This window comes from Trichosurus vulpecula, chromosome 4, assembly GCF_011100635.1.
Source record: "Trichosurus vulpecula isolate mTriVul1 chromosome 4, mTriVul1.pri, whole genome shotgun sequence".
Taxonomy (NCBI): domain Eukaryota; kingdom Metazoa; phylum Chordata; class Mammalia; order Diprotodontia; family Phalangeridae; genus Trichosurus; species Trichosurus vulpecula.
The window spans coordinates 191,584,626-191,655,829 of NC_050576.1; the positions used below are offsets into that span (position 1 = coordinate 191,584,626).

The window sequence follows — 71,204 nt, forward strand, 5'->3', positions numbered from 1 at the left end:
AGTAACAATGGCTAGCATTTATACAGGTTTGGTGAAGCACTTTACAAATCTTATCTAATTCTATCCTCACATCAACCCTGGGAGGTAAGTGCTATTATTATCTCCACTTGACAGTTGAAGAAACTGATGCAGACAGAGGTTAAGTGACTTGCCCAGGGTCACAAAGCTGTAGGTGTCTGAAGCAGGACTTGAACTCAGATCTCAGCTCCAGGTCCAGAACAGTGGTACACAGTATACTATTTACCCTGGGCCACCTGGCAACTAGTGTTAATCACATTTCATCTCTCTCTCACCACTTTCTTCTTTGTAAAGCAGGTTAGAAGGTGAAGAGAGGAAAAAGTAAAAGAGGATAATGATAGAGGGAAATATGCAAGCAACAATCATAACCCTGAACATAAATGGGCTGAGTTCACCTATAAAGCAGATGGGAATTTATCTGGGATTTGAAGGAATCTAGGGAAACTAGGAAACAAACAAGGAGAGAGAGAATTCCAGGCATTGAGGACAGCCAGAGAAAATACCTGGAGTTGGGAGATGGAGTGTTTTATGTGGGGAACCCTAAGTATATGCAGCTGAGTAAGACATAAGACTGGGAAAATAGAAGGGGGCCAGGTTATGAAGAACTTGGTATGCCAGAAAGAGGGTTGTATATTTGATCCTGGAAGTGATATGGAGCCACTGGAGTTTATTTGTTTTAATATTTTTTTTCAATTACATGTAAAAGCAATTTTTAGCATTTGTTTTTTTTTTAAATTTTGAGTTCCAAATTCACTCAATTCCCTCTCTCCACTCCTTATTGAGAATGCAAGTAATTTGATAAAATTATACATGTGTGGTTATGCAAGACATTTCCATATTAGTCATGTGAAAGAAAACAGATTAAAAATCAAGAAAAATAAACTTACTAAAAAATGTGTTTCAATCTGTGTTCAGACTCCATCAGTTCTTTTTTTTTCTTTTGGTTCTTTTTATTTAGTCTGTTCCTCTGTTCTGCTTTTCTATATTTTTTAATTGTTATTTTTAAATTTATTTATTTAATATATTTAGCTTCCAGCATTGCTTTTCACAAGAGTTTGAATTACAAATTTTCTCCCCATTTCTACTCTCCCCCGCAACTCTAACATGGCATATATTCTGGTTACCCCATTCCCCAGTCAACCCTCCCTTCTGTCACCTGACTCCCCTCCTATCCCCTTTTCCCTTACTTTCTTGTAAAGCAAGATAAATTTCTATACCCCATTGCCTGTGTATCTTATTTCCAAGTTGCATGCAAAAACTTATTTCTTTGAACATCTGTTTTTAAAACTTTGAGTTCCAAATTCTCTCCCCTCTTCCCTCCCCACCCACCCTCCCTAAGAAGTCAAGCAATTCAACATAGGCCACATGCGTATTATTATGTAAAACCCTTCCACAATACTCATGTTGTGAAAGACTAACTATACTTGGCTCCTTCTAACCTATCCCCCTTTATTCAATTTTCTCCCTTGACCCTGTTCCGTTTCGAAAGTGTTTGTTTTTGATTACCTCCTCCCCCTATCTGCCATCCCTTCTATCATCCCCTCTTTTTTATCTTCTCCCTCCTTCTTTCCTGTGGGGTAAGATACCCAATTGAGTGTGTATGTTATTCCCTCCTCAGTCAAATCCGATGACAGCAAGATTCACTCATCTCTTCCTGCAGAACTGCTTTTTCTTGCCACTTTTATGCAAGATAATTTACCCCATTCTATCTCTCCCTTTCTCCCTCTCTCAATATATTCCTCTCTCATCCCTTAATTTGATTTTATTTTTTTAGATATCATCCCTTCATATTCAACTCACCCTGTGCCCTCTGTCTACATATATATATATAGATATAATATATATATACACACACATATATATACATATACACACACACATACATATATATATATATACATATACATATACATATATGTATATTCCCTTCAGCTACCCTAATACTGAGGTCTCATGAATCATACACACCATCTTTCCATGTAGGAATGTAAACAAAACAGTTCAACTGTAGTAAGTCCCTTGTGATTTCTCTTTCTTGTTTATCTTTTCATGCTTCTCTTGATTATTGTGTTTGAAAGTCAAATTTTCTATTCAGCTCTGGTCTTTTCATTGAGAAAGCTTGAAAGTCCTCTATTTTATTGAAAATCCATATTTTGCCTTGGAACATGATACTCAGTTTTGCTGGGTAGGTGATTCTTGGTTTTAATCCTAGCTCCATTGACCTCTGGCATATCATATTCCAAGCCTTTCAATCCCTTAATGTAGAAGCTGCTAGATCTTGTATTATTCTGATTATGTTTCCACAATACTCAAATTGTTTCTTTCTGGCTGCTTGCAGTATTTTCTCCTTGAGCTGGAAGCTCCGGAATTTGGCAACAATATTCCTAGGAGTTTTTCCTAGGAATCTTTTTGAGGAGGCGATCTGTGGATTCTTTTAATTTCTATTTTATCCTCTGGCTCTCGAGTATCAGGGCAGTTCTCCTTGATATTTTCTTGAAAGTTGATGTCTAGGCTCTTCTTTTGATCATGGCTTTCAGGTAGTCCAATAATTTTTAAATTATCTCTCCTGGATCTATTTTCCAGGTCAGTGGTTTTTCCAATGACATATTTCACATTGTCTTCCACTTTTTCATTCCTTTGTTTCTGTTTTATAATATCTTGATTTCTTATCAAGTCACTAGCTTCCACTTGCTCCAATCTAATTTTTAAGGTAGTATTTTCTTCAGTGGTCTTTTGGACCTCCTTTTCCATTTGGCTAATTCTGCCTTTCAAGGCATTCTTCTCCTCATTGGCTTTTTGGAGCTCTTTTGCCATTTGAATTCGTCTATTTTTAAGGTGTTGTTTTCTTCAGTATATATTTTTCATCTCCTTTAGCAAGTCATTGACTTGTTTTTCATGTTTTTCTTGCATCATTCTCATTTCTCTTCCCAATTTTTCCTCTACTTCTCTAACTTGCTTTTCCAAATCCTTTTTGAGCTCTTCCATGGCCTGAGACCAGTTCATGTTTTTCTTGGAGGCTTTGATGTAGGCTCTTTGACTTTGTTGTCTTCTTCTGGCTGTATGTTTTGATCTTCTTTGTCACCAAAGAAAGATTCCAAAGTCTGAGTCTGAATCTGAGTCCATTTACACCGCCTGGCCATGTTCCCAGCCAACTACTTGACCCTTGAGTTTTTCGTCGGGGTATGACTGCTTGTAGAGTAGAGAGTACTTTGTTCCAAGCTTGAGGGGATGCACTGTTGTTTTCAGAGCTATTTCTATACAGCCAGCTCTGCCACTCCAGCGCTCCTCCTCCCCCAAGAACTGCCAACCCAGACAGACTCAGATCTTAAGCATGCTCTTCACTCCTTCTCTGATCTGCCACTTAATTCCTCCCACCAGGTGGGCCTGGGGCTGGAAGTAACTGCAGCTGTAGTTCTGTAGCTGCACCACTCCTGCTGCCCTTGGGGCAGTGGCCAAACCAGGAACTCTGTTCACTGTCCCCTGCAGCTTTTCCCACTAACCTTCTCTGTTGTCTTTGGTGTTTGTGGGTTGAGAAGTCTGGTAACTGCCACAGCTCTCTGATTCAGGGCGCTAGGGCCTGTTCCGCCCAGCTGTTGGTCTGGTTGGTCTGGGTGCAGCCCACGCTGGGCTCTGCTCTGCTCGGCTCCCAGCTCCTGTGCAATAGACCTTACCCAGCAACCATCCAGGCTGTCCTGGGCTGGAGCCCTGCTTCCCTCTGCTATTTCTTGGGTCCTGCTGTTCTTCTCTGTTGTCTTTGGTGTTTGTGGGTTGAGAAGTCTGGTAACTGCCACAGCTCACTGATTCAAGGCCCTGTGGCCTGCTCCGCCAGGCTCCCAGTCTGGTTGATCCAGGCACAGCTCATGCTGGGCTCTACTCCACTTCGCTCCCAGTTCCATGCGATAGACCTTACCCAGTGACCATCTAGACTGTTCTGGGCCGGAGCCCTGCTTCCCTCTGCTATTTTGTGGGTTCTGCAGTTCTAGAATTTGTTCAGAGCCATTTTTATAGGTTTTTGGAGGGACCTGGGGGGGGAGCTCACTCAAGTCCCTGCTTTCCAGCTTCCACCTTGGCTCTTCCCCCTCCATCAGTTCTTTCTCTGGAGGTCTATAACATTTTTTCATCATAAGCTTCTTGGAATTATCTTGCTGGGAATAGCTAAATATTTCACAGTTGGTCGTTGTACAATATTACTGTTATTGTGTACAATGTTCTCCTGGTTCTTCTCACTTCATTTCATATCTGTTCATGTGAGTCTTTCCAGGTTTTTCTGAAATCATTCTGCTCGTCATTTCTTGTAGCACAATGATATTCCATTCACAATCACATGCCACAACTTGTTCAGCCATTCCCCAGTTGATAGGCATCCCCTTGATTTCCAATTCTTTGCCACCACAAAAAAGAGATGCTGTAAATATTTTTGTAGATATAGGTCCTTTTCCTTTTTTAATCTCTTAAGGACACAGACTTAGTAGTACTATTGCTGGGTCAAAGGGTATACATGATTTTGTAGCCCTTTGGGCATAGTTCCAAAGTGCTCTCCAGAATGGCTGGACCAGTTCACAACTGCATCAACAATGTTTTAGGGTCCCAATTTTCCCATATCCCCTCCAACAATTGTCAGTTCCCTTTTCTGTCCTATGAGCCAATCTGATAGGTGTGGAGTGGTACCTTGGAGTTGTTTTAATTTGAATTTCCCTAACCAATAGTGATTTAGAGCATTTTTTCATGTGACTATACATAGCTGATTTCTTCTTCAGAAAATTGCCTATTCATATCCTTTGTCCATTTATCAATTGGGAAATGATTTGTATTCTTATAAATTTGACTCAGTTCTCTATATATTTGAGAAATGAGGCCTTTATCAGAGAACCTTGCTATAATTTTTTTCACAGTTATAATTACTGTGTATTTCCCTCCATTCTATTTTCCATTTATCTTTCTCTTTCTCTCCTTTCACTATTTCCCTCCTCAAAGTGTTTTGCTTCTGATCACTGCCTTCCCCAGTCTGCCCTCCCTTCTATCAGCACCCCCTTTCTTATCCCCTCTTACTTCCCTGTAGGGTAAGAATTCTATACTCAACTGAGTGTGTATATTTATTCCCTTTTTGAGTCAATTCTGATGAGAGTAATATTCTAATGTTGTCCACTCTCCATCCCCATCTTCCCCTCCACAGTAAAAGTTCTTGTGTCTCTTTTCTGCGAGATATTTTGCCCCATTCTAACTCTCCCTTCCCCCTCCTCCCAGTGCATCCCTCTTTCTCACCTCATAATTTTATTTTTTTAGATATCTCCCATCATAGTCAACTCACACCTGTGCCTTCTGTCTATGTAAACTCCTTCTAACTGCCCTAATAATAATAAAGTTCTTAGGAGTTATAAGTATCATCTTCCCCTGTAGGAATGTAAACAGTTTAACCTCATTGAATCCCTTAGGAGTTGTCTTTCCTGTTTACTTTTTTATGCTTCTCTTGAGTCTTCTATTTGAAAGTCAAATTTTCTATTCAGCTCTGGTCTTTTCATCAGGAATACTTGAAAGTCCTCCATTTCATTAAATATCCACTTAGTTTTGCTGGGTAGATGACTCTTAGCTATATTCCTAGCTCCTTTGCACTCTGGAATTTCATATTCCAAGCCCTCTGATCCTTTAATGTAGAAGCTGCTAAATCTTGTGTTATCTTGACTGTGGCTCCACAATATTTGCATTGTTTCTTTCTGGCTGCTTGCAATACTTCCTCCTTGGCCTGTGAGCTCTAGAATTTGGCTATAATATTCTAGGAGTTTTCATTTTGGGATCTCTTTCAGAAGGTGATTGATAGAGTCTTTCAATTTCTATTTTATCCTCTGGTTCTAGGATATCAGGGTAGTTTTCTTGACAGTTTCTTGGAAAATAGGTGCTTTTTTTAAATCATGGCTTTCAGGTAGTCCAGTAATTCTTAAATTATCTCTCCTTGATATATTTTCCAGGTCAGTTGTTTTTCCAATGAGAGATTTCATTTTCTTCTATTTTTTCATTCTTTTGATTTTGTTTTATTATTTCTTGTTGTCCCATGGAGTCATTAACTTCCACATACCCAATTCTGATTTTTAAGGAATTATTTTCTTCAGTGACTTTTTGTATCTCCTTTTCCATTTGGCCAATTCTACTTTTTAAGGAGTTCTTTTCTTCATCAGATTTTTGTATATCTTTCCCATGTGTTCAATTCTGCTTTTTAAGGAGTTCTTCTCATAGTGGATTTGGTGCCTCTTTTACCATTTGACCTATTCTGTTTTTTAAGCTATTATTTTCTTCAGTATTTTTTGTGCCTTCTTTACCAAGCCATTGACTCTTTTTACATTATTTTCTTGCATTACTCTCATTTCTTTTCCCAATTTTTCTCTATCTCTCTTATTTGATTTTTAAATCCTTTTTGAGCTCCTCCAAGAATTCTTTTTGGGCCTGAGACCATTTTTCTTTGAGGCTTTGGATGTAGCAGTTTTGACTTTGTTGTCTTCTGAGTTTGTATTTTTATCTTCCCTGTTACATAGTAACTTTGTATAGTCATATTCTTTTTGTTGTTGTTTGCTCTTTTCCCCCAGCCTATGTCTTGACTTTCAACTTGATGTTAAGTCTGGGTTCTCTTCTGGGGGTTGGGGGGAGCACTATCCCAAGCTTCAGGTTTTTCATGCTGCTATTTTCAGAGCTAGTTCTGTAAGTTTTAATTTCCTCCACGGTGGTATGATCTAAGGCAAGGTGTGTTTACTACTCTCCTGTTTTGTGCTGTGGTCTGAGTGACCACAAACACTGTTTTCAGCCCTGGAACTGTGACCAGGGTCCCTAATCCTGCTAGTGCTCCTCCTCACCCTGGGAATCTTACCTGGATCTACATATGGGCAATGCAACAGAGTCCTGCAAGTCCAGTAAAGGGTCCAACCCCCTTACTGTCTGTGAGCTGACAGCTCTAGAAGCTGGCAATTCAGTCACCCCTAAGCTGCTTGTTGCAGCATTTCTTGTGCTGGACTGTGTTCCACTGTCACCCCAGTAAGAAAGACCTTTCCTGCTAATCTAAATTGTCTTGGGATAGAAAATTGTTTCACTCCATCCTTTTGTCACTTCTGCCATTCTAGGATCCATTTTGAGGTGTTATTTAAAGTTGTTTGGAAGGGAATTTGGGAGAGCTCAGGAGAGTCCCTGAATTTACTGTGCCATATGGCTTGACTCTATACCCTGTCCCCAATTGGAGTTCATGGAATAGAAAGGGTGATGCATTCAGACCTGTGCTTTACTTCAGCAGCTGGGTGGAAGATGGGCTGGAAGGGACTCAAGAAAAAGAAATCAGTCAGAAGCTATTGCAGTAGTTAAGGCGTGAGGTGAGGAAGGCCTGGGTGGTGGCAGTGTCAGAGGAGAGAAGGGGTCATATATGAGAGACGTTACAAAGGTGGAATCAATAGGATTTGGTAATAAATTGGATTTGGAGGGTGAGAGAGAGTAGATGAAGATGGCACCTAGTTTTCCAGCCTGATAATTGAGAGGATGGTGGTACCCTCTATGATAATAGGAAAATTGAAAGGAAGAGGGCTTAGGGAGAAAAATAATCAGTTTAGTTTAACATATCTGTGAGACATCCAGTTCAAGATGCCCAATAAGCAGTTAGAACTGTGAGACTGGTGGTTAGGACTGGATATCTGAGAATCATCTTAATAATTGGATCCATGGGAACTAAGATCACCAAAAAAAATAGTGTTTAGGGAGGAGAAAAGCAAGCCAAAGAGCATGCCCTATGACACAGCCATGTTTAGCATTTATGACCCAAACGAATATCCAGCAAAGTAGATTGAGTGGCCCAATTAGTAAGAAGAGAACCAAGAGTGAACAGGGGCACAAAAACCTAGAAAGAAGAGAGTATCAAGGAGAAGGGTGTGATTGACAGCGTCAAAGGATGCAAAGTGGTCAACTGGCCATTGATTTGATTAAGGGATCACAATATTTATTGGGAAATCTGCCTGATTACTTTTAAACCTATTCTTTATCTTTATTGTTATCTCTAGGTCATCTACCTCTTAGTATTCTCAAATCTTCACTATCTTCTTTTCCCTGTTTCACTCCTATAGTAAAATAGTTCCACATTGCTCTGACCTCTGCTCTTGAATCTCTTGCCCTGTTCTCCTACCATTGCTCATGCCTTCTCAGACCCCAGCCTTGTGTTACGTCCACCAGATACTTGCTTCATTCCTCCTCATGTGCTAGACTAGATCCCCTACAATTTCTCTTATCTAATCACAACTGGGCCCTCACTCCATCAAGGCAATCCTTTTTATGCTTCCCTCATTGATTTTCAGGGGCAATTAAGTAGCACAGTGGATAGAGTGCCAGGCCTGGAATCAGGAAGACTCATCTTCCTGAGTTCCAATCTGGTCTCAAACACTTATTAGCTGTGTGACCCTGGCCAAGTCACTTAACCCTGTTTGCCTCAGTTTCCTCATTTGTAAAATGAGCTGGAGAAGGAAATGGCAAACCACCCCAGTATCTTTGCCAAGAAAATGCCAAATGAGGCTACCATGAGTTAGACATAACTGAACAACTAAACAACTCAAATATCCCAATGCCACCCCTCCCCTCACCATCTCCACAGACAACTTTGCTTTATATTTTATTGCAAAAATAGAGCCCAACCACCATGAGCTCCTTCTCGCTTTCTTTGTTAAAAATGTTTTGGTATAAAAGAACCCTTTTATTTTAATCAATGACCTCCTTGGGATACATATCTAGGAATAAATCTCTGGGTCAAAAGCATATGGACATTGTAGTCACTTTATTTGCATAGTTCTATATTGTATTCCAAAACACCCACAATGCAGTGTGCCTGACTTCCCACAACTCCTCCAACATTGCTATTTCCCATCTTTTGTCATCTTTGCCAATTTGTTGGGGGTTGGGTTATTTTGATTTAAAATTCTCCCTCCCCCTCACTAGATTTCAATCCCCTCCACCTCTGCCCTCTTCCCCCATCCCCAATCATTCCTCATTTTCTCCTCATTTGCTCCAGTCTCTAATCAAGGATTGGCTGTTTGTGGACTTTTACATGCACTATGAGATTCAGTCAAAATGTCAGTTGGTTTTGCTTTAGCTGTGTTTTTTTTTTCATTTGTTACAAAGGAAGGCTCTTGGGGTATGGGAAATGGCATAAAGAGGGTATATCTAGAAATTCCTGTGATGTAAAAACAGAAGGCTTTAATAAAACTTTTTTTGGAAAAAAATCTAAATTATCTTCCGTCTCCTCCCACATCCCTTTCTTTTTAAAAAATATATATAAATGTTATTTTTCCCCGATTACACATTAAAACCATTTTTTAACATTTTAAAAAAAGTTTTGAGTTCCAAATTCTATCTCTTCCTCCCTGGGCTGGAATGGGAAGCAGTGGTCCTGGTTCTTCTTCCCTTCTCTCACTAGACTCTCTCCCTTGCTGGTCCCATCTGCTCCCATGGGCAAGTCATTTCACCCTGTTTGCCTCAGTGTCCTCATCTGTAAAATAAGCTGGAGAAGGAAATGGCAAACCACTCCAGTATCTTTGCCAAGAAAACCCCAAATTGGGTCATGAAGAGTCAGACATGATTGAACAATGACCCAACAACCATCTTTCTCCAGTTCTTCATTATCAACTGCCTACCGGATAGCTCCACCTGGATATCTCAGAGGCATCCCAAATGACAAAGCCAAAATGGAGCTCACATTTTCCCCCAAAGTCTATTCCTCCACCTAACTTCTAGTCCCATTCACAACCTTGGAGTCAACTTTGATTCTTCATTCTCCCTCCCGATTCCTCACCCTGCACCCCTGCACCCCTGCACCCTTATTGGTCGCCATATCTTGTTAATTCTCCTTTCTCATTCCTTGCATCCATTTCTTTCTCATCACTCACACAGCCTCTAACCTAATTCAGTGTCTTCATCACCCCACTCAGTAGTGCAACAATAGCCACATAGAGCATCTCCATGTTTCTAGGCTCTCTCCTCTCTTGTCCATCCTCTATCCAGCTGCTATCTATCCTCTATCTAGATTGATTGATATTCATAAAATACATACTGTGTGAATAAAATTAAAATTAAAAACATATACCAGGTTGTTCTCCTATCCAAAAATCTTCTGCGGCTCCCCTAATGCCTCTAGGATAAAAAACAAAATCCTTAGTCAGGCATCTAAAGTCATCCACAGTATGACTTCTGTTTGCCTTTCCCATCTCATTTTATATTGTTGCTGTTTCAGTTGTGTCTTACTTTGTGACCCCATTTGAGGTTCTCTTGGCAAAGATACTGGAATGTTGTGCCACTTCCTTCTCTAGCTCATTTTACAGTTGAGGAACTGAGGAAAAGAGGGTTAAGTGGTTTACCCAGGGTCATATAACTAGTATCAGAGACTGATTTGAAATCATGAAGATGAATCTTCCTGACTCCAAGCCCAGCATTCTATCTACTATTCCAAGAATGTTGAGTCACATCAGACTCTTCGTGACACCATTTGGAGTTTTCTTGGTAGAAATACAGGAGTAGTTTCCCATTTCCTTCTCCAGCTTATTTTACAGATGAGGAAATTGAGGCAAACAAGATTAAGTGATTTGCCCAGGGTCACTCAACTAGTAAGTGTCTAAGGCCAGATTTGAACTCATGAGGACAATCTTCCTGACCCCAGGCCCAGTACTCTATCCATGACGCCAACTAGCTTCCCAGTTACATTTTACAGTACTTCTCTGCAATCAGACTGGTGTTCCTTTTACACAATAGTCTATCTCTTGTCTCTGGGCCCTTGCAGAGGTAGCCCCCAGTGCTTCCAATTCATCTCTGACCACATATAATACCTTCCTTCAAAGAGCTCAGCTTCCACCTCCTGATCCATCCAGGCGTTTGTGCTTTGCCCCTCTTGAAGTCACTTTGTGTTTACTTCTTCTCCATAGAATCTAATTTTTTTAAAAAAAGGAACTCAGTCATACCGCAGTGTCTTATGCATTATAGGTGCTTACAAAAGATGTGTTAAATTGGATTAACAGATGGAACTGCCCCTTAAGTGAAATGAGCTATCTAGGGAGGTGATAAAGCTGGAGGTTCCCAAGTACAGTCTGGATGACTACTCATCTGGGATGTTACAGAAGAGATCCTTGAACTCTTATGGAGTGGACAGATAGCTTCAGAGACTTTTTCAACTCAGAGGCTTTGTGATTCTGGGAGGCAAGGGGTCTGCCCTGTGGCTGGCATGGATCCATAAGACCTGGGTAAAAATTCTAGCTGTTACCATGTTTGACCTTAGAGCAAGGATTCCTTTTTTTAAATCTTATTTAATATTTTATTTTTTCCCAATTACACATAACAACAATTTTAACACTTTTTTTTTCAAATTTTGAGTTCCAAATTCTCTCCCTCGCCTCCCCCCCATCGAGAAGACAAGCAATTAGACATAGGTTATACATGTGTAGTCATGTAAAACACATTTCCATGCAAGTCATTCTGTGAAAGAAAACACAGACAAAAAGAAAACCAAGAAAGATAAAGACAAAGTATCTTTGATCTGCATTCAGGCTCTACCAATTCTTTCTCTGTAGATGGACAGCAATCTTTCATCATAAGTCCTACAGAATTGTCTTGTATCATTGTACTGCTGAGAGGAGCTAAGTCATTCACAGTTCTTCATTGTACAAGATTGTGGTTGCTGTGTACAATGTTCTCCTGGTTCTCCTCACTTCACATCAGTTCATGTAAGTCTTTCTATGTTTTTCTGAGAGCATCCCTAGAGCAAGGATTCTTAAACTGGAGTCTGTGAAATTTTTAAAAAAATATTCTGATGACTGTATTGCAATGTAATTGGTTTCCTTGGGAATCCTATGTATTTTATTTTATGCATTTAAGAGCTTTATTCTGAGGAGGTCCAAAGTCTTTGCCAGACTATTGCCAAAGGGGTCCATGGCCTCCTTCAGACATTCTTATTCCTCTCTGGGTTTCATTTTTCTCTCCCATAATATAAAGAGGTTGGACTCAATGGCTGCTAAGACTTCTTCCTACAATGTAATCTGATCCTACCACATAATCTCTCTGGGCTTTACTTTTCTCCTCTGTAAAATGGGGATAATGTCACAAGGCTATTGTGCTGATCAAATTAAAGAAAGGCTGTGAAAAAGGTGAAATAATCCTGCAAAGTACTAGTTGTATGTAAGGACTTATTAATATCACTGTGGTTATTATTAATGTAGGTGAATTAATTAATTAAGATAAAGATCTCCTTCTTCCTCCTGGGGATATCCCATTAGCATCTCTTTCTTCTAGCCAGGAGGATTTCATTGACTCTTTGGGGTTTCAACTTCCCCTATGGGAGAGAGAGGAGCAGATCCAGGGGGAGAGGTCTTATGGGAGTCTGAAAGTCCCCTTCAGTTTGGGATCTCCATGGAAATCCAGAGGGCTTCTCCACAGATTACTCCAGAAAAAGTCAGTTTCCCCAAGCCATGCCCCACAATCAGCTCTTCAACTGTATGGTGGGGGCAAAAGAGTCACACCCATTGCACCCTTTCCCTCTCTCACCCCCACTCCACCTCTCTCACCCCCACTCCACCCCCTCTACACACACACATACACATACACACACACACACACACCCCCAGCACTGATGTCAGCTCCTGGGAAAACGCCTTCTCACCTCTCTCACCCCCACTCCACCCCCTCTACACACACACATACACATACACACACACACACACACCCCCAGCACTGATGTCGGCTCCTGGGAAAACGCCTTCTCACCTCTCCTGGGACTGAAATAGAGCTGGGCTAGGAAAACTGCCTGTCACGAGCCAGCTGCTGCCACCACCCTCTTAACTGTGGCCTGAGTCTTCTGAGGGAGCATAGAATGACCTCCCTCCCTGTTCCAGGCTTCCTCTCCCTCACCTTGCTTGGGGTCTGAGGGTGAGAGATTCAGCTGTGCTATCCTGGTGACTGTTGCCTGTGGGCTGCACGCCTGGCTCTGCAGTGGGTGCCCAGTCTCCAGCTGGCACCGTGAAAAGGACGGCCTGTCTCTAGGCCTCCTATTTTCAATGACTCGGAACAAGGCAGGTCTTTTACTCCCCTAGGTCAAGAGCCAAAGCAGTTGGGATCCAGGAGCTCACGTCCCCTCACAAGTTAGATCATTTCTATCTCACTCCCACCCTTACCCCTACCTCAAAACAAAGAGGAGGGAGTTGGAAAGCAGGAGAAATACCTGTTGCCTCAGCTAGAACTTCAGGACCAAACTCCAACCAAGTTCCCCAAAGCAAGGGAACCAGAAGTTGGGAACTTTGGGAAGGCTGGTGGAGGTTAGAAGAATGGATAGGAACCAAACCCTACCTGTTTGTTCTGTAATTTCCCTGTGCAGAATGGGAGATACCAGATGGCCCTGTGGGGGCTTGGATCAAGATAAGAACCATGGCTTATGTTTATGTTTTCGTGACAGCCTTGGGGAGGAGGTGGCATAAGGCTAATTATCATGACCTCTGTTTTATGCATCAGAAAGGTGAGGCTCAGGTCTGGGACTCAAACCTAGGGCTTCTGGCTTTGTCTAAGAGGAGGCTACTAGGGTCTATTCATGCAAACACCAAGTCAGTACTGATACGGGGCAAGGCTTAGAAAGCCAGGGCTTGGGCATGCACCTGCTCCAGACACTTGGGTGGGATAGGACTGGACCTTTGATTTTATCAATGAAGGGAACTCCCAGTAAGGAAACTCTCCAAAGCTCAGCCAATCACCTTTATTCTGCAAGTTATTTTTTTAGGGACTTGCCTTGAGGCACCAGGAAGTTGTCCATGGTCCTGCTCACAAACTAGTATGTGTCAGAGATGACACTTGAACTCATGCCTCTGGATACCAAGGACAGCTCAGTATCCACTCTGCCATGCTGGCCCAGACGTTCACTACTCAATAATCATGATGAGACATTTATATAGTTCCATTAAGTGGTCTATACACATTATTTCATTCAACCTTTCATCTGTAAAGTGGAGACAATACAAGCACCTACTTCACAGGATTGCTAGGGGATAAATGAGATAATGGGAGGCACTGCTATACAAGACAGCTATTATTATTAGAGAGGCAAAGGGGCTTAGTGGATAGAGTCTGGGTGAAGAAGCCAGAGAACCTGAATTCAAGCCCCGCTTCTAACCCTACTGCCACTGTGTAAATCATTTAACTGAGAGTAGCATCTCTAAGACTAAATTACAGAAGAAGTGTGGAACTACGTCCTTAGAGAGGCTTTCAAGTGGCACAGTGGATAAAGCACCAGGGCCTGGAGTCAGGAAGACCTAAGTTCAAATCTGGCCTCAGACACTTATTAATCCTGTGCAAGTCACTTAACCCAGTTTGCCTCAGTTTCCTCATCTATAAAATGAGTTGGTGAAGGAAATGGCAAACCACTCCAATACCTTTGCCAAGAAAATAACAAATGGGGTCATGAAGAGTTAGACATGACTGAACAACAACATCCTTACAGGGAATTTCCTTCATGTATACAAATGACATCAGAGGTCCAGTCCCTACTTCTTCTTATTGGATGGACTTTATCAGGTAGGGCTTCCTGGAGAATAGGGTATGGAGCACCTTGAGTGAGGAGAAGGAATGAGCCTACAGGATCAGGGTAAAAGGGGGTGCTGAGGGGTCAGTAAGAGACCAAGGACACTCATGTGGGTTGATGAGGAGCTGGGTAATGTAAGAAGTGACTGATGGAGAGAGTCAAGGGATGGGGAGCTGAACCCCCCTCTACGGCAGAACCACTAGTTCTTGGGTTAACTCAGCAGTGACCCACTTTGCAGGGAGAGCAAATGGGTGTGTGATTCCTGCAGGCAGGAGGTGGGGAAAAGAATTGATCATGGGTCCCTGCCACACCTCTGTTAGTAGCCTCTTTCTTGCTCCCTTGTTCCCCCACATTGGTCTTTCTGTGTCCCCTTTCTCTGCTCCATCCAGTTACTAACTTGCTCCCCACCCCCACCCTTAGCCTCCGTGTTGATTCTTCCTCTGTGGTCAGTTTCAGTGGACCAGAGGGCTAGATGGGATGAGCCCTGGTGAGTTGGCTCCTCTCCAGCCTCAGTGACCCTCTGAGGAAGGTCTCTAAGAGTGAGAATGGGGGAGTCCTAACCCCTGTCCCCCTTGGTCCCAGAGCCTAACTTGAACATAGGAGCAGTCCCTCGGGACAATGTTTGGGATGTCGTGATGAAGAGGGGTGAGGATGTCTCTCCTACTCAAACCCTTGCCCTACCCAGTCTTCCTCTACTTTTAGGGGTATGCTCTCTTCTACACCCCACCCCAAACTTATCTCTATATAGTATCTGGGTCCTTTTAGAGCGCAGTTTTGGCTTGGGTCCCCTAATGGGGGACAGTGGAGTATCTTCTTGTCTCTGGACTTGGGCAGAGGTAGATAAGCGGAAGGAATGACCTTCCCTTTGATGAGGGGCAGGAGGGGCTCCTGGCACATGGCCTGGGCACCTCTGGGGGCCGAAGGGAAGAGCCATCCCCAGCCCTACGAACCTGCTTGCTGGACTTGGGAAGAAGCCGGGTGCCTGGGGAGGGAAAGGAAGGGGTCGGGTGAAGCCTGGAGCCGACACTGGGGAAGCAGAGGGGGCCGAGGGGGAGGGGAGCTGGGCGGCCGCCTCTCTCTCTTTGTCCTTTCCCTCCCGTGGTGTCTCGGCTGGGCTTTGTCCCGGTTGCCCGGGTGGCCGGGCATTGCCCCTGTTCTAGTTCGGGGCGGGGCGGGGGAGGGGAGGAGGAAAGAAGGGGGAGGGGAAAGGGGGGGCGGGCTCTCTCCTCACGTGCTCCCCCAGCTCGGCTCTTAACACTGGGCTCACGCCGCAGGGGGATGGAGACGGCTCCCTCTTCCTGAGCTCTGGGGGCGGCCACCCGGCCCCTGCCCCCCTCCCACCTCCCCTCACCTGCTCCTCAAATCCCAGCCTCCCCACCCCAATCCAGCCTGGGAGAGACAGCAGAGGCAGCGACCCCCCTCTCCAACCCTCGCCTTCCTTCTCCCCCGGGTGGCTCCCACCCCAACCTCCCGGCCCCCCAGCCGGGCATCTCGCTCCTTGTCCTCAGCCCCCCGACCCGGGGAGATTATGAGGGAAAGATGAGTCGGATGCTCCGCTGGGTGTTGGTGGCTTTCGTCGTTTTCTTCGCTCTATTCCCACAGCCTGGTGAGTGTCCCCCCACCCTTTCCCCCCCAGTCCCAATCGGAGGGCCCTGATCGAAATGATCGTACCCCACTCCCCAGCCCCCGGCCCCGGCCAGGCCCTTTTCCTCTTCTCCAGCCCCGGCACGTCTTCCCTGCCCCCCCCCCCCAGATTGCAGTATATTTTTGCTGCATCCACATTTTTCTGCAGTGTGTGTGGGGGGAGCATCGAGTTTAGGAGGGTTGAGGTGTGCCAGGGAGCCATCCACCCACCTGTCCCCATCCAAACTGTCTTCCTACCACGGCCACCCCCCTGCTGGGATGCCCAGGTTTCCCAGCTCCCCCCATGGGACCTTGGAGAAGGGGGTCTGTGGTGATGCTTGGGCTGGAATAAAGGAGGAGGGCCCATCTGGTCCCTCCCTACTCATCCTTGCTTACTGCCCATCACAGCCATTCTCTCTCAGTAGGTGACCCTACCTCCTTAGGTCTCCACAGGTGACACCACAACCCTGAGGCTCTGGGCAGTCCATCATTCTATTCATGTATCCGTCCCAGTTCCTGTCCCCTGTCCCCCACTGTGGTCGCTTCCCCCTCTAGCAGGTGGCCTTGTCTCTGCAGGTCTTGGTGGGGTGGCTGGGCCAACAGGAGCCCTGCAGTGGGGCAAACAGCCCTGGGACAGGGAGCTGCATGTTTCTGAGGTCACCCATCCCAGCCGCCTGGTGGGTGAGAGCTCTGGGAGAGAAATCAGCAAGCAAGAGCTGGACACCAGAGCTCGAAAGGAACCACCTGGGGGCCCGGTGAGTGGGGTACATTAGGAAGGGAGCAGGGTTAACTGGATGTCAAGTTTGGGGGAAAGGAGTTGATTCCCTAGACTCCTGGATAAGGGACATAGGGAGTGAAGCTACCCACAGGAGAAGCTGAACATTCCAGCTCTTCTCAGGAACTGACTCAACCCTTGAGGCCCTGCCTTTCTTGGGCCTCAGTTTCCCTTTCTATAGGGAGATGCTTAAGGGCCTGCAAGGCAGGAGGCTGGGAAGACCTAATGAATAGCTGGATCCGATAAGCTCTCTCGACTCATCTCCAATTGCCCTGGTGAGCTAAGTGCTCGAAAGACTTGGTTGTGAGGGGGAGGTATCACTTAAGTTCCAAGCTCTCCACCCCAGTCTCTCTGATATACCCCATTTTCCAGGCTTCCAAATTCCTTTTCCTTGAGAGGACAGTTCTGTCACCAAATAGAGCTAACTCTGGACCTGGTCGGGGTCTGGGAGGGGAGGGGTAGTGGTGAGAGAAACTTTGAATCAAGAACTAAAACTTCTGGGTTCTTTCTTTGGCTCTGAAATCCCCCTGAGGACATCTCAGCTCTATTTCTGGTTCCCTACTCTAGGGTGGAGGGACCTGTCAGTCCTTCTTCCTTCCTTCATTGAAGGCAGAGTGTGGAGAAGAAGAGGTCAGTGTCTAGAAAGTGTTTCGAGATCCCCAGCTAAACCATTGCCTGCCAAGCCCTCCTACCCCCACCTAGCTCCCTTTCAGCTGCTGTCCCCTAGGGTGTCTCAGAGGAAGGTTAGGAATGAAGGAGATTAATTGTAATTAATATTTAATTAATATTGTGTGAATAATAACCACCAAGACGGAATATTCATTTGGAGTGCTGGGCAATCTTGAAGCTTTGGGGGAAGAGGTCAGGTACCAGACCCTGAAAAGGAGGAGGCTAAAGCCTTATGGAAGACATTGGGTGGGACCAGCTATATAGAAATACAAACCTGAAGAAGGACTTGGAGGGTGTAGCTGAGGCCCGGGGCCACGAAAGGGGAAGGAGGGCAGAGGGGATATATGTTGAGGGAGGGGAAAGGGGAAGTAGGAAATGGAGACTACCCATTACAGACATATGTCAGTCTGGCATCTGTCCCTGGCTAATGTATTTGGTTAAAAGCCCTAACAGGGGAATGGGGAGGGTGGGGGGGATGTGGTAGAAGGAGGGGGAGGACTGGAGATGGAATAGAGCAGGAAGGCAACATGCATAATAGATGGACCATCACTCAGGGTGGTGGGAGGGGGGCAGAAGGGGGATAGATTAATGGTCCTGAGAGCTTGGGAAGTGGAGAGGAAGGAAAGGGGTCTAGTCAGACTCTACTTTGGTCTCCTGGGATTGGGGAGGGGGAAAGAGAGGGGAGAGGGAGGGCTGAGAGATGACCTGAACAAGGGGCTAGACACATTGGCTCCTGAGCCCTCAGTCTGGGGGCTTAGGAAGGAAGCGGGGACACTGGATGCCCGGCTCCTTGTTCCTTGGTGTGCTGGCCTCACTTGCACACCAAGTCCCCCTGAAAAAGCCGGTGGGGGGAGGCATGAGGATGGCAAATGGAGAATATTGACCTCTATGTCCCTTGGGCCAAGGTGGCATTCCTCCAGCTCTCTAACCCAGAGGCTGCCACTCTCGGCTCCTATGGAGGCTGACCTGGTTGGAGGGCAGAAAGAGAGACAGACTTGAGAAGGAAGACAGATGGGGGCGGGGGGTGGAAACAGGGACACCAAAGCTAAGGAGACTCTTGACTCAACCTAGTTTTCTGAGTACTTATCTAAAGTATATATGGTGAGAAAGAGATTGGGGATTGGGGTATACTGAGACATGAGAATCATAGCTTATTACATTTATGTCGGACTTTCAGCTTTACAAGGTGTTTTATATACATTTTTTCACTTGATCCCCACAATAATCTTTGAAGTAGGTACTATTGTATTCTCGTTTTACAGATGGGGTACACTGAGGCCAAAAGACTCCTTAACATAGCTAGTATTTGAGGTGGGATCTGAACCCAAGTCTTCCTGGCTGAGCCCACTCTCTATCCCCTACACCTGGCTATGAATCTAGAGTGGAAGTCGCCCCTTCCAGGGCCCCTTGCCATCCAGAACACCACTGGATTCAAGGAGATGCTAAGGGATTGGGGCCAGGAAGAGACTGGAAGCCCAACCCCCTGGCTCCTCTCCTGTCAAATATTTTGGGCTAGAAATATAATACTTTGCTTTCCCTTGCCCTTGGGGAGCTTATGGTCTTGTTGAGGAGGCGAGGGCATCGTTCAAAATACCCAGCCCTGCCCAGGACACATCTATTTCCCCCCTTTCGGTTCCTTCCCCTTTGACCTTTCCAACCCAGGCTGCCATGTGGATTGAGGTGGGCAGTAATCCTCAGCCTGAGGCCCCTTCCCATTCTTTATTCCCTCCTGAGGAAAGAAGGGACCTGCTCCTCCGCTCCTTTCATTTTTTGTTGTCTCCCAGGTTTTCAAAGCCCCTGCCAGACTCAGAGAATAATGGGCAAGGGGAGGCCATCCAAGTTTGCCTGCTGGGGGAAGCCCCCCACCCACCCATGTAGATTCTGTCTTGTAAGTTACCTGGTCAGAGGTGGACCCTGAGGTTTAAGTGCCCACAGGATGAAGGATGTGAACACTGGGTCTTTAATAGCCCTTTGAATAGTACATTATTTGGGCAGTATTCAAGGTCCCATGTAAACATCTATGCTTGGGGGTACTGACTGACAGCATGTGGGGGGCAGTACATGTTGAGAGTAGATAGGTAAGGGTAATCAAACTGAAGGAACCCCAGGCCCTGTTAAAGGCACAGGGCTCAAGGGTGGTGTGTGTGTGTGTGTGTGTGTGTGTGTGTGTGTGTGTGTGTGTGGTGTGTGTGTGTGGTATGTGTGTGTGGTGTGTGTATATTATGTGTGTGGTGTGTGTGGTGTGTGTGTGTATGTGCATGTATGTGTGTATATGGTATGTGTGCTGTGTGTGTGGTATGTGTGTGCATATGTGTGTATGTGTGTGCATGTGTGTGAAAGAAAAGGAGACCAAAGGAAAAAGGAGGAGAAGGAAGGCAGTGTGATATATTGAAAATAATAGTAGCCTACAAGTCAAGAGACCTGGATTTGAATTCTGATTCTGCCTAAGTATGTGATTCTAAAATCTGGCCTTTTTTTTAATGGAAAAGTTGGACTAACCAGGCTCTGTCAATCATAATTTCACAGATTTATAGCTAGAATCTAATTCAATCCTTTCATTTTATAAACAAAGAAACTGAGGCTAGGGAGTTCATATGAATTGTCTAACCTCCCAGAGGTAGTAAGAGGCAGAGCCAATATTTGAACCCAGTTCTGATGGCTGCAAAGCCAGCCTCTTTTCCCATTGTATCATGTTGCCTTGGAGGTGTATGATTCAAAAATGAGTCAATATAGTTTGATGTGGCCCTGGGCTCCATCGAGAGTCAAAGAACCTGGATTAGAATCTTGGCATTGTCACTAACTCACTGTGTGCCTTTGGGCAGATGGCTTCTCATAGCCCAAGCCTCAGTTCCCTCATTTATGAGATGAGATGGTTATACAGATGACCTGGGAGTATCCTTCCAGCTCTATCGTTCCCAGACAGGATGGCATCAGCAGGCAGTTAGCTGTGAAACATCGGTGGAAGTGGGGAACTAGATTAGAACCAGGACCCAGAGAATCCCAGAGCTGCTTGAGATACCATTTACCTTAATATCAGAGTAGGCTCTCAGGAACTACCTACCAACATTTGCTACCTCAGGAGTTTGAGGGGGCTGAAGAAAGTCTGACCAAAACTTAGGTTGGCAGGGGACTAAGTGTAGGAAGGCAATACAGATTTTTCAGGGAGCCAAAGAGGATTCTAGGAAGGGACTGGACTCAATTGGGGTGACCGGATTCAAGACTGAGAGCATACTGACTAGTCTGGGAGAGATTGGATTCCATACCCATGGTGTGTACCTGGTATTCCCAATCTATCTGTCTCCTTATACATCCTCATGCGTGAAGCCAGGGAGTTCTATCACCCCTTGGTATCACTGGCCTGAGCCTCCTGGATCATTGCCTTGTGGCAGAGAGGCTCTCGTAGCGCTTGATGAAACTATGAGCTACAGTGTTCAGGGTTACCCAAGATGGAGAGTTCTGACAAAAAAAAAGGTGATCCCCTGGCCTCAGACACTTATTGGCTGTGTGACCCTGGGCAAGTCATTTAACCCCGTTTGCTTCAGTTTCCTCATCTGAAAAATGAGCTGGAGGAGGACATGGCAAGCCACTCCAGTATCTTTGCCAAGAAAACCCCATGGACAAAAATGGAGGACTGAAGGGCCTGGAGTGTGATGATCCACAGGGTCACAAAGATTTGGACATGGATGAATGAATGGACAATAGCAAAATCATTGGCCTGAGAGTGTGCTGATAACAATACCTTGTGGGTGCTGTACATAGCACAACTTTCATATCCATTATCTAATGATGACCATTTTATGAATGAGGAAAATGAAGCCTAGAGAGAATTGACTTGTCCAAGGTCACATAGTGAGTTGTGACACATTAGTGGTTGATCCAGGATTAGAAATCAGGTCTCTAGGTCTCTTTCTGCTCCATTTTGCTTTCATCTATTCAGATGCACACATCTATTAGATTAGACAATGCCTGAGGCCCCTTCCATTCATAAATGTATGAAACGATGACTTACAGAGTTCTTGTAGACCAGTTGTCCCACTATACAGATAAAGAAACAGGCTGGATCAGAGGAGGAAAAATAAGAGGAGAGAAGACCTCAAGTGGGAAGAGTAGAAGTGTCAGGGAAGGCATTGCCTTTGGGCTCTGCATCCAGATTTCCAGTGCATGCATTGTCTTATCTAAAGGCTGGGGCAGATAGAGGAGGACAGTGCTGAGCCCTAGAGAAGAGGGTTTTCTAGTTGAAGAGGAAGATTTCATCTCCGTCTTCCATTTTGGGCTCAACATTCTTGTTGACATGTGCTCAGGTCTGAGATTGGGAAGGGATAAGGAGTATAAGGGATTGTTGTAGTCCATCCTTCATTCTCAAAGAGGACCAGTGACACCACAAGGGTGATGTCTTTACTTGTGAAACACCACAGGTAGGGTTCAGTAGGGCAGCTAGGTGGCTCAGTGGATAGAGTGCCAGGCTTGGAGTCAGGAAGACTCATCTTCCTGGGTTCAAATCTGGCCTCAGACACTTACTAGCTGTGTGACCCTGGGCAAGTCCTGTTTGCCTCGGTTTTCTCACCACTAAAATGAGCTGGAGAAGGAAATGGTAAACCACTCTACTATCTTTGCCAAGCAAACCCTAAATGGGGTCATGAAAAGTTGGACACGACTGAAATGACTGAAAAACAACAGGGTTCAGTATCAAAGATTGTGGAGCTCAGTGTCATGAATGGGGATCTTTGGTATCAGACATAGGAGTTCTGTATCAGCACATGAAGGTCTCAGTGTCAGAATGGGGATTCATTTTCAGAGAGGACAGGGTCAGTGTCAGGAATAGTAAGAAGTTAGTATCAAGGATGGGGGTTCAGTATCAGGGATGATATCTTGGTGTCAGGATGAGGGTTTAACATCGAGGAACTCGGTGTCAGGAATTGTGAGGAGTCAGCCTCATGGGTGGGGGCTTGGTGTCAGGGATGAAATATCAAGAGATGCAACGTCTGGGTTAGGTGAGTTTAGTGATGAAGAGAAATGAGGGTGGTTAGTGCCAAGAAGAGCCTAGGAATGTGGTTTTGTAGTGGGCTTAGAAATCCCCAGCCCCAGCTGCGTTCACAGACCATTCACTACCTTTTTCTCCATCTTGTCCCTGATTCTTTCAAGTGACCCAGCTGCCCAAAGTCCCCTTCCCTTCAGAGACTGCGACCCTGCAGGGAGGTGACTTTGTCTTCAGAAATATAGGTCACTTCTCATCGCCAGAAGCTTGTCCAAGTTCCTCTATTGTCTTGGCATTTTTCTGTGTCTGTGGCTAAGTGGGCCATCAGCTTATTCCTCAGAGTGAGGTTTGGGTTGTCCTGGGATTTAGTCTGTGTGATGAAACAGGGGACAGCTTCCCAACGACCCCCGGGACATCTGGAGTCTCTTCTGTGCCACCAATGCCACCACCATGTGAATGCCATAAGTCAGAGGGTATTGATTTCTTTTGCCAAAGACCAGGATTTTGAATCCTGACCTTTTCCCTGCCCTCTCTGGCTTCCATGTCCATTGGCTTCTAGCACATGCAGGTGGTTCCTGGGGTTATAGTTCTTAGAACTCAAGGGTTCTTAGAAGTCATCTAGGCATAGGACCATAGATTGAGACCTTTGAGGCTTGTCAAGTCTGGACGGAATGGAGGCTCATAAAGGTTAAGTGACTTGTTTAAGTTGACACAGGTGGTAAATAGATTTTTTATGTGATTCTCCATTGCATCCAAACCTCTTCTCTTTCTCAACCAGCCTCTGTCCAGTTCTCCACGTGTACAGTTAACCTTGTTCACGAAGCTGGAGTTCATCCAACCCTGAGCTCCCTCAAGCTCCTCTCCTCTATTCTTAGCATGGAGATTTAGAATTGGAAGGGTCCTCCCAGGTCACTGGGTCGGATGCCTTCATTTTACAAATGACATAACTGAAGCCTGGAAAGGTTAAGTGACTTGCCCAGGGTCACATGGACCCTTCTTCCACCAATGTACGTACTTTCATCCTATCCTAGGACCTTGTCTCTCAGAGCTAGGATCCTACAATTCCAAGTCTCATGTCTTTCCATTCTACAACTCATCTTCTTCTCTGTCCTCCACCCTTCCAGTCACAGAATCTCAACATCTCCCTAAGGCCAATCTCTTTCCCTTTGTCCTCTATCCCACTTCCTTCCACATCCTGCTAGGTCCTACCTCTATTCTCCTCTTTCATGCATTCTCTCTCTCTCTCTCTCTCTCTCTCTCTCTCTGTCTCTCTCTCTCTCTCTCTCTCACTCTCTCTCTCTGTCTCTCTCTCTGTCTCTCTCTCTCTCACTCTCTCTCTCTGTCTCTCTCTGTCTCTCTCTGTCTCTCTGTCTCTCTCTCTCTCACTCTCTCTCTCTGTCTCTCTGTCTCTCTCTCTCTCTCTCTCTCTCTCTCTCTCTCTCTCTCTCTCTCTCTCTCCCTGTCTCTGACTGCCCCTATCTCTCCTGGCTTTTTCATATTCACCTATACCATCCAACTATTGTCCTGTGTCTCTTGTCATCCTCATGGCTGAACTAACATAAATGATGCCTCAGCCTTCCACCTACTGCAGTTAGCCTCTACCTGAGCCACTCCATGGAAACTCTTCTTTTAAGGGTCACTGGTGATCTCCTGCTCACCTAATCCAATAACCTTTTCTTAGTTTTCATCCTTCTTGACCTCTTGGCAGATTTTGAGGCTGATGACCATTCCCTACAACTAGATACTCTTCTCTTGTCTTTAGAAACATGACACTCCCAAGGTTTTCCTATTTCTCTTTAATTGTTTCTTTTTCCCCAACATTTTCTCCTTAGGCAATTTCATCTATGACAATGACTCCAATTTCTCTCTCTCTCCCCATCTTCCTCTCCCTCTCCTTCTCTCTCTCTCTCCCTCTCCTTCTCCCTCTCTGTCCTTCTTTGCTTCCTCTTTTTCCCTACTTCTCTCTGTCTCTCTGTCTGTATCTCCCTGTGTATCTCTGTCTCTCTGTCTTTGTCTCTCTCTCTCCTTCTTTGCTTCCCCTCTCTCTCTTTTTCCCTACTTCTCTCTGTCTTTCCATCTGTTTCTGTCTCTCTTCCTGTGTCACCTGGTGTCTGTCTCTCTCTCCCTCCCTCCCCCTCCTTGTTTTCTTCCTCTCTCTCTTTTTCCCTACTTCTCTGTCTCTGTCTCTCTGTCCATATCTTTACCACTGTCTGTCTGTCTGTCTCTCTCTTTCTCCTTCTTTACTTCCTTGCTTTCTTTTCCCCTATTTCTCTCTGTCTCTCCCCCTTCCCTCCCTCTCTCTCTCCCCTTCACTTCCTTGCTTTCTTTTCCCCTATTTCTCTCTCTGTCTCTCTCTCTCTGTCTCTCTCTCTCTCTCTCTCTCTCTCTCCCCTTCACTTCCTTGCTTTGTTTTTCCCTATTTCTCTCCATCTCTCTCTCTGTGTCTCTGTCTCTCCTTGATTGAAATGTGCTACAGTCAAACCCTGTCCGCTGTGCTGTCATGTTTCCATAATCAAGCCATGTTCCCCTTGCTTTAAGAGAGGTAGCATGGTACAGTGAAAAGAGAACCGACTTTGGACACAGAAGACACGGGTTCAAATCTTATCTCTGACTCTACCTGTGCGAACTTGGGGCAAGTCGCTTAACCTCTCCTTGCCTCGGTTTCCTCATCTGTAAAATGAGGGGGTCAGACTCGATGGCCTTTAAGATCCCTTTCAACTTTAAATCTGTGATCCTGGAGTTGTCCTCTCACTTCCTCCTTGTCTGCTTAAAACCCAGTTCACATGTCGCCTCTTCCAGGAAGCCTTCCTTGATGCTCCCTGTCAGTTGACTTTTTCCCCTTGAAGCTAATGTGTTGCTTTGCTTAGTACCTCCCTAGTGAATGCGCGCACATTATCTTTGGATGCTTTACAGGGACCTCGGGGGTCATCTCATCCAACACCCCTCTTTTTTGTAGATAACTGACTCAAAGGTTAAAAAAAGTGACTTGACCGAGGTAACCCAGGCAGTGAATAGCAGGGCCAGGATTCAGACTTACATTATCTGATTCTACCAGCACCAACCAGGATCAAGTTCAAATACCTTGGCCCTCCACAATCTGCCCCCCCCACAGGTGCCAGATTGAGCCTTAAATGCTGGACAGAGGTACTGGAGAGCCGTAGAAATTCTTTAAATGGGTGAAGGTGACCTATCCCATGGGAGAGTAATATTTTAGGTGTATGGATTTCATAATAAGAATATTCATTTGGATGTAGTACCATTTCTCATAAAGTTTATTAACTTTTTGGTCATTGGACAAAGATCACGCATGAAGAATAGCAAAGATTTACTTTATATCTGCAGATGGTCTGAGGAGTATGTGATTTTCTGCTACTCTCCTGCCATCGCAGCAGACACGGGAGGGTCTGGGGGCCATTCTGTATTTGAATCTGCTTTGCGGATTACCCTGGCCACGATATTCATCGTCTGATGGCCGATCATCATGCTGGTGTTGAGCCTCTCCAGACTGGACTAGAGTGCTCCTTGGAAAGCAGATGCAGCGTCTGGGAGGTGGGCATATCACATAGGGAGACTAAAGGATAACTCACCGGTATCAGCCAATCGGCCAACAAGCATTTATCATGGGCTTTTACATGCCCAGCACTGTTTGAGGCCCTGGGGATACAAATACTGTGAGCGGAACAAGCCCTGTTTGCAAGGACCTCAGGGTATCCCCAAATTGTTAAAAAGAACCAGATTCTACAAATCAAGTCAAGTGGCATTTATTAAGCACATTTATTTTGTGCCAGGTGCTGTTATAAGTACGGGAGATACAAAGAAAGGCAAAAACATGATCCCCTCTATCAAGGAGCCTGCACTCAAATGGGGGAGACAACATGCAAATTACTGTGCCCCTAGAATGTATGTATGAGGTAAATTACTCAGGGAAAGCTTCCTGCTCATCCCCCTTCTCTGGGGGCTTGTAGAAAGAGGTGGATGAGAATCCCATCAGATGGGGAATGGATGGGTTGCAATCTGCCCTGGGAATAGAACACTTCATTAATGAGGTGGTAGAACCATTGAAATATAGAGATAAAGCATACTAAGGAAATCTCACCTCGAACTGTGTGACTTTGGACTAGTTTGGGCTTGAAATGACCTCTGGACCTCTCTTCTCATTCTAAGATATGCCAAGTCCATGTGAAGAAGGAAGGACGCTGAGTCAGGGAGAGCAGTGGGAAAGTGGATTTAATAAGCCAGGCATGTGGTAATAGATGCCTCGACTAGATTGGTGGTCTTAGGAGTGGAAAGGAAGGACTGGTAGGATTTGGTAATTCATTGATTAGGTGTTATGTAAGAAGACACTTCCTTTCACTCCTTTGAAGAGATGGGGGTCCAAATGTGTCGAACGTTGCAAATATTTTCAATTTTTTGTAGTATATTGATCAATATTGCTGATTCTTTTTTTCCTCTGCCTTTTTTCTTTTTAAAAATAAGTTAATTTATTTATTTTTGGTTTTCAACATTCAGTTCTATAAGTTTTAAATTTTCTTCCCCTCTCCTCCCTCCCCCTCCCCAAGAAGGAATGCAATCCAATATAGGCTCTACATATACGTTCCTATTAAACATACTTTCATATTAGTCATATTGTATAGAAGAAATAGAAACCTCTTTTCCTTTAAAAATATTCTTGGCTATGTGGGGTGACTCTTTTGAAGAAGAGGTGGGCGATACAAGGGGAAATTTGGTCAACGTAAAAAGAAAAGTTATCGATAAAAATTTATCTTAAAAAATTAAAAAAATCGATCGGATGTCAAGGGTGAGATCGAGGAAAGAATCAGAGACAGCTCCAAGGCCCTGAGGATAAAGGTGATGTTGATATAAATAGGGAGGTCAGGAACCCTAGCGGGGCTGATGTTGAAGGGAGGAAGATAAGTTTGCTTTGGGACCTGCCATCACATCCAACACAAAGTTGCATTTGAGGTGATAGCAAGTCTTGCAAATTGAAAGCTATAGTAGACAGCTGGAGATGTAGGTCTAGAACCCAGTAAAAAGACTGGGGCTGCAGAGAAACATTTATGAGTGATAGCTGAAGTCATGGTGTCATCCAAGAAGAGGATTTAGAGACAGAAGGGCAGGAAGCTGGAGACTAAGTCTTGGGGTATAGCACAGGGAGAGGGTGGGAGGGGGGAGAGGAGGCCTCAAAGGGAATTAATAAGTAAAAGTCAGAGGGGTAAGAAGAGATCCGGGATACTTACGGGGACATTGGAGGTCAAGGGAGGGGCAGGTCAAAGGAATGGTCCATGGTATCGAATGCAGCTGAAAGGTCATCAGGGATGAGAGCAGATAAAAAGATGTTGGATTGGGTAATTAGGAGGTCACTGGTAACTTTCCAGAGAGCAGTTTTAGTCGAGTGGCAGGGACAAAAGCCAGATTTCGAGGATTAGGGACCTAATGGATTGTCGGGAAATGGAGGTAGCAAGTATAGACCGCACCTTTAAGAATTTGGCAGTGAATGGAAGGAGAGAAACAGGATGAGAACATTTGTCATGGCAAAGAGAAGTGGTTTTGCTTAAAGGTACAGGGGGAAGAAGGACGACATGTACAAGAAAGAGGATAATTGAAGAGGCAAGGTCCTGGCGAAGGTGGGAGGGGATAGGGTGGAGCTGTTTTTGTTGTAGTTGCTTATCCTTCGTTCTCCAGGACGATCGATGACACCCGTAGGGTGGTGAGAGAGAGGGGCACTGTGGCATCGTGGAAAAAATGATAGCTTTCGAGTCAGAGAACCTGAATTCAAATCCTGCCTCAAACACTTTCTAGCTGCGTAGCTCTGTGCAAATCACTTAATCTCTCTAGTCTTCCATTCCCTCCTCTGTAAAATGGGGATAATAATAGCCCTGATGTACGTTGGGAGGATGAGATGGGATAATATTTTGAGGACCTGGGTTCAGATCGTGACTTTGCTACTTACTTCCTCTCTGACCAGGAGGAAATCACTTCACATCTGTCGGTCTTAGTTCCCCCATTTGTAAAATGAGGTGATTGGATTAGATAAGCTTTTTTTTTTAATTTAGTATTTTACTTTTCTCCAGTTACATGTAAAAACCATTTTTTAACACTCGTTTTTAAAACTTTGAGCTCCAAATTTAGATAAGCTTTAAGTCCCCTATCTAGGACCTTCCACACAGTGGGAAGTCAGATTCATCTGCTGAGAATAATGAAGATGGGTCTAGGAGACCTGTCCCTTGGATTTTCTTAGCTTTCTCTTTTCCCAAGCAAGAGAAGGCTCGTTGGCTGGGTGGAAGTGGTATAACTGGAAATGACTGATTATTTTGAAAGGCATCAATAAAACATGATTTTTTTTTAAGTTTCAAAAATGTTACTGATATATTTTGTTTTCTGTCGCCTTCATTTCTGAATATTGTGGCTTCCTCCTTCCTTCTCACTCCCCTCTGCCCCATCTATCCCTAACTGAATAAAAAAAAAAGGCAAGTGATTTGGCAGAACTAACCAATACACCAGCTGAGCCTGATGGCATAGTGAGTGTTCTGTATCCATAGGCCCCCACTTCCGCACCCCACACCGGCCACACTTGGTCGTTATAGTTACATAACCTCCACTTCTCTTTCAATTGATTTTTTTAAAAATAAAAGCTAAGCTGGTGGAAAGGGCAAGAATGTGGCTAGACGGCACCAAAAACCCCAGTAGAAACTAGATAGCAAGAATCTGTTGTGGGCCAAGTCCGTCACTGCTGTGACCTTGCCTAAGCGATGCTCCAAGACCTGGGAGTAGGGATGAAGAGAGCAGATGGTGGGAATGACTCAGGTCTGGGCAAAGCACAGGTTCAGAGGGAGTGGGAAAGCTGAGGAAGTTGTGGGCATAGAGGGTGACCCTGAGTTTGAGATCTTAGAGTTGCCATAGAATGAGGTCCCTGGGGGTGCGGGGAGCTGATGGTGGAATGATGGAAGGCAAGGAACTTGGAGATCGGGGTGCCACCACTGATGATGAAATGGTTAAAAATGATGGCAGGAGGCCAGCTGGAGAATAAACCTGAACCAGGTTTTCAAGGGATGTGGGTCCTGGATTTCCGTAGGTGACAGGAGTGAAAGTGGAAATACTGATGTAGTCTGATAGCATGATGAATGAGTCTGGTGGAGTAATGGCCTGGGACCAAGGATCAGACTGACCTTTCTCCTTCACTTCCATTGATGTGGAGAAATAAGCAATAAGGTTATCATGGAAGAGGGCAGTGGGAGATGAGGAATCATCAGGGAAAAAGCAGGGGGTCTTCACATAGAGTCCACAGACCTCTTGGATAGATTTCAGAGGGGGTTTTCCTTTATAGTCCTATGTATTTTATTTTATGCATTCAAAATCATTATTCTGAGGAAGGATCCATAGGCTTCACCACACAGTCAAGAGGGATGTTTGGAATAAAAAAGGTTAAGAATCCTTGCCTTAAGGTGATGAGGGAAGTAAAACATTGAGGGAGACAGAGATTGTGCCCCACTGAGTGACACGGAGCTTCCTCAGAGCTCAGTGGAAGGGGTCGATGGGGGAGACCTACTGGGAGAGAGTTGAGACTGAGCTAAATTAGATTATTTGGGGGAGCTGACAGTGGAGTGGGGTCAGATTTCTTCCAGAGGGTATGTCAGGGAGGATGGGGACGACCACAGATTAAGAGGCTTATGTTGGTGGTGCAGGAGGGTGTAGGTTAGGGAGCACTGGATAGGCAGTCTGGTTCTCCGAAGAAGTTGGGGAATGGGAGGAGGAGAGTTAGGTACAAACAGGTAGAAAATCCCAACCTTGGGATCTGAATGGAGCAGTGACAATGAGTAGAAGCTGTTATGGTCAAAGGAGGGATCCCCATTACAGGCAGGAACCACATTTTGCCTCCCTCCTATCCTAGGGAGTATGACCTGAGTCTTCTAAGGAGCCACCCTATCCCTGCTCAGCTTCAGCTGGGGACAGGCAACCTTGTAGGTTATAGCTGAGCCAATGTAAATATAGTTTTATTTCTCTTTCCTTGTCATTGATCCCATCTGTGTCCTATCCCCCTCTGAGGCACTGAGTCGCATCTGACCGGGAGCTCCCTGAGGACAGGATCTGGGTCTCCTCCTGCTTCTGACTCCCTCTCTAGCCCAGACCCTCTCCACAAGGGACGTTCCAAACAGAATGGGGACAGATGGATTGACTGATTCCCCTGAAAGTGTGGGAGGTTCAGTCAGAGCTACAGAGCTTTGCCATCAGAACTTTTCCAGAATCTACCACCAATATCCCCATCTCTCCTTTCTCCCCTCCCCTCCCCCCAGCATGCCAGCACAACAGCTCAGGAAGCTAACTGGGCAACAGCCACACAGCCTTAGAATGTCAGTGTTGGAAAGGACATTAGAGATATTCTAGTCCAAACATCTCATTTTGCAGGAGGAAACCAGAGCCCAAAGAAGGGAAAGAGGCTTGCTCAAGGTTATACAGCCAATATGTGGCAGAATGGGGATTTGAACCCAGGTCCTTAGATTCCCAGTCCTGTCTTATTCATTTTTATCACATCTGTAAAAGTGATTGGGGGAAAGAGGGAGGAAGAAGGAGTTTTCCAGAGGGAGAAGCTGAACTAAGAGATGGGAAGACTGGTTCTTGAGCGTAGATCAGAGAAAGGAACTCCCCAGGGGTCTTGAGCACTCCTGAGAATGGTGGGGTAGATGGAGGGGTTTTGAGAGGAAGGTGAGTTTGAGTCATTCTGACCAACAGAAGGAGTGTAAGGAAAGCAGGACAGAGGAGGGTGGAAGTCATCCCTTGTCCTCAATTATGTTCCTGTAGGGACTCAGAAGTAGAACCCACATCCTTGGCCAGCTCAGGGATGGAGGGCAATGGGGAATGGAGGAGAAGTCTTTGCCTCTTGGGCATCAAAGAATTTGCCTGCCCCTTTCTTGAGCCCCTCATAGGGCCCCTCTAGAACCCCAAGCCTCTGACACACCACCTTCCTGCCATGCTCCAACACCCAACCTGGCATTCCAGCCCCTCCCCTTACTGGTGAGAGTTCACCCAGTCTGTGCACCTCCAGACCCACCACAGTGGACTCAGGCGAGCTTTGCACCATGCTTCTCATACGCATTCCCTTCCCTGATCTCTTCTTGTTCTGGAAACGGAAATCACGTCAAGAATACCTTTCCTTACCAGCCCTGGAGTCAGGAGAACCTGAGTTCAAATCCGGCCTCAGACACTTGACATTAGCTGTGTGACCTTGAGCAAGTTGCTTAATACTGATTGCCTCACCTTCTCCTCCAAAAAAACAAAAATACCTTTCCTGGAAAGGAGAAGTCAATCACTCACCCAGTGTCTCCACTCAACATCTCTGACTATCCAGACAGAGACACCCTTCTCCGGGCCTATATGCATTGTTTTCCCTCATTAGAATGTAAACTTCTTGAAGGAAAGGACCTCGCTTCTTGTATTTGATTCCCCAGCATTTAGCATGGTGCCTGGTATGAAGGGCCTAATAAAATTGTCTTTCATTCATTCTTTCACATTCACCACTCACCTTCAGCAGGATAATGGAAATCCTTTAGAGGGCCCTCCCCTCATGCTGCTTTCTCCTCTTCACCACCAAAGTCAGCAAAGGCTGTGAGGGAAGACGGCTCCTGGCTGATGTGGCGAGGCGCTGGAAAGCAGGACTTTGGAGTCCAGGGCAGCCTTGCTGCGTGACCATGATGGACGAACCTGGGTGTTTCTAGAGCTCCGTTCTCAGCGTCAGCAACAGAAGGCACTTTAGTGGAGAGATGCAGGGGTGTGTGTGTGTGTGTGTGTGTGTGTGTGTGTGTGTGTGTGTGTGTGTGTGTGCTCGTGCACGTGCATGCGTGTACTGGGAGATAAAGTGAATCATAACTGATCTTCATAGTATTTGGAGAGGGCATTGAGGGAATACAAGTAAAAGGAAGTCGAAGTTGAGATTTTTTACCAAGACCTGGGGCTGTGTGCCTTTTTGACTCCTTTCTGAGACTCTGTAAAATGAAAGGACTAGATAAGTTTCCTCTAATGTTCCTTCCTTTTATTTAAATCTATGACCCTATGATCTTCTTCCCCCATTACGCCCCAGACTCAGAGGAGTCTCATGTTCTGGGCTGTTTAGGATGGCTGTTGGGTAGGGATGGGCTGAGTGGAGTGTCCCGCTTTGAAGCCCACACCAAGCTGTGCATCCTGATTTGTTCAGGTAGGTCTGCTGTGATACCAGGCAGGTTCAGGGTTCAGAGGGCCTGCTTCATCCTGGAGTTAACCCTCTCCACCGTCTCTGGGACCTTGCCTTCCACTTGCTAACTCTGGTTCTGGGAGCGTGGAGGTGCAAGGCCCTAGAGATTGAACATTGCCATCTCAGCAAGACATATTCCAGGGGAAGAAGTTAGACTCAGGTCCAAAAGGCATTGGATGGAGGGTGAAGATGAAACCCCAGAATTTTGGCTCCCAGTCTCAGGGTTTTGGCACACCACCATTTTGTTGAAATCCCATAGATCAACCCTTTTATGCTCCCACTCTCTCTCCCTTTCTTCTCTCACCCTGTCCCTTCCCTGCCCTTCTCCCCATCCTCTCCCCACCTTACCACCCCAGGAAAATCAGCAGGTTCAGCAGTCTCTGACTTCAGGGTCCCCACCTTCCCAACCTTTCTCAGTCAACAAGAGCCCAGGCCTAGGAGGGTGGCCATCCTGCTGAGGTCTGGTGGGTTGCCATGGCAACCCAGAGCCTCCTGGCCCCACCGCAATGGCCCCTCTGAAAAATTTATCAGGAAAACTTCCCTCTTTAAAAATTAACATCAGAATTGAAATATTAAAGACAAGCTTCTTCAGGCAGGAGTGGGGAGAGGGGAACCGAATGCTAAATTTGGGTGTGGAGGGGGTGCTGTATCTTTAGCAAGCTAACACCTTCTCCCCTCTTCTTTCCCTAGCATCTCATCTTATCCCACCGTTTCCCAGGGATGCTACCACTCCTTCCCCCAAATCTCCCACCCTGAGATTCTAGCCCCCAAGATGTATTCCCGTCATACTCGGTCAGAGGACCTCAAAGCACTGACTGTGGGAGACAGAAGTGGGGATTGAAGACTGGCCTCCTAACTATAAACTGAGGCCTAAGTTGGGGGTGAGGAGGTGAGGCCCAAGGGGTCTCTGGTAGTGAAAAGACTGAAACCTCAGATTTCTCATTCCCAGCCACAGGGGCTCGTCTCATTATCGTTTTGTCAACATTCCAAAGATAAGTTCCCCCACCCCCACCCCATACATACCTCTATCAGGTTTTCTTTTATGCTCCCACCTCCACCATTTTGACAGCTCTCTGCTATCCTCACTCTCCCCCTACCCATAACTCAGGGACTGAGAGTGGAAAGGTCACGTTCCTACGTCCCTTTATCAGCTTTGACTGGCCTTGGTGGAAGCCCCAAGGACAATTCATTCCTCTTTGTACCATGGAGCCATAAGTCACAGTTTTCTGGGTACTTTGAGAAGGGAGCTCTTCAGTTGGAGAATCAACACCAACTTTGTTTCTAGGTCCTGAGCTTGCTCAACTTCCTCGTCTTTTCCTCCTCTCTCAGTAGTCCCCTTGGGTTGTTGACTCTCCGGTGGTACTCATTTTCCCTGGAAGTCAAGTCCTCATAATTAACTGGACTGTGAGATTGCTGACCCTGACATGGAGCCATTCAAAGCTGCTCTCTTTACTGGCCCAGGCTATGGGAGCTTTGGGGGATCAGCATGAGCCCTGAGGAGAGGCTGGGGGGAGATCGTGCCCTCAGACACTTCTTCAGGGAGCGCTTATGTCAGGGCATCTCTGGTGCCCAGGCCTTAGGGGAGGGTGGTGCCAAGCACTCAAACTGGCAGGAGCCTGCCAGCAGATTGCAGCCGCCTCTCCCCCTGCCCCTGGAGGCGTCTGTGGCTTGAGGCCCAGGCTGCTGCGGGGGTTGGCTCTTCCGTTATTCCCCCTCCTCCCCGCCTCTCTACTCTACTCCCCAACCCAAAATGAGGCCTTAAATAGGAAGAGAGGAGAGGGGGCTCCCCACACCTCCCAGGTTGGAAGGAAAACAACTTTCCTCAGTGGACTGAGCACCCCCCTTTCCCCATGCACATGATACCAAGTCATAGAGCCCAGGGTTGCAGCTGTCCCCTTCTCCATCACCAAGTTACCCCACCTTCATCTCAAATTTGCTGATGGTGGATGGTGCCTTCCTTTCCTCTCCTGGTCCCCTGCCCAAAGTCTCTGTTCTTCAATCCTGCTTCTAATGGGATCGTTTCATTTTGTTGCCCTATTCCCTGTTCTTCCATCCCGAGTTCTTTCCCCTTCAGACCTCCTAATCCTCAACCCCCTCCCATCCACACGTTCTTCTGCCACCTTCAGCTCCTCCCATCCCAAACTTAGGCTTTCCTTACCCAGGTGTGTGAGGGGATCCCGGGTCTCCCCCTATGTAGGTCTCTCCTTCAGAAGGGCCTATTCCCAGCTTTCTCCTACAGCCAAATTCTCCCTCCCTCCCTCTGAGGTGGCCCCATCCCCAGGTCTCCCCCAGCTTTCCCCTGGCTCAGTCTGGGGCTAACTTCTGCACTCTGCCTCCTCAGCCTGTCCACCTGGCCCAGGTGAGCTTCCTCATCCCTGCCTTTGGTTTGAACTTCACTTTGGACCTGGAGCTGAACCAGTGAGTGTGTGTGTTTGTGTGTGTGGCAGGGGGTGGAAGGGAGTTGGGATGAGTTCTAGGTAAGGATCCTGGAAAAAAAAAAAAAGGCAGGAGGCCAGATCTAGGGGATGGGCTGGAAGGATGGGCTTGGGGGCAGGGAAGAGGGGCTGGATGAGAGACGAGTGGGAAGATAGTAGGGGACAGAATGGGTGGGTGCCTGGTGGTTTGGGGGAGGGGTCTGCTCTGCTGGGACCAAAGGAGAAAGAAAAGATTAACTGAACTCCTCACCCATCCCTTGCTCTGTCCTGTTCCCTCCTTGCTACCTCTCGGTCCTACTCCAGTCACCTCCTGGCCTCACAGTATGTTGAACGGCATTTCAACAGAGATGGGACCACCCAGCACCACACAGTGAGTGGACGTGAACGAGAAGAGGTGGGGCTGGTGGGATAGAAGTACCTGGAAGTATAATGGGTGGGCTACGGAGAGGGAGGAAGGTCGGAAAGGAGGAGATATGAAGGTAAATGAGGTCATTGACACACTCCAATTTCTGGTGTTGATGTTAGCTCTCCTCATCCTTATCTGCCCTTCCTCTACTCTCCCCCCACCCCCAATTATTTCAAAAGCTCCTACTAAGTGCTGGGCTTGGAGTCAAGAGACTGGGTTTTGAATTCCAGATCTGATACTTATTAACTCTATGACCTTGGGCAAGTCACTGCCCTCAGGTTTCTCATCTGTAAAATGAGGAGGCCTTTGAGGTCCCTTCTTGCTCTAAATCTACAATCCTGTGACTTCTCTGAGCCCCAATTTAAAATCATACACATACTACCAAGAAACGGTGGTTAGGAATGAGTTTTGCAAACTTTAGAGTGCTTTAGAAATGTGAATTATGCGGACTGTGCTGACAAGGTGGGGTGAAGAACAGTGGCAGAGAAAGAGACTACATTCTTTGGGGACCCTAGGAACTCCGGATTTTGTGGCTCCTCATTCTTTGGACCACAGGTCTACTAAAGTCTGGGGTGGGACAGCATGTTGTGTGGGGGAGGGGGAGGCAACAGTGGAGGAAGCATGGGTTTTGAATCCTGACCCCTGCTTACCACCTGTGTGACCTTGAACAAGCCACTTCTCATCCTTCTGGGCCTCAGTTTCCTCAACCATAAAGTGGGGAGGTTTGAATAGATGATCTCTAAGGTCCCTAAACCCATAGCCCTGTGCTCCTATGAGGAGGATGAGGCATCAGGAAGGGTGGAGGAAAGAAGGTCCCATCAACTTTCTGGACTTTAAATACAGCTATAGCTGTGACTCCACATCTGGAGAGGTCCTGTGCCTCTGTTGGTGATGGGAGCTGGTTATAGTCATTGAAGAAACAGTCTCAATTCACTTCCTGTCCCTTATCATCATCTATCTTTTGCCAAGTCCCAGTAGAACTTTCTGGCTGTCCTCAGGAATACCTGGGCCCCCTCCCCCCGCCCCCCCCCAGTTGCTGAAGAGGCCTGGGCAGAAATGAATGAGTTTCTATAAATAACCCACTCCTCTCCTCTCCTTAGGCGGTTTCAATAACTGGGGCAGAAGTAATTTCCCATGAAGTGAAGGGAATGGGGGGAAGAGGAGAGCTGGAGACAGGAGGAGTTATGGGGGGAGGGGTTCAACCCACTGCCAGTGAGCTAGGGATGGGGAAGAGCCTGGAGAAGCTCCTTTATAGAATCACAGAATTTAACAATGACCATCTAGTCCAGTGGTGTCAAACTGCAAATAGAAACAGTTTGTTTCATGTTGACTTCGAAAACCACAAATTAACATTATCAATGTTTTATCGTATTTTTATTTATTTTGTTAAACATTTCCCAATTCCATTTTAATCTGGTTTGGAAGGCCTAGGGGGCCTCAAATTGGACAAATCCAATCTAGTCCAATGCATTCACAGAGGGAATTCCCACTATAACATTCCCCAACCAGCGGTCATCCGGTCATACTTGACTGTACCCCTGATGACACTCAGATGGGGGAGCTAGAATCCCAGAATTTTCTCCCCTTCCATGGTTGTGGCTCTAGTCTAGGCCCTTATCACCTCTCTCTGCAACTATTATGATGGCCTCCTAATTATTTGCTAGTCTTCTACCTCCATCCCCTCCCCTTGCAGCCCAATCACATTCTCCTCCTCAGAACTCTTCAGTAGATCCCTATTACCCTAGGATAAAATATAAATTAAAATCCTTAGTCTGGCATTTGAGATCCTTCAGTTTAACTCCAGACCACATTTTTGTCACCCTATCTTGTAGCCTGCTTGTCTGTGTCTATGTTCTGTCTCTCTTATTATATTTTAAACCCCTCAAGGACGGGGACTGTCATTTTTCATCTTTGTATGCCCAGTGCTAGCATTGTGCCTTGCACGTAGTAGGAATTTAATAAATGCTTTTTGGGTTAATTTGAAAGATCCTTAGAGATTACCTAGCCTGGGAGTTCTTAACCTTTTTTGTGTGAGGATCCCTTTGGAGCCATCTGATGAAGCCTAGGGATGGACCCCTTCTCAAAATAATCTTTCTAAATGCACAAAGTAAAACACATAGGCGTACAAAGGAAACCAATTCAACTGAAATATAATTATCAAAATATTCACTAAAAGGGGCAGATAAAGTGGCACAGTAGATAGAGCAGCAGCCCTGGAGTCAGGAGGACCTGAGTTCAAATTTGGCCTCAGACACTTACTTGTTGTGTGACCCTAAGCAAGTCACTTAACCCCAGTTGCCTCCAGAAAAAAATATTCACTAAAATAAGTTTACAGATCCCAGGCTAAGAACTCTTGATCTAGTCTAATCTTCCCATTTTTCAGGCAGGTGGAGGCCAGAGATGACAGGTAACTTGCTGGAGGACACAGTGAGTTAGCAAAGCAGAGGCCTGAGCCTAGGTCTCCTTTCTCAAAGGCCAGGGCTTTGGGCCACAGAAATGCCTGAACTGAGCCTGACCAAAGGGATGTGGCTGAACCATATGGATCCTTGCAGCCGCCGCCTCATCCATCCCCCTGGCCATGTGAGGTGATGCCAGCTGAGGGAAGCCCAAAGGAGGCAGGCAGGGCAAAGACTTAAGTAACCCCCTTTGCTCTGTGACTGTTTCAGGGGGCCGGGGACCACTGCTATTACCAGGGAAAGCTTCGGGATAACCCAGTGTCCTTTGCTGCCATCTCCACCTGTCAGGGACTGCAGTGAGTATAGGGACCGCGGGGCACAGGTGGGGGAGCCCCTCAGATTCCCTCTGGCTATCGTTTCTCTCTGATCACTTCCCCATTCCCTGGGACAAGCTGTGGGCAGGTGAGGAGGTTGGGGGGGAGGGATGGTGGGAGCCAATCCTTTCTCCTCTTACAGTGGAGTCTTCTCTGATGGAAATTTCACTTATACCCTTGAGCCCCAAGGAGAAGCATCCCAGGTAAGGTGATGTTGTCTGCTCACTCTCTCCTAACCCCTGGGGCCCGCCTTTTGGAGTCTCAGCTCTGTTCACTCTCCCCATAATTACTAGGGATGACCGTTCTTCCCCTGGAGGGGCAAGCTAGCCTTTTCTACCCCATCCCCCTCTCCATCCTCCAATAATTCAGCTCTCTTTCTTGAGTTCTACTCCTTCCTTTTCCTTCCTGTCACCCCAGTCACAGTCAGGTAACCCCAGACACAGTATCCCTGCCTGTCCCCCCAGTAACCTCAGATCTGACTCCAATATCCTTCCCTCTGTCCCTCCCTCCCACCCCCATCTCCTGGTACTTGCCCCCCAAGGTCCTGACCTTGGAACCTGAGGAGCTGGGAGATTGGATCTGACATACTGACACGGGAGCCTTGGCTGTTCACCTCTGGGTGGGGTGAAGGGCAAGGGAGGAGGGAAATACTAGAAGCTCCTCTTTGGGCTTCCTCTGCTAGTCTGCCTCTGTTTCCCTGAAACGAAAGGGTCCAGAGTGGGCTGACTCCTCCCTCTTCACAATAGGGGCCCCTTCCCCACCTCATCCACCGGACCTCTCTTCTCCCAATCCCTGGATGCCGGGAACCAGGTGAGGCAGAGGGAGTGAGGGGAAAAGTGGTGAGGGTGGGGGGATACAAAGGGAGAAGGAATCTAGGTCGAACCCTCACCTGCTCTCCCTCCCCCCAGGTTGTTTGTTTGCTGCTCCCTCACTTCCTGTTCCACCGGCCCTGCCCAGGCTGAGAAGGAAAAGGCAGGTATGGGGCCCATGGAAACCTCAGGCTGCAGAATCCTCAGGTTTCAGACTCAGGCAGGAGGAGCCTGCAGCCTCAGGGACCCTGACAAGCATGGCCTGGGGCCGCTGACTTTATATGGGGGAGCGGGTACCCGTCCCATTCCGCATGGCAGCCACAACCTGCCCATCCCTGGGCCTGTCGCCTCCCTGGCTTCCCTGCCCACCCACCCGCATGTGTTTGCATCTGTCCACAGGCATACTCCCACTTACCCAGTGAGATCATTAAATGCTTTGCAGACCAAAAGCACGACCTAAGGATCTGCCATCCTTGCACTGAGCATGCAAAATATCGGGCAGAAAGTTGTGGGGTTCACAAAGATGCACGAAGGGGCAAAGTACACCAAGCTCTTGGGATGGGATGGAGAGGAAGAGGATGCCAGGCATATTATGTTCTTGCCTTGAGCTCAAAATGAGCTAGCTCCCTCCAATGCTGTATGTGTCCCAAGAAAATTCAATTCCCCAGGCCAGGGAAGCGAATGCAGAACTTTTCTGAGTCTAGAATAGGGGTTCTTAACCCTTATGCATCAAGGACCCCATTGGTAGCCTGGGGAAGTTTATGACCCCTTTCTCAGAATAACATTTTAAATGAAGAAAATCCAATACATAGAATTACAGAGGAAACTAAAGATTAGTTTTTTTAAAAAGCTAAATTATTTTGACATCTAAGTTCATGGACTTCCAATGGTTCCACGGACCCCAGGTTAAGAATCCCTGCTCTAGGATCTGTACTTCCCAATTTACAATCCCTAAACTTTCCAGCTGGCTGGAGGCCCTAGATTCTTTGGGACTTAGAGCTTCCAATGATTTGGGCTCAGCTCTCGGGGAGGGAGGAGGGCTGGTGCATTCTCACCTGTCCCTCACCCCCAACCACACCCCCAGGTCCGGCGTGGCCACTCCACCGTCCACAGTGAGACCAAATATGTAGAACTCATCGTGATCAACGACCACCAGCTGGTGAGTTCCTGGGGCTGGAGGCAGCAATTAGGGCTGGGGAGGGCTGAGAAGATACTGCCCTCTTCAGGACATTCTCCCTCCCCCAATCTCTCCTACCTGTTCCTCTCTCTTGTTTCTTGACGTCAGTTTGAGCAGCTGCGTCAGTCCGTCGTCCTTACCAGCAACTTTGCCAAGTCTGTGGTGAACCTGGCTGATGTGGTAAGCAGTGCCCATCCTGACCCCTGATGTGACTACCTCCTTAGCCCCCTGCCCCCAATCTGCAGCCTCTCCACCTTCACTCCAGCCAGGGCCCTATTCCTGCAACACGGGCTGCTAAACCGTCCATAGGGATCTCTGTGGGTCACGTTGCCTCAGAAAACTACATATTAATATTATCTGTTATACTATTTTTATTTTTTAACTGTTTCCCAATTCAATTTAATCTGCTGTCCTGGGGGAGAGGTGCAGGGTGCAGAGGGCCTTGGGCTTGACACCCTTCTCACAGCCAGCCTGCAGTGTGTGTGGCACCCTTTGACTCCCGGCTAGCTCCTTCATCGCTCCCCAGGGTTATGAGCGAAGTAATAGCAGATATTTAGGCAGCATTCTAAGGTTTGTCAAGCTCTTTGCATGTCACCTCATCTGATCCTTACAATGGCCCTTGAGGGAGGTGCTGTTATAGCCCCATATTAGAGATGAGGGAACTGAGGCTGAGAGAAGTAAAATGATCAAATCTCAGGTTTTTCCTGACACCAAGGCCGGCACCACACCACCTAGGATCCATGCCCTAGAGGGAACAAGGACTGGGATTGAGTCTGGAGGCTGTGGTCTCTGGAGTGGCTTCAGTGCTTTAATTTCAGCCTCTCCCAGAGAGTCACATCACTCCCTGCTCTGAATGGAGCGGAGGAGCAGGGCTTACCTCCCATTATATAGGCCCAGACTGCCTAAGGAGGTTGGAGTGTTGAAGGCTCAGCTAGGTCTCCGGCCCTTGCTCCAGCCCCACTCCCTTGGCCTTTCCCTGCCCTGCTCCCCCTTTGTCTTGCCCCAGGTTAATAATAATAAGAATAACAGTGATAACTAGCATTTGTAGAGAGCTTTAAGGTTTGCAAAGTGCTTTACAAAGGTTATCTCATTTTATCCTTGAGATGTAGGAGCTATTATTATCCCCGTTTTACAGACGAGGAAACCAAAGCAGGGAGAGGTTGTGACTTACCCAGGGTCATACGGCTAGTGTCTGGGACAGGATTAGAACTGGGGTCTTCCTGATTACAAATCCACCCACTGTACCACCTAAACCATCCTTTTCTTCTCCATCCCCAGCTGTACAAAGACCAGCTTAACACTCGAATTGTGCTGGTTGCTATGGAAACATGGGCAGGTGGTGACAAGATCCAGGTACAGGATGACCCTCTAGAGACCTTGGCACGACTGATGGTCTACCGGCGGGACGGACTACCTGAGCCCAGCGATGCCACGCACCTCTTCTCGTGAGATTCCTTGGCCCACCTCCCTGACCCTTTCTTCATCTCCCTTTCCCGGTCAGAACCCTTTCCCCTCTCCAGACCCTAGAGGAGCAGGGACTCTCCCCCTAGACTCCCACAGCCTCCTGGGAACACAGAGAGGCCAGTCTATCCCAGCCTCAAATGGCCCCCTCTGTCTCCTGGGTTCCCTTCAATTATCTCCACTGAACTTCTGGGTTCCCTGTCAATAACTCCTGGAGAGAGCAGTCCTCTTAGAGGCTCTGGGAATGGAGCTGATCTGGCAGAGGGACCAGGAGCCAAGGCTGGGACCCAGGAGTGGGAAGAATGCAAAGGGAAAAGGAGTAGCTTCTCTCAGGCTTAGCTCAACGGTCCCATCCCCCCATGGCTCTGATTTATATTCTGCTCCCACCATCATCTCTGTCCAAAGTGTGGATTCTTTATAACCCCCTGCATTCCTCTTACAGCAGAGCTCTTTGCTTGTATTCCTTTGTGTGTCCTCTCCCCAACCTCCCCTTTGATCAGCTGGAAGCTAAACCCTCGCTCGCCTTCTGCGTGACACCTGCTCCATCACTCTGGTGGCCTCTGGTGCTCTTTTATTTCTTTTTTCTCCCCCCTTTTTGGTGGCCCTTTCCCTTCCAGGTTTCCAGTGCTCTCATGTTTTCTGGTCCTTGGAGAAAAAAAAAACTCTGATAAGCTAATTCACACTAAGGTGTTAAGGTCTAGAATCCTGGAACCTTAAAATCTTTAGAGCTGGAAGGAACTCAACTAGCTCATTTTGCAGCCATGGGAATTGAGCACCAGAGAAGGAAAGTGATCCCTACAAGGTGACACAGTGAGTTAGTGGTGGTAGAAGTGTCATCCCTCCCAGGGATGTTCACATTTTAAACCATCCGTAGGAAGAGGCTCAGCCAACTCCAGAAATGACCCAGAAATAGTGGAATTGCAGGCATCAAGGGTGGAAAAGATGTGTACACAGAGGACCTTCCTAACCTCTTAAATCATCCCATGGCTTCCTATTTGGCAGACCTACCACTAACATCATATCTCCCCCCATCCTTCCTTCCCCAGGGGCAGGACCTTTCAGAATGCCAGAAGTGGCACTGCCTACGTTGGGGGCATCTGCTCCCAGTCTAGGGGAGGTGGCGTTAATGAGGTAAGAGGCAGTGGGGCTTGGGCAGGGACCAGGGACAGGGAGAGGAAGAAACAGAGCATGGGGCTGGTTAGGAAGATTCTGGAGGCAGGTGGGGGCTCCTCTCGCTTTGGGGTTTGGGTTCAATTTCTGTCTCTCCATCACTCCTTCCAGTACGGTACTGTGGCATATGTGGCAGTGACATTGGCACAGACCCTGGGGCAGAATCTGGGCATGATGTGGAATAAACATCGAAGTTCAGCAGGTAACCCCTTAAAGTCTTTTGCCCTTTTGACCTCCAGAGCCTTCCCCCCAACACACACACTGTGTCCCTGACCGAGTCTCCAGCTCATGAAAATGAAAGGAGGAGGGGGTGCTTTCCATCACATACCTATATACCAATAGGATTTAGAGCCAGAAGGGGCCTTCTTCCCCACCCCTCTCATTTTACAGAGGAAACAGAGGCCCAGAGAGGTCATGTTCTCTACCTAAGATCACACAGCTTTTAAGTAACAAAATTACAACCTAGAGCCCTCTCTTTCCACCACCCTGGACTCTGTAGTGGAGAAAAGCAGGCAGATGGGGTGGGAGAAGTATAGGGGAGAGTCCTAGGCTACTAAGGACAAGGACTTCTCTCAGAGTGTGCCCTGGATCTTTCTGCAGGCGAGTGCAAATGTCCAGATACCTGGCAGGGCTGTATGATGGAAGACACAGGGTGAGCTCTTTTTTTTTTTTTTAAGAGGGAAAGGTGGGGCCACAAGATCCAGAAACAAGGCTGGGCTAAAAAGACCAGCAGCTGCACTGATGGCCTTGGTGGTGGGGTGGGAAGAGGGGAGCTCTCTGGGAGCTCTGTCTAGATGGAGTCCCCCGGTCCTGGAAGTCCCAGGAGCTCGCTGACATGCGGTACCCAGTGATGACCACCAGATACTTCCCCAGGCCTGGTTTAGAGTAGAGCACACCTCCCTCCCGCTGTTACCTGGTCCCTATCCCCTGGTGTGAGAGAGAGGTCAGCTCCCGCCACGCCCCATGGAAGACCAGGTTCGGCTCCCTTGGCCCTAGGGAAGGTCAACTTCCACCACGCCTGGCTGGGGAAGACCGGGTGGCCCTTGGGGAGGCAAGGACAGGCTGGTGGTGGGGACAGTCAGGGACACTGGCTGGCCTTAAGCGCCCTCCTGCCTCCTCCTTCAGGCATTACCTACCTCAAAAGTTCTCGCGTTGTAGCCTGGAGGAATACAGCCAGTTTCTGCAGGAGGGAGGCGGGAGCTGCCTTTTCAACAAGCCCCTCAAGGTAGATATCCCCGGCCCCTCCCACTCCACCCCTCTCCCCCAGTCTGTCGGCACCCAGAAAGTAATGTCAACTCTGGAAAGGACCCTGGAGCCCCACCTTCCCTTTAGTTATAAAGGAGCCCCTCTCCCCACCCCTTCCCTCACTCCCGCCCCAGGGGAGGCAGGGGATGGGGCTAAGGCCTCGGATTTGGGGCCCAGGGAACCCCTCGCTCTCGCACCCCCCCTCCAGCAGGCTCAATGGATAGCCTAGGGCGCAGGGAGGGAGGAAGGGCAGGAGAGGGATCCTCCCCTGACCTCCCTGCAATCGCACCCCTCCGCAGTTGCTGGATCCTCCGGAGTGCGGAAACGGCTTCGTGGAGGCGGGGGAGGAGTGTGACTGCGGCTCGGTACAGGTGAGTGTGCAGGCGGGGCAGCCAGGGAAGCTGGGCCCGGGGCCGGGGTCTGAGCCGGGCGCTTGCTCGCCTCCTCTTCCCTTCCCTTCCCTCCCCGTCCCTTCCCTCTCTTCTCCCAGGAGTGCAACCGAGCCGGCGGGAACTGCTGCAAGAAATGCACGCTGACCCACGACGCCATGTGCAGCGACGGGCTGTGCTGTCGGGGATGCAAGGTGAGGGGCCGGTGGGCTTGTCATCCTGGGCTTGGAGGCTAAGTAGGGGCGGCCCTGGGGCGGGGCGAAATCAGAGAGCCGGGAGAATGGAATGGGAGGTTTGGGGGCGGAGCCTGGAGGGGGCGGGACCTGGCACTGGCGAGGAGCAGCAATCGGAGGGCCAGGAGGTGAAATGAGGGCGGTCCTAGGGAAGGGACATGTGAGGGCGGGGCCAAGAGTAGCAATTGGAGCGCGGGGAGAATGAATGGGGGCGGTCCTAGGGCGGGACCTGGCTCGTGCTGCGAGGGGGGCCGGGAGAATGAATAGGGGCAGGCTTCGGCCGAGGGAGGAGCGATCGATTGCAGGCTTTGAGGATGAATGGGAGCAGCGCTGAGAATGGTGGGTGGTGGGAAGATTTAGACTGGACCTGCGCCGTCGGGAGGAAGGAAACAGGGAAGGGTTCACTTAGTGCTTCATCCTCTTCCTCCTGCCTAGTACGAGCCAAGGGGAGTGTCCTGCCGAGAGGCTGTAAATGAATGTGACATCGCAGAGACCTGTACAGGGGACTCCAGCCAGGTCAGTCTGATGCCCCTGAAGGACTGGGCTGTCCTACCATGGAATCTCAGCCCAGCCCTCCCCCTCCCCCACTTCTGGGATGGGAGGAGGAGTACAGAGCATCCCTGACCTCAGTTATTTCCAGTCCCCTCTCATTGGAAAGTGGGGGTCGGGCACCTAAACACTCACCCTTGTTTCTGCAGTGTCCCCCCAACCTGCACAAACTGGATGGTTACTACTGTGAGCAGGAACAGGTAATGAAAGACAAAGGGAGCTGGAGGGAGGGGGCTTTTCATTATTCCCACCTTCCTCGCCAGTGCCACCCCTGGAAAAGTCTCAGGTTCAGTGCTATCTCTGTCTTTTTCTGTCTCTGCCTGTCCGTATCTCCGTGTCCCTATCTCTGGCCCTCTGTGTCTGTCTGTCTCTCTTTCTCTCAGGGTCGCTGTTATGGAGGACGTTGCAAAACCAGGGACAAGCAGTGCCGGGCACTCTGGGGCCACAGTGAGTCCTGTGCATGGCATCACGCCAACACCAATCTCATCTCATGAATACAGACAAAAACACAGCATGTCATATAGTAGGAAGAGTTCTGATTGGAAGTCAGGACAATTGGGTTCTAGTCTTTGACAAATCTTGGGTAAACCTTCCCCAGGCCTGTCTATAAAATGGTAGTGGTAGCCTCTAAAATTGTGTGTTGGACTAAGTGGCCTCTATAATCCTAAGGTCTCATTCAACACCTACACTTTTTGGATCTCTGGTTGTGGGGCCAAGAAGGTGTGAATGCCTGGGTGAATGTCCCTCTCCCCTGGAACCCTTCCTGATGTTCTAGGAGCTCAAAGACCTAGCTGAATGTACACATAGAGAGGTGATCTACAAGCAGGAGTTTTTAACCTAGGGTCCATGAACTTAAGGTTTTTTTTTTTAATTTTAATAACCATTTCAAAGTAATTGACTTCCTTGGTAATCCATTGTATTTTGCTTTATGTATTTTAAAAAACATTCTTTTGAGAAGGGATCCATAGGCTTCACCAGACTGCCCAGGGGGTCCATGACACTAAAGAGATTATTCCAGGGCTAGATTGTTAACCCTTTGAAAAAGGGCAGTTCAGAGAGCTCAGAGCAAGCCGGGTGTTTTGTCTCCTGCAGATGCTGCTGACCGTTACTGCTACGAGCGACTGAACGTGGAGGGGACAGAACGAGGAAACTGTGGGCGCAAAGGCTCTGGCTGGGTCCAGTGTAGTAAGCAGTGAGTGGGTCCCCTCCCAGGAGGAAGCGCTGGCCCTGGGCTCCTTGGCAAGGGAGACAGTTGGCTCTGGGCCTCCCCAAGAATTTTCTGTTTAGGGCAAGGGCCCTGAGGTAAGAAGGAAGGAGAAACCAAGGCAAGAGAAGCTGAGAGGGAGAGGGGGAGGCGGGGTGAGGAGCTATGAGGGGGTACCCATCAGCCTCTCCTTCCTGATTCCTCAGTTTCTTCATCCGTTCAGAATTATAGTTAGGATCGGGTTTCTGATGAGCCAGGGTTGGAGCTGAACTAGGCTAGGGGTATTTCAGATTAGGAGCCAATCATCAGGGTTAGGGTGTACTCATCTCTGTCTCTCCCCACCTCCCATCCCCAGGGACGTGCTCTGTGGATTTCTTCTTTGTGTCAATATCTCTGGTGGGCCTCGGTTAGGGGACCTGGGTGGGGACATCAGCAGCATCACTTTCTACCACCAGGGCAGGGAACTTGACTGCAGGTACCTGGAGCCCTATCTCTTAAGGCCAGCTGAGGGTGGAGGGAAACCCATCTCTTTGGAGCTAGGATTAGAGCGGGGAGGAGGAAAAAACTAAGTGGGAGGGGGAGGCTGAGGGGATAAGGTTTTGATTAAGGGACAAGAGAATGGGGCAGTGAGTGGGGAATACACCCCAGACACTGAAGCAGAGCCTGCCTTTCCTTTCAGGGGGGGCCATGTGGAACTAGCAGATGGCTCAGACCTAAGCTACGTGGAGGACGGCACTCCCTGTGGCCCCAACATGCTCTGCCTGGATCACCATTGCCTCCCGGCCTCAGCCTTCAACTTCAGCAGCTGCCCTGGTAGTTCGGGCCGCAGGATCTGCTCTGACCATGGGGTTGGTACTGGCCTCTCCACGCCCAGACGCTGATTCTTCCATGAAATGGGTCAAAGCCAGTAGACTGTCTAGGGAGGGTGGGAAAGGGGATGGAGATGGGAAGGAAAGGGGAGATGGTGACATCCCAGCTCACACAGGGCTTTCCCTCTCCCTCTCAGGTTTGTAGCAATGAGGGAAAATGCATTTGTCAGCCAGACTGGACAGGCAAAGACTGCAGTGTCTACAACCCAATGCCCACATCTCCACCCACAGAAGAGACTGAGAGATACAAGGGTGAGCTCTGGGAATCTGGGGGTTGAAGTGAGAACTCCATCCTTTTTTTAAGTTAAATTACATTTTTTTCAGATACATTTCCCCTGTCTTCCCCTCCTTCCTCCCTCTGTTGATTCTTATAGATGTGTTCTTTCTCCACTCATTTCTAACTGAGATCCAACTCCTTTTCACCAGGTCCTAGTGGCACCAATATCATCATCGGCTCCATCGCGGGGGCAGTACTAGTTGCGGCCATCGTCCTGGGTGGCACTGGCTGGGGATTCAAGTAAGAGCTGCCCTCCCTCTCCCAGCTGATCTTACTGACCAGGGGTGGGGTCACCGTGTGGCTCCCACTCTGTCTGAATGCCTGGCCTCTGACGACCCTGGGCCAACCTTTGGGAAGGGGGTAGGGAGTCCTGGTCCTGATGGGGCTAATCAAAGGCTGGCACAAGGAAGTAAGTCCCTAAATGGACTCTGTCTCTCCTCTCTCCCTTTCCCCTCCTTTCTTCACTCCTGAAGAAACATCCGCCGAGGAAGGTATGACCCGACTCAGCAGGGGGCAGTATGATGCCATCTCCACCTCCATTCCACCCGCATCCGCATCCTGTCTCCATCTCCATCATCAGCTACCATCCTGATCCCTCCAGTGGTCACAGACCTGAGCTCACTACTTGCCACCTAGCTCCCTTTGCAGGGGGTGGGGCACTAGGTTGGAGAATGACAGACACCAGTGCCCTCTGTCATTCCAGCCTGCCTGCCTGCCTTGGATCCAGCCTGGCTATTGGCTTATCTACCTGCTTACTCATCGAAAGGGTCACTTTTTCGGGCCATCCTTTTCTACCACCAGCTCTCCATAGCCCCCATTACAGACTGAGGCCACTAAAATATTCACTGGGCCTCCTCAAGCTCTGTCCTTCAGCAATAAATAAGCACAGCACCAGTCCCCCGGGGAAGGGGGAACACAGGCCCCATGGTCCACCTGTCTCCCCATCCCATCTGTTCATTTCTTCCATATCATTGACTGTCTGACCTCCCCTGCTCCTCCGCCCTTCTAGTCTTTCATGGGTTTCCGTGACTTTCCTTCACCCTCTATAGATTGTCATGGTGACAGACAGGTTGTACTCAGAGAGCAGATGTTCAGACATCTAGGGTGGCGGGTGGGGGAATCCGCTTCTCTGCTGAGGGCCTTTGTGGGAGGAAGGCTCTAACACCCTCCTTCACGTCACCATCTTGGGGGGTGGGGTGGCTAGGGAGGGACTCTAAGCTGAGAGGTGCGCTTCTCCCCTGCTCCCCTGTCAGCTCTCTGGGTTTTTCTGTGCTCAGCTGGCCTGAAGCCCGTCCCTTCTGTAAGATGGTTCCCTCACCTTCTCTGGTCCCTTGTTTCTTTTCCAGGTCGGGTGGGGCCTAAGCTCCTCTCCACCCCATGCCTGGCGCTCACAGTCACCACCTGGAAAGGGAAAGGACACACCTACCCTCACCCCACCAACAGAGGAGCAATGCCATGCGAAAGTCTTCCTGGGGCCAAGCAATCAGACAGGCCCCCAAAGGGACATCTTGATGGGGTGGGTCCCTGGGAAGGATGGGCTGTGGCCCCAGCCCCTGCACTACTACTGAGAGTGGGTGGGGCTGGAGTGTTCGTCCTGCCCCCCTCCTCCACCTCATGCCCAGCTTTGCCTTGTGTGCACTCACCCCCTCCCCATGTGAATGTAGCTTCCATCATCACTGACTGTGCCCAGGCTGGGACTACAGGCCAGAGGGCATCAGTGAGGGAGGGGGACAGCCACCAGCTGACACTGCACTTTGGCCCTGGGAGCACCTCGGCTGACCCTGCCTGCAAGACTGGTTCAGTCAATAAAATACCAGGTCCCAGGGCCTCCACACCCAGCCTTCCAGGGGCTCGGGGGATAACCGCTCTTTGCCCCATGCTCTGACTTCCTCACTCTCCCAGTCAGAGCCTGGAGGTGGCTTAAGATGTCTGATTTTTTTTTATTGAGACCTAAATGATGAATGTAACCACAAGGTTGGCAGGGACCAGGGTAGCTTTTAAGGGCATTCTGGTATTAAGGGGGAGAATGAAGAGAAAAAAAGACATAGGGATTCCCCCTTCCCTTTGATGGGGTCAAAGTCCTAACTACAGAACATAAATTTTCCCCAAATCTAAGGTGGCGTTTGGGGAGCAGTCCTTACTTCTATCTATCACCAGTCCAAACTGGAGCTCCCCAGCCCTACTGAAACACAGGACAGGCCTGAGCGTTGAATCTAAACCAAAGCAGCCTGGTTCTGTGGCCATGACCCCAGAATGTCAGCAAGGGCCAGGGACTGGACTGGCAATCCCAGGGAGGCGTATATCATGAGCTATTCCCTCATGGGCAGTTCTGGGACTAACTCAGGGTTTGAGTGCCCATAGGGGTGACCTTAGACATTGTAGGCAGATGAACCTCTTCCCTGGCCTTGGGGACTGGGTTCAAGGTACCCTGTGACTGGTGCTATGGTGGGTATCAGAATAATGGGGAAGGAAAGCACAGGTCCCCATAGCAATCTGCAATCCCAAGATAGGGCTTCAAGACTACATCTTCCCAGATACTCAATTTAAACTCCCCTTCCTCCTTCCACCCCAAACCCAAGGCCTGAGCAGTGTTTACATATGTTTTTGCTGCTGCCTCTCCACCCCCACCCTCTGAACCCAAAATGGGAGGCATCTCTCCACCTAGGGAGAGAGAGACCACCCATGGGTGGCTCTCCCTGGACAATCACCCTGCCTCTGGGCTTCCTTTATGAACTTTGACCTGGAGCCGAAGAAACTAAGGGGTGAGGGGACCTGTCCTACTTCCTCTCTCCTAGTTTAAATCTGGCCTGGGATGTGTGAGAAGGGAGACGAAAAGGCCTATGCCTCCCTCCTCCACAACCAATACCACTCCTTCCTGATGAAAGCTGCAGTTTTCAGCCCTTTCCACATCTATTAAGTCCAGGCTCCCCCAACTGGGGCAACTCTGGGGAGGAATCACAGCGGGGGTGGGCTGCATCCCCCTTCCCTCCCCAAACTTCACCTCAGGTGCTAGCTGGGGGGACCTGGGGCTGCTACATTTCAATTCCTTCTAAGTAGCTGTCAGAACCGTGGTGGCACCTGGCTGCCGTTAACTAGTAGGGCAGGGTCCTAGATGCTCCTAGCTGGCTCTGCCCAAGGCAAGGTGTCTATGGGTGGGAACCCACTGACAAGCCCTGCCCCAAGCACACCTGCCCTGCTGCCTGGAGAAGTAAAAGCAGGTCTAGTGATGCCTTATGGAGTTCCCCTGGTGGGATTGTGCACATTTGTGTTGGCACATGCCTGAGCATAAGTTTATGGCTTTGCACCTCTGCACAAATGTACCTCTGGGTGTGCCAGTGTGTGAGCGTATGTGTGAGTGTGTGTGTGTGTGCACTTGCACACTCGTGTGCATGGTGTATGTATGTGCCCACACTGGTTGGGGGAAGGGAGAGAGAATGTCTACCACCTTTGTGTGACCGGTAAGCCTGATGCTCTCAGCCATCGGCATCCTCTCATCCCGATGCCTGCCCCCATGACGCCCACTCCCCCCACCCAGGCTGGGGCAGAAGCTGTAGATTCCCTGAGAGTGATGCCGTCTCCATGAAGCATCCTGTAAATACACCATTATGGGGGGAAGGGGAAGAGAGGGAAATAAAGATCACATCCTGGGGCTTCCGTGGAGCTCACACTCACATTCTTGGTCTTGTTGTTGACTTTGGCTCTTGACGTGATTTCTCGGCCTCTCTCTGCTCACTGAATCTAGGTGCCAGGGTTATTCTCCCCCAGCCCACTTCCAACATGCCAGAGGTTATCAGCCTAGGCTGGGAACACTTCCCAGGGATGCTCTCCTGGGAAGAGGACTTATTTTTCATTTCACTGAGAAGGGAACAGGCACAAAAAAGGTGTATCAGCTCTAGCCAAGAGAATCCTTCCTGTTCTTCACCGAGATTCCAAAATCAGAAGTCTTCCTTGACCCATAGAAAACCCAACTCTTCTCCCCCACCCAGACACTCTTAAAGGGTCTGCCTCCTCTTAGAATTCATTTACACCTCAAGAGGGCAAAGGTGGATCCAGATTGAAGTATAGTTATCCCTTCCACATGTGACTTTCCCCATCCAGGTTTCAACAAATCACGGGTCAGCATGAGAAATACGGGAATTTTGGGGAGACTTGTTGAAGCTGCAGATGATACATGAAAGCCAGCAGATGACGTAGAGCCTATGACCAAATACTTAACCCAAATTTTACAACAAATCACTGCAAATAACCCAGAAAAGTAAAGGAAAAAACTGAGACTTCTCAGGTATGAAGGGAGGGCTAAAAAATTTTATGCAGATTTTCCAGATCGCTGGGGTGCCATGCCCCTACCCTCCACAATGTGAAAGGGATAACTATTTCTCCCTGGGATTGGGATAAGAAAACAGCCCAGACATACAGATTGATCTGATACCTAACCTATTCCCAAGATCACGTGTGTACCCCAAAATACCAGGGATCATCTTAAGTTCCAAAGGGGTCACAAAATAGCAGGCTTAAATATTCAGTAAGTCAAAATCATTCCAGCCTGAGAGGGGTGATGAAGGAAGTCTGGGACTTTGTTATAACTCATGGGACCATACAAGGGACATAAAGAACCAACTGAATTAATAAGCATTTAGTGTCAGTAACTATGCTAGGTGCTGTGGATATAAATACAAAAGTGAGATAGTCCCTGACCTCAGAGAGCCTTATCTTCTAATAGGAGGGTATACACACGGCAGTCAGGAAAGGAAGTTTTGGCCTGGAGAGGGTCATCAAAGGCATGTTGAGTGTTGGAACCTGTTCTCATGCTCCTTCCAGAAGCACCTGAAATATTCATTCAATTACTATTCCTTAGAGAGGTGGAAAGCAGGGATAGAGTAGTGCAGATGTCAAGATCCTCTAATGAGGATGGAGGCGTGGTCCAGGTTTGGTATATAGTGTGGGTTAGGTGAATTTGCACCTATTCACCGACTGGAAGAGTGTAGCTCCGGGGACAGGGGCATGGTGTGTTCCCAGTGGGTCTAGGGGAGCACTGGGTGGATAACAAAGTGTCCCAGTGAATCTATGTACCCAACCCCCTCAGTTTTTGCAGACGAGGAAACTGAAGCCCAGACAGATTGTTGATAGGTCACACAGGAAATAAGTGAATTTGAACCCCGGTCCTCTGACTCAAAATCTAGTGCCGTTTTCATTGTACACGCTTCTCTGGCTGTGGAGTCAAGAACAATCAGGGTTTGAAGTTTAGCTGTGACAGTTTCATTGAGCTGTTTCAATCGTGTCCAACTCTGGAGCTTTCCTGGCAGAGATACTGGAGCGGTGTGCCATTTCCTTCTCCAGCTCAGATGAAGAAACTGAGGCAAACAGGGTGAAGTGACTTATCCAGGATCACACAGCTAGTAAGTGTCCGAGGCCACATTTGAGCTCAGGAAGATGAGTCTCCCTGACTCCAGGGCTGGCACTCCATTCACTGTGCCACTAGCTACCAAAAGCACTATGTAAACCCGAGTGAGTAATATTATTTACGATATATTTGACTCATAACAACCTCACCCCATAGGATAAGTGGCGCAAATGTTATCTCCCTCATTTCACGGATATGGAAAGTGTGCCTCACGGAGCGATTTGTCCATGGTCACAAAGCTAGTAAGCACCAGAGCCAGGACTCCAAGAGAAATCTTCCCCATCCAAGCTCCCTTCCTCATGCCAAGCCGGGTTCCAGGAAAGGTAATGGCAGTAAACAGCTTGGTGACAAGGTCGTAAGCATTTATTCAGCACTTACTAAGTGCCAGGAACGGTGTTAAGTGCTAGGGATGCACATACAAGGAGAAGAAAAAAAGATAATCCCTTCCCTCAAGGAGCTTACACTCTGAGAGGCGAAGACATCGCACAAAAGGAAGCTGAAAATGGGGGTGGGAGTGGAGGAGAAGGTACCAACTTGGGGACCCTGGTGTGGAAGTTTGGAAAGTCACAAGCACAGCCAGGAGGAGAATGAAGGGTAGCCGACCTGGGATCTTCCCCAAAATGGAGGCTGCTGGGGAGGAACTCGCCAGTGGGAGAAGAGGGTCAACAGAGGGATGCTTTAGGGTGAGAAGGAGCCAGCAAACAGTGGTTTCCAATGAACGACTGAAAAAGTATTTATAAGTGCTTCTTGTAGTTCAGTCACACCCAGCTCTTCATGACCCATTCGGAGTTTTCTTGGCAAAGATACTGGAGCAGTTGGCCATTTCCTTCTCTAGCTCATTTGACAGATAAGGAAACTGAGATAAACAGCATTAAGTGATTTACCCAGGGTTACACAGTTAGCAAGTATCTGAGGCTGAATTTGAACTCGGATCTTCCTGACTCCAGGCCTCGCACTTTATCCACTTTGCCACCTCCCACTGGGAGTACATAGGTACATCCCTTCCAGAAGCAGTAACTGAGCCAATTTGATGATGATTCCCAAACTGGAAGGGAAGAAGCTAGCCTGGGAAAAGAGAGTGAGTGTTGCTAGGGACAGTCACTAGTGAGTTTGAGGGAACATTAGAGCAGAAGTTTTAGAGAGGAAAGACTCAAAAACCCCAAGGTATGGTCTATGGTCAGCAAGGCAGGTGTTAAGGTAGCAGGTAGACCACTGGCCCTGGAGTCAGGAGGACCTGAGTTCAAATCTGACCTCAGACACTTGACACACTTACTAGCTGTGTGACCTTGGGCAAGTCACTTAACCCCAATTGCCCTGCCTTCCCTGCTCCAAAAAAAAAAATAACATGTCAGGCATGTAGGGAGTCTGGCTCAATGGGTAGGTTGGTAAAGACAGAGAACAGTGGAAAGTCCTGAAGCAACTCTATTTACAGTTGTGGGGATGGCGAAGGGAACAAGCATTTATTAAGTGCCAGACACTTAGGGGTAGCTAGGTGTCACTGTGGATATAGCTCTAGGCCTGGAGTCAGGAAGATCTGAATTCAAATCCAGTCACTTACTAGCCGTGTGACCCCAGAAAAGTCACTTAACCTTGTTTGCCTCAGTTTCCTCGTCTGTAAAATGAGCTGGAGAAGGAAATGGTAAACCACTCCAGTATCTTTGCTAAGAAAACCCCAAATGGGGTCAGGAAGAGTTGGACACAACTGAACAACACCCCCACAGCCCTGCACCATGGCACAGAAAGGACTGATTTTGCTCAGTATCTGAGACTTAGTCACAAGACTAGTGAAGGACTCGAGGAGTCTGGTCTCCATTAGATTTTGGTGCTATCTACTCTCTTCCCATAGTGAGAAAAGCTCTGTAACTATGGTAACATACTCCTAAGTTCTTGGAGGCTGGAAAAGGACCACCAGATTCTGGGTAATCCCCACAGGAAAACGACCCTTTTGCTCTTCCCTAATTGGTTCTCTATCTCCATGCAAGCTGTACCAAGTCTTCTCTCTCCCCATCTCCCACATCAGCCTCTCCTCCCTCCTTCCCTCTCTCTCCTCTGAGGGCCTTGCTTCGTATTTTACCAAGAAAAGAAATCATTCTTAGGGAATGTCTCTATGTCTCTATGTCTCAACCCCTTCTCTATGTCTCAACCCCTCTCTCATCATCTCTTCTTTTACTCTAGTCTCTGATGAAGACAAGACCCTTCTTCTTGCCAAGGACAATCCCTTTACATGTACCTTCTATCCCATTCTCTTCCACTTTTCCAACAGATTGCCAGCACCCCCCCCCACGCACACCCATTGTCCCTTCTCTCTCTCCAATATTGTTTTTTTCCTATTTATCCATTCCTGCCCTAAATCCCTATGAACACGCCCAAGTCTGTCCCATCATGGGAAAAGCAACCAAAAAACCTTATTACATCCTCTCAAAGCCATCTTCCTCTATCTCTCCTCCATTTCCCCACCAAATTCTTTGAAAAAAAAATGTACTTTGTCCTCACTGCCTCCATTTCTCTCACTCACTACTCAGCCCTTGGCAATCTGGTTTCCAACCTCATTGTTCACCTGAAAAGGCCTCTACAAAGTGACCACAATTGCCAGATCCAGTGGCTTTTTCTCACTTCTCATCCTTTTCAACCTTTCGGCAATATACAACTGCCAACCATCTCTCCTCTTGGATACCCTCTTCACAGATCTACCCTTTCTTGGTTCTCCTTCTACCTGCCTGATAGAGCTCCTTCTCAGTCTCCTTTGATAGGTGACATGATATAAAGGATAAACTACCCCCCAAGGCTCGGACCTGACCCTCTCTGACTCATGGTGATCTTTTCAGCTTTTGTGGGTTGCATTATCATCTCTGCATGGGATTTTCTAATCCATACATATATCCAGCTCTCTTTTCTCAATCAAGAAGTATTTATTAAGTGCCTAGTGATGGGCCCACTAATAATGCACGATATTGATAAAGGAGTAACTGGTCCAATCATTATGGAAAACAATTTGGAATTGTTCAAAGAAAGTGACTAAAATATTCATATTCTTGTACCCAGCGATTCCACTGCTAGGTTTGTGCCACCCCAAGAGGTCAATGATAAAAAAGAAAGCTCCATACACACCAAAATATTTATAGCAGTACTTTTTGTAATAGCAAAAAACTGGAAACAAAAGTCACACCCATTGATTGGGGAATGGCCAAACAAGTTATGGCACATGAATAATGAAATACGATGAATGTGATGAATACAGAGAATCATGGAAAGACCAATATGAATAGATGCAGAGTGAAGTATGCGAAGACGGGAAAACAATATACGTAACGACGTTATAAATGGAAAAAATCCTGAAATTGAATGCTATGAAATTATAATGATCAACTTGGCCCCAGAGCAGAGATACAAGAAGGTACCTCCCTCTATTTTTTGTAGAAGTGGGAAACTATGGGTGTGGAACGCTGCAGCTAAATGTTGGACTTTTTTGAGATATTAATTAGTTTTGTGGAACTGTTCCTTCTCTCCCTCCCCCTTTTGTACTCTGTGATAAAGAATGGTGTAATGCATGGGATGCAGCTAGGTGGTGCAGTGGGTAGAGCGCCCAGCCTGGGGTCAGGAAGTCTCATCTTCCTGAGTTCGGCTGACACTTACTAGCTTTATGACCCTGGGTAAGTCACTTGACCCCAAAAGGAGTCCTGAAGAATCAGACAAAACCTGCTAGAATATAAGCTCCTTAAGATCAGGAATTGTTTCATTTTTTTACCTTTGTATCCCCAATGCCAGCTGCAGTAGCTGGCACTTAGTAGATGCTTTTAAAAATGATGGATATTTTTGCTTTTATATCTCTTACATTTCCTAATGCTCTGTTGTTGGTTGTTTTTTCAGTTGTGTCTGACTCTTCGTGACCCCATTTGGGGTTTTCTTGGCAAAGACACTGGAGTGGTTTGCCATTTCCTTCTCTAGCTCATTTGACAGATGGGGAAACTGAGGCAAACAGGGTGAAATGAGTTGCCCAGGGCCACACAGCCAGCAAGTATCTGAAAGCTAGATTTGAACTCAGAAGATGAGTCTTCCTGATTCCAGGTCTGGCACTTTATCTGCTACATCACCTGGCTACATATGTAGATATATCCTAGACACACCCACTCACATGTATATCACAAATATACACACATAAATATCACAATATATCACAAAATATGCACATATATGTATATACATACACATACAGGTCTATACATGTGTGTGTATATATATATATATATATATATATATATATATATACACATACACATATAGGTTTATATATGTATGTGGGCAACTAGGTGATGCTGTAGACCCTGGACAAGTCACTTAACCCTGTTTGCCTCAGTTTCCTCATCTGTTGGGGCTTTGCAAACATCTTACTCCCGGGTTAATCATATCTAGAGATGTCCTCTCCTCAAGCCCCTCCTCCCCCTCTGAAAGCCTCTAGAAACTCATCTCACCCTTTTTCTCTCCCCTCTGAGCAGCTGAAGAACTCTTTCTACCTCTTCTCAGACAATAAATACATTTAATTGGTGTATTGGACTCTGTTTCATTTCAGGTCCCTATTCAGGCCTGGGAGTCATTTGTTAACAACATAGAAGTATACAGATTAATACAAGGTAGTTAAATACAAAGTCATTAGGGAGAAAAAGCCAATGGGCGTTAGATTTTGAGCTCCTTATGGGGAGGGACCATCTTGTGCTTCTTCTTGTATCATCAGAGCTTAGCAGAGTGCCTGGCACATAGTAGGTGCTTAGAGATGCTTATTGTTTGACTGACTGGAAGTTGGAGGGAATCAAGAAAACCTTCATGTAGAAGGCAGTACTTGAACCTCATCTTGAAGTGGGCAACTCTGCAAGGCAGAAGGTGATGAGGGAGTGCGTCCCAAGGCATAGGGGACAGCCGGTGCAAAGGCTTGAAGTGGAAAAGTAGAGCTGCGCGTGAACAACGTTGTGCTGGTAAGTGTTTAACAACCGGCTCTCCAAAAAAAAAAAAAAAGGATTTATGACATTATAACGTTTTCTCCATTCCTTTCTTAAGTTTAGACAATCAACCTGACAATAAACGAGGTACTGTTTTAAGGGTACTTGCTGATTTCCAAAGTGCAAATGCTTATACCAGAAATTTAGCCATCGCAGGAGTCAGTTTGAGCGCACCCCTGAGGAGCAATCAGAAAGCCAGTTTGGCCGGACTGCCGAGTCATTGAAGGTCACGTGGCGAAAGGCTTTAAAAGCCAAATGGAGGCGTTCATAGTGTGCCCTAGAGGCAAGAGAGAGCCATGTGGTCCCCGGGAGGGCCCAGGAGAGCCTTGTTAGGGGCGTGTGATGGGGATAATGAGACAGCAAAGCAGGCAGATGGCGAGGCGAGCGTCCAGGAGGAGAGGGCGGTCATCGGGGTCAAACGCAGCAGAGACGTCCAGGAGGATGAAGACTGAGACCAGGTCATCACCTTCGCCCAGCTCTGGGGAGAGGAGTTTCAGTTCCACGATGAGGTTAGAGCCCAGACTGCCCAGAGCTGAGGCGTGCGCGCGTGCGTGCGTGTGTGTGTGTGCGTGTGTGCATGTGTGTGAGTGTGTGTGTGTGTGAGAGAGAGAGAGAAGAGGAGGCACTGCGTGGAGGAAGCTTGTTCTAGGAATACGGAAGAAAAGGGGGATCTTGGGACATGGTTGGAAAGGATTTGGGCACATTCATGGTTACATAATATACATTATATAATATATATTATAGTATAGTAATACTATATTATATACAGCATATTATATGTAATACATAGTATAGAATACAGAATATATTGTATTGCATACAACATGGTATACACAATATATTTTTATTTATATGTACATGTACAATATGTACATATGATCAATGTATATAACTATATATAATACAGAATTCTAATTATATAACACAGCTATATAATTATACCTAGTACAATTATGCACAATATATTCTATAGTTCAGTCATTTTCAGCAGTGTCTGACTCTCCGTGACCCCATTTGGGGTCCTCTCAGCAGAGGTACTGGAGTGGTTGGCCATTTCTTTCTTCAGATCATTTGACAGATGAGGAAACTGAGGCAGACAGGGACAAGTGACTTGTCCAGGGTCACTCAGATAGTAAGTATCAGAGGCTATGTTTGAACTCAGGGAGATGAGTTTTCCTGATGCCAGGCCTGGCGTTTTTTCCACTGTGCCACCTAGATACCCAAATCACTAGCAGATAGACTGATATACTATTATACATAATATATATACACACGTATACACACATACACATGTATGCACATATATGTGTGTTACACATAACACGCTACCTATTACATAGTATATTAAATAATTATTATCTCATAGCTAGCATTTAAGTACTTTAAAATTTGCAGAGCCCTTTAGATGTTATGTTGTTTGATCCTTAATGTCTGAAGACAGCAGGAAGAAACCAGGGAATAGACACTGAAGATGGGAGGGAGTGAAGGGAATGTTTGAGGTGGAAGGAAACAAGCATTTATTAAGGGCGTACTGCATGCAGGGCACTGCGCTGAGCTCAATAAATATTGTCTCATTTGGTCCTTGCCACATTCCCGGGAGGCCGGTGTGATTATTATTCTTGTTTTAGAGTTGAGGATCTGAGGCAGATGGAAGTTAAGTGACTTGCCTGGGGTCACATGGTCATTAAGCATCTGAGGCTAGATTCGAACTCGGGTCTTTCTGACTCCAGGCCTAGAGTTTTACCCTTTGTGCCACCTAGCTGCAAAGCAAACTGTTGGAGAAGATGGGGGGGTGGGGCATGAGATCAAAGGCATAAATAGATGGGATGGACTCGGCAAGGAGAATGGTTACCTTGTAATCTATCAGACGCTGGAAAGAGGAGAGATAAAGAGAAGTGGAGGAAGGGGCGCTCATGGCCAGTAGTCTCCGTTTTCTTAAAGTCTGAGGTGAGATCTTCAGCTGAGAGAGAGGGAAGAGGAGAATGTGAGGGAAGCTTGGAGACAAAAACGATTTGGAAGAGTTTCTTTGGGGAGTGGGATAAGGAAGTAATTAGGGAGGATTAAAAGAGTTGCCTTGTTGCAGGAAGGTATTAAGGTAATGAAGTCAATACTGAAATCCTTACTTTTCTTCCCGAGCTTCCCTCTTCCTGTCCCACCATTCCACCAACAATGTATTAGTGTGCATGCTTCCCCAGAGCCCTCCCAACATTTGTCATTTTCCTCTTCTGCCATTTTTGCCAGTCTCATGGGTGTGATATAGACCGTCAAAGCTGCTTTATTTATATTTCTCTAATTAGTAATGATTTAGAGTATTTTTCATATGTATATATATTGCATATGATACACTGTATATTATATATATTGCATATATACTATTACGCATATTATGTAATATAATGTTATTGATAGCTTGGATTTCTTCCTTTGAAAACTGCCTGTTTACAAACCTTTGACCATTTATCTCCTGGGGAGTGGTTCTTAGTTTCATTAATTTAAATCAGCTCCTTATATATCTTGGATATGAGACCTTTAACAGAAAGACTTGATATAACCACCACCATTCCCGCCCATTTTAACTGTTTCCCTTTTAATTTTGACTACATGAATTTGGCTTATACAAAACCTTTTAATTTTACATAATCAAAATTGTCACTTTTAACTTGTATGAACTATAGCTGTTTAGTCGTGAACTCTTTCCATAGATCTTGTTTTTCTAATTTATGTGACCTTTTATACCTAGATCACATACTTATTTGAAGCTTATCTTGGTATATGATGTGAGGTAGTGGTCCAAACCTAATTCTTGCCAGATTGCTATCCAGTTTTCCCAGCAGTTTCAGTCAAATAGGGGTAGAATGCTGCGATATTGTTTGTTTCTGAATGTTATGTACCTAATCTGTTCCAATGATCAACCTGTTTTTTAATCATTTTAATGATTACTGCCTTGTAATATAGTTTGAGATCTGGTACTGATAGAACCTTCTCATTTTTTAAATTATCCTTAATATTCTTGATGTTTTGTTCTTCCACATGAATTTATCATTTTTCCTAGTTCTATAACATGCTTTTGTTGTTTTCTTGGAGAGCAGTGAGTAAGTAAATTAATTTCAGTGGTATTGTCATTCTTAAAATTATATTGGCTCCACCTACCCCATAAGCAATTAAAGTTTCTTTAATTATTTAGGTCTATATTTTTATAGTGTTTTATATTTGGATTCTTATAGATCCTGGGTGCCTCTCAGTAGATACACCACAAAATATTTTTTTAAGCTTTTGTAGTTATGTTGAATGGAGTTTTTCCTTTTTAACTCTTGCTGCTGAGTTGTTGGTTGGTTTTGGTTTTTTTATTTTTTTTGGTAATCTACAGAAATGCTACTGATTTATATGGATTTATTTTATGTCCAGCAACTTTGCTGAATTTATTAACTGTTTCAATTGATTTTTTGGTTGATATTTTTATGGTTTACTAAGTAAATCATCATATCTGTACAAAGTAATAATTTTGTTTTCTCTTTCCTTATGCTTATTTTCTCAATTATCTTACTTTGCTCTTAGTGTTACAGCCAGCATTTCTAGCTTTATTAAGAAATAGTGGTGATAATGGGCATTTTTGCTTTACCCCTGATCTTAATGGTAAAGCTTCTAACTTTTCTCCATTACATATAATGTTTGCTCTTCTATTTGGATAGCTATTAAGGAAAGGCCTGTTTATTCATATCCTTTCTGTAGTTTTAAATAGAAACTGATGCTGGATTTTCTCAAAAGTTCTTTCAGGATTTATGCTTTTAACTATTGTATTAATATAGTTTATTATATTTATAGGCTTCCCTATGTTGAACCAATCCTTCATTTCTAATATAAACCCAACCTAGTCATTGTGTGTAACCATCCTGACATTATTATAGCCTGCTTGCTAATATTTAAAATTTTTGCATAAATGTTCATTAGGCATTACAGACCTATAGCTTTCTTTCTTTGTTTTGTCTCTCCCTGATTCAAGCATCACCCTATCCTTTTGTACTTTTTCCTCATTGATTTTAGCTCCTCCCTCCCTCTTTCCAACATTGAGGGTGGTGAAATAGGAAAAACATCATTGACACTATAGATCTGAAGCAAACTGCTTTCACTTGGCCGCCCCTTCTCTTCTGCCCCCCAGACCCTCATGGCAGATTCTTATACTTTCTTTCCTTTTAATCCTTTAAAACAACTCTCCAGTTGAAGTTAGTTTCATTTACCGTATTTTGCCACATAATCGTCACAGATTTTGTGCCAATTTTTTTGCAAAAAAGTGGGGCACGACCATTATGTGAAGCTTTTAAAACAAGAATTGTGGTGGTATTACTTAAAAATCATTTATTACTAAACTGTCTTTGGTGCAAGATTAGGATGCAAGGAATACTTGTGAATATATGTTAAAATTGAATACTGACTACACAAAGTGAGCTGAGAATTCTAGGCTCTCAGATGGCAATGCAGGGGAGATAAATACACACTGGTGAACACACTGGTGAATACATTGCTGCTCTGTATACCTTTCAAATGGACTGACAAACAGAATTATACCATGCGATGATTACATGATGGAAGGTTATAAACCAATTTTTGGACTGAAAAAAAATCCAAAATAACCAAGGGTGTGAGAATTATGCAGTAAAATCCCATATGTTTATCTCCTTCCTCAACCTTTCTCCCTGACCCATTTCTCTCCTTTCTATATCCTTGCCCATTCCTCTTTTGAGTTAAAAGTATTTAAACTCTATGCATATACAGTTCAACTTTTCTTTGACCAGGTCAGATAAGGGTGAGGAGCATGTGATACTTGTGCTTTCTCAGCCTTCTTTAACCTTTTTATATTCTTCTCATAAACCCCAATTATATTGTAAATCCCACATCTTTCTTTTTCATTTCATTTCTAGTATGTTGCTTTTTTGGGTTCTTTTTTTTTCCTCTCAAGACCATCAACACAAAACAAAGCCACCTCTAGTTTCTGTCTTATTTAATTCCCTTTGTGACCCTTGAAAACATTAGGATGCTGAAGGGTCACTTGTCTCCCCCTCTATTAGGGATGGAAGCAATTCATCATCATTTAGCCCCTCCCAAGTTCTCAAATATATTTAGCTTTCTGGATTTCTCTTGACTCCTGTGTTTGCATTTCAAAGTTTCTATCAGCTCTGGGTTTTGTTTTTCCCATCAAGAATGCTTAAAAGTCCTCTATTATATTAAGGGTCTTTTATTTTTTTTAAGTCAGCAAGTATATATCAAGTTTCTACTGTGAGTCAGGCATTATGCTAGTGCCTGGGGAGATATAGAGAAAAAGCAAAAACAGTCCATGACCTCAAAAAACTCACTAGTTGGGGGTGGGGGGAGGACAATATTCCCCTATAGTATTACACTCAGTCTTGCAAGATACGTTATTTTTGGTTTAAGCCTTTATCGTTTTCACATTTGGAATGCTGTAGTCCAAGATTTTCATTTCTTTAGAGTGTTACTGCCAAGTCTTGTCTGATCCCGACGGCAGCTCCTTGATATTTGACTGCTTTCTTTCTCACTGCTTACAGTACTTTTTTGTGACCCGGATGGATGCTCTGAATTTTGGCTATGAGATCCTTGGGAGTTTTCACTTTGGGATTTCTTCCAGGAAATGACTGGCAAGCTCTCTATTTTTACTTTGCCTTCTGGTTCTAGTAAATCTGGGCAATTTTCATTTATGATATTTTGAAATATGGTGTTCAGGATTTTTGTGGAGCTAAGGAAAAAGAAGACAGTCATGGGTTTTCAGAGTCCAGTGATTCTCAAACTACCTCTCCTTGCCTTATGTTCCAGGTCAGCTGTCTTTGTAGTAGATGCCTTACACTTTCTTCTACTTTTTCAATCATCTGATTTTATTAATACTGCTTATTATCTAATTTCTATTTGATCCATTCTAATTTTTAGAAAGTTTGCCAAGTGGTACGCTTTTGCACAGTATTTTCTAAGTTATCTATTATTTTTCCTCCAAAGTTTTTCTTCCTTCCTTCCTCTCTTACTTCATTCCTTCCAGTTACTCTTGTAGTCCTTGTAAGCCAAGCCATTTCTTTCCCCCTTAGGTCTGTCTTATGTTTATTATGTCATTACCCTCTTCTTTTGGGTTTTCCTTTTTGGGTGTCTCTTGGCTCCTATCTCTTCATAGTTTTTGGTGTCTTCTGTTTATTCCCATCTCCAGCCCCACTTCCTGATTTGGAGCTTTGTGCAAGGCCAGGCTCCCACACTGTTAGCCCTGACTTCAATTTTGCAGACTCCAACATGTGGCTTTTGCCAAGCTGGATGACTGCTGGCAGGCTTCAGCATCCCCGGTCAGAGCCCCGTGGTTGGCTGAGCTTGGTCTTCTGGCCTGTTCACCTGAGTTCATGCTGGTTTTCTCTCCCAATGCTGCAGCTTCTGGCTGTATTTGGTATAGTCCTGGGCTGAAGGAGCTTATTAAATGTTCCCATTTGGGTTTCTGGATCATTTTTCAATGTGGTTCCCTTTGTGGATAACTGCAGGAGTATATATGGGAATGGAATTCCTTTGTTTAGCTTTTAAATGCCTTCCTAGTTTGGCTCCAACCTGTCTTTCCATCCTTTTTCAGTTGACTTCTCTTTTTGAATTCTACAGTTCAGCCAAATTACCATTTTTGATGTTCCTCACTCACATATCATCTACATTTCCACTTTACCTCCACTTTATAGAATTTCTTGTCTACTGTAAAACTCTGCTCAGGTGCTAGCTTCCACGTAAAGCTTTTCCTGATGCTCTGATCTTCGTATCCCGAGCGCATAAGGACCAGGTTCACTGACTCTCCCAGGTAAGGAAACTCTACCAATGCAGTCAGCCCCTTCCCATCAACTTGAAATGCTAGAGTTTCCTAGAACACTGAGAATGTGATTTGTCCAAGGTCACACAGCCAGTATGTATCAGAGGTGGGGCTCAAACCCAGGTCTTCTTGGCCTCAAGGCTGCCTCTCACCTGGTTCTACGAGTGCTTAATAAATGCTTATTGATTGAGCTGGTTAGGACTACTCAACTTTTTAATAGTAAGAGAGTTGGGGTACAAATAATTCTTGTGACAGCAAGTTTGGGTGCCCAAAGTTAGAAGGGCATGATGGAATTTATGTCCAGACATCCCTCCCTTCATCCTTCTCCTGGAGCAGCAGGCTGTCCCAGTGGTCAATTATTTAACTAGCTGAGCAGGTTGTAGTATATCATTTGACCACTAGATGGTTCCCTGGCTTCTCACATGTAGTCCACTCTTACTTTATTGCTTTTGCCCTTGTAGAATCCACATGAGACTCAGCTATCCCCATGTTGCAGTAGTGTATAGAGTTCTATGATCTAGAGTATGCATCAAAATTCTCAAAAATATGCCATCCCTGTTATTTTGCTTGCTGACCCCCTCCCCATTCATTCCCTCACCCAAACCACAACACAGCTCACAAATTATAGCAATTCACTCTTCATGGTCATGTGATGTATTAAAACGGTATCACCGAAATTAATCAATAAAACAAAAGACCATCAGAGAACAAACTACAAAGTTGTTTCTAGCTTGAGCTGGCTTCCTTCCCCCACTCCCCCCTCCCCCACCACCGTCTTCCCCCCCCACACCCCCAGTTAATCTGAAGGGAAACAATAAAGTTTCTGTTGGAAATTTCAATAAGTTTTAAAATTCAAGGGGGTTTTCTCAGCAAGCATTTTGAGGAAATGGAAGAAAACGGTGGAGTTGCATTTGATGACCCCACTTGGATGATAAGGCAGTGTCTCTGATCTGGTCTGCAATGCTTGTTCTTGGTTCACCGCGTCCACCATGACATTTCCCCTCCAGTTTGCTCAATCTCCATCTCTCAAGTCAGTTCTAGGTCCATTGATTGTCACGGGACGGTCTGTTCTCCCTCTATTTCCTTGTGGCCACTGAGGCTGAGGCAGCATCCATGTAAGGACATCCTGACCCATTCCAGCTGCTCATGGGGAAAAAAAAAACTCAGCATGGAGTTAGTTCAAGGGTTGACTTCTCTTTCTCTTGCCTTAAACTCTAAAAAATTCTCAGGAGTTGTTCTAAGACAGGGAGGGGTTTCTAACCTGGAATCCAGGAATGTGCTTGTTTTTGGTCTTAATATGTTGATAACTATATTTAAATATAATTGGCTTCCTTGGTACTTCTGTATATTTTATCCTTTTAAAAACCTTATTCTGAGAAGGGGGTCCTTAGGTTTTACCAGCCTTTCCAAGGGGGGGCAAAATAAGTGAAAAACCCATGCTCCAAGGTCAAAGGAATTCGAAACCAGAGCATTCTGGTAAGTATATTCTGATACACATTTTCTAGTTTACTCAATTTACCCTGACCACTTCTGGGACATCTTGAAAAGCCAGGCTATCCCCTAAAAGCATTTATTTTGGGCACTGGGATGCATTACAGATGTTTTCTTAAAAACCAGAGCTACAACAAACAGGTTCCTGAAATGTGCATGCCTAGCAAACTGACATACTTGAAATTTGCTTTTTAAAAAAGGTACTTTTGTAAAACATAGAATTTACACAACAGGAAGAGTACTGACCCTAGACTGTATCAAGCTTAGATTATTCTGTCAGGTTTCCCTATTTCCTGTTATGTGGGTACATTTTTAGATAGGAAAATGGGGGAAGATTTGGCTTCAAATGAAAATTTCTTTAAACATTCATAAACCAATATGGAGTGAAGAAGAATAATAATTTCTACTATAATAGAAACAATCCAAATATAAACAACTTTGAAGACCTAAGAATTAAGTACCAATCCATAGTGGAAAAGGCGAGTTTCCTTGCTGGGAGTTCCCATGCCACAGGAATCAAGTCTGATATGTTTCAAGCTGGTGACGTAAGAATCCAATTAGACAATTATCTTCTAAGGACCAATGTCTAAGGCTGGGCTGCTAGGTGGCACAGTGGATAGACCTCAAGTCAGGAAGACTCATCTTCTGGGGCTCAAATCTGGCCTCAGACACTTACTAGCTGTGTGACCCTGGACAAGTCACTTAACCCTGTTTGCCTTAAGTTTCCTCTTCTGTAAAATGGGCTGGAGAAGGACATGGCACACCATTCCAGTATCTTTACCAAGAAAACCCCAAATGGGGTCATGAAGAGTCAGACACAACTGAACAACAAAGTGTCTAAGGCATCTTGCTGGGAGCTGGGGATACAAAGACAAATGCGAAACACACTGATATCGAGTTTACATTCTGCTGCTATTAGAATTTAAGCTCCTTGAGGGCAGGGATTGTCTTTTGCCTTTTTTTGTATCCCCGGTGTTTAGCACAGTGCCTGGTACATAGTAGGTGCTTAATAAATGTTTAATGATTTATTAATATTGATTTTATTGGGGGGGTCATGGGGGAAGACGTAAGAGAATATAATTACATTATCTAGAAGAGTCTGAAGAGGTATGAAGGTGTAAAAACTAGTGGAAAGTGCCTGTGTGTATTTTGGGACAGGGGGAGATTTGGTTCTGCTCCCCACCTCCATTTAGTTGATGTAATCACAGAAAAGGGCAGGAAAAGAGTGCTTGCAAGTTATTAATATGCTAAGGGAGTGTGAAAAAAATCTCTGAACTGGAAAGGGAGCTTGCATCATCTAAGCTCCAGGTGGCACATCTTTGGCCAAGCTGGGGGGGGGTGGGGGTGGCGTTGGTTGGGGAGAAAATAGGGTGACTTAAAGACCAGCTTGCCAGTCTACTAAAAGAGAATTTGTGAAATACGTCCAGTAGGGAGTGCACGAGCATGCACACATGTTCTGGAGACACAGATACAGACAGCATTCTAGGCAGGAAGCAGTTTCAGGGTCCATGAAGGCTAGCAAAGGGAAAGCAGACTTTATATAGATTTAGATTTTATTTAGGCACAAGAATCAAGGAAATTCAGTCACTTTTAAGCGAGGGATGCTTTCTCAGAACGAAGGTGTAACCAGCACACCTAAGCTTTTGCTGAGAGCAAGTGGGCTACCATAGTGGGAACACATCGGGAGAGATGCTGTGAGCAAGCACTTTCTTATTAAGCTATTTGGGGCCATCAAAGATGGCGACATCTGCCTGGAAGGGGTGAACTATCATAGCTTCTTCCTAAAGGCAAAAGGACGGCCGAGATGACCTTTAGAGTATTTTGAGCTTTCCACTGAAGAGAAATTCAAACTCTTGGGCTATTTTTGCTCTGAAACAGAACAGAAGCAGTAGTATGGTGGGAAGCATACTGTACTTGAAATCAGAAGACCTGGGTACCAAACTCTGCCCCGCCACTTACTATGTACTTTGCCTTCTTCACTGTGGCTTTGAGGCAAACCAGCGAACCCATCTGGGCATCAGTTTCCTTTTCTGTAAAAATAGGAAGGTTGGCCTAGGTGGCCCCTAACGTCTCCTGGCTCTAATTCTATGATCCTATGAGTTTTTATGGGCCGGGGAAAACTCAGCTGTAGGCACAGACCTCTAGTGCCTGAGAGCTGGCAGGTGAGGGAAGCAAACCCTGCTCGCTGTATCTGCTCTTGCCCTCTGTGGATTTTCCCTTGAAGGAAAAACCATCCACAACCTCCTGGTCCTCCATTCGGCAGGCTTAGAGCTCTCCTCTCCTAAAAGGACTTGGCTGCCCATGCATCAGCTGTTGAGAGCAATCTAGACATGAACTTTGAGGTTGGGAGGACCCTAGAAAGTGAGACATTTCTTGGGGCTTAAAAGGGGCATCCAATTGTGTGGCCCCTACAGCCCTCAGAGCAGCCGCAGAATTGGCATTGCCAGTGACGATCTGGCTGCAACATCTACCCTTCCCTCAGACTTCTTCAGGCAGGTAGTGCAGTAAGGGCTGGATGTGGACGTGGGAAGACCTGAGTTTGAATCGAATCTCAGGCATTAAGAACTGTGTGACTCTAAGCAAGTAATGTAACTATTTGCCTCGGTTTTCTTCCATAAAATGGGGGTAATAACACCTCCCTCCTGAGATATTTGTAAAGCAATTTCTGCAATATTCACAAACCTTAAAGCTCTATGTAAATGCTATCATGGTTATCACAATCATTATTTATTGTTCAGGGATGAGGGCCTGGCCTGGAGGTGGCCTGATCCTTTCTACTACACACAGGGCCCTTGGCCTAGAGCTGGAGTCCCGGGGCTGTCCAGAGCTTAGCATGGAGCTCTGGGGCCTTATGGAGTACTCGGATGCTGGGAGCCAAAGTAATATTTTATCCTTGGATACACAAACCCGTATATACATGGTATATACAGTTATACACATCTATTTGTTGTGCTTCATTCATTTCAGTCATGTCCAGCTCTTCCTGACCCCATCTGGGGTTTCTTGGCAAAGATACTGGAGTGGTTTGCCATTTCCTTCTCCAGCTCATTTTACAGGCGAGAAAACTGAGGCAGAGTTAAGTGACTTACCCAGGGTCACACAGCTAGTGTCTGAGGCTGGATTTGAACTCAGGAAGATGAGTTTTCCAGACTCCAGGCCTAGCACTCTATTCCTTGCGTTATTTAGCTGCCTAAACATACATACGTGTATGTGTATATGCACACATGCGTATATATATGTATATATATTTTAAATGAGACACGGGAACATGTGAATTTATTTTGTTTGACTATACCTATTTATCACATGGGAGAGAGATTTGAGGAAATTTAAAATTTAATTAGTTTTAATTTTAAATTTTAATTTCAAATAAAAAAAATAAGTTCTGAGGGTAAACCAATAGCCCTGTTTATGCTAGAGGTTTGCCCAGAGGCTTGGCACTTCCCTCCCTTTCCTGATCCCAAAGGTGGAGACATTCTAGGACTTTAGACTTGAAGAGAATTCTTAACAAAAACTGCAGCGGCGGTTATGACCGGAATGCTCTGAATGGCGGACACCAGGGATGGGAAACCTCTAGCGCTGCTCGCCTTTGAATGAATCCCAACATGTGGCCCTGAGGCCGCAGGTTCCCCATCCCTGGAGTATGCTATGCTACACACCTTCACCAAGGTCACAAAGGTATTTATTCTCACGCCCTCCCTGGGAGGCAGGGCTGATTACAGATAAATAGCTGAGGAATCGTCACAAGACTTGGGGAACACCAGGGGTGGATTCTGATTCCAACAACACTCATTAGCTGTGTAAAATTGGGCGAGCTGCCTCACTGAGTCTGGTGGTGATAACACCATCCTTACCTCACAGGACTGCCATGAGGGTCACGTGAACAATGTACCTGAAGAGCTGTGTAAACTGTAAAATATTATTCAAATATGACTTATTATTAAGTAGAGACTGAGGCAAAGAGGGAGCTGGCTCGATGTCACACAGCAAGTCCACAGAGAAGCCGAGATTAGAAATAGTTCGCTGACCTGCAGCCTCCTCTCCAGAACGGTCCTAGATTTTCTTCTAAAATGTTAACTGTTTGTTCCTCTCGTCCTTGCTTCCCCACCCCCTCTGACCCAGGCCTTCTACCACTGGAATGGAAGCCCCTTTGGCTGCCTGTAGATGAATTTTCTTTCCCAGTGTCTGAAGAGCTGCCAACCTTCATTCTCCCTGAGAGCCATCTTCCTCCTTCTATTGTCTCTGGCAGTTGTAGGGCCCACTTGGGTTTAAAAATAAACTCCTTGTCTGCCAGGGGCTTTCTGCCTTCCCTCCAGACTAACCACTGTAAAAGGATCACTTCTTTTGCTGGAGTCTGAATCAGGCTGCCTCTGAAATCAGGATGTCTGAGGTTACTCTCCACAACCCATCACAAGCCAGCTGTTCCACTAGCCAGTCAGATAGGACAAACTAAGTCAAATGGTACCCCGTGCCTCCAACACTTTGAAGCTGGTGTTGTTTAAGGGCTGTGGGTTTAGAGCAAAGGGGCTCGAGGATGGGAAGCAAGACGTTCAATCTAAGGAATCCCTAGGAGACTAAGGATGTGTGTGAGTGTGTGTGTGAGTGCACAAATACTTGAACTGGCCCTCGATCTGTTAAGTTTTCTGGAATCTACAG

General features: G+C 46.5%; 1 protein-coding gene across 1 annotated transcript; it reads left to right on the top strand.

Annotated features, from left to right (window-relative positions):
• Positions 1–15,749: 15,749 nt before the first annotated feature.
• Positions 15,750–48,829, top strand: ADAM11 (ADAM metallopeptidase domain 11). The gene is made up of 26 exons (XM_036755928.1): positions 15,750–16,181; positions 16,775–16,953; positions 35,181–35,257; positions 35,578–35,644; positions 38,347–38,432; positions 38,593–38,653; positions 39,197–39,260; positions 39,359–39,426; positions 40,344–40,418; positions 40,545–40,616; positions 41,715–41,881; positions 42,944–43,028; positions 43,179–43,269; positions 43,668–43,719; positions 44,193–44,292; positions 44,612–44,683; positions 44,803–44,895; positions 45,370–45,450; positions 45,633–45,683; positions 45,867–45,930; positions 46,576–46,675; positions 47,043–47,162; positions 47,367–47,535; positions 47,694–47,808; positions 47,983–48,073; positions 48,307–48,829. Exons 1-26 carry the CDS (start codon positions 16,115–16,117, stop codon positions 48,353–48,355), a joined length of 2,316 nt encoding a protein of 771 aa, XP_036611823.1. The 5' UTR covers positions 15,750–16,114; the 3' UTR covers positions 48,356–48,829.
• Positions 48,830–71,204: the final 22,375 nt, after the last annotated feature.

Bases quoted from the DNA above. Each gene is read 5' to 3' on its own strand.
- ADAM11 (XM_036755928.1), top strand. From the start codon at position 16,115: ATGAGTCGGATGCTCCGCTGGGTGTTGGTGGCTTTCGTCGTTTTCTTC. The intron at 35,645-38,346 runs GTGAGTGGACGT...TGACTGTTTCAG, and splicing joins GGACCACCCAGCACCACACA to GGGGCCGGGGACCACTGCTA. The intron at 44,293-44,611 runs GTAGATATCCCC...ACCCCTCCGCAG, and splicing joins TTTTCAACAAGCCCCTCAAG to TTGCTGGATCCTCCGGAGTG.